At 44.5% G+C, this 72,089-nt stretch overlaps 3 long non-coding RNA genes across 11 annotated transcripts; all 3 read right to left on the minus strand.

Moving 5' to 3' along the window:
• Positions 1-4,739: 4,739 nt before the first annotated feature.
• LOC149350071 (uncharacterized) lies at positions 4,740-26,983 on the minus strand. 8 transcript variants are annotated; one of them, XR_016290214.1, is made up of 4 exons: positions 25,846-26,983; positions 24,520-24,577; positions 23,075-23,176; positions 4,740-4,924 (listed from the first exon to the last, which is right to left on the minus strand). It is a non-coding gene; the product is annotated as an uncharacterized LOC149350071 (long non-coding RNA). The 8 variants fall into 8 exon arrangements; XR_016290216.1 differs by lacking the exons at positions 23,075-23,176; positions 24,520-24,577; positions 25,846-26,983 and adding exons at positions 5,341-5,403; positions 7,043-7,100; positions 8,498-9,015; XR_016290215.1 differs by lacking the exons at positions 23,075-23,176; positions 24,520-24,577; positions 25,846-26,983 and adding exons at positions 5,341-5,403; positions 7,043-7,103; positions 8,498-9,015.
• An 18,590-nt stretch (positions 26,984-45,573) lies between these two features.
• LOC149350072 (uncharacterized) lies at positions 45,574-49,437 on the minus strand. Of its 2 annotated transcripts, none has more exons than XR_016290221.1 (4): positions 49,123-49,437; positions 47,874-47,934; positions 46,170-46,232; positions 45,574-45,758 (listed from the first exon to the last, which is right to left on the minus strand). It is a non-coding gene; the product is annotated as an uncharacterized LOC149350072 (long non-coding RNA). The 2 variants fall into 2 exon arrangements; XR_016290222.1 differs by having other exon boundaries at positions 47,874-47,931; positions 49,123-49,436.
• Positions 49,438-63,650: 14,213 nt separating this feature from the next.
• Positions 63,651-67,545, minus strand: LOC149350073 (uncharacterized). The gene is made up of 3 exons (XR_016290224.1): positions 67,259-67,545; positions 65,858-65,915; positions 63,651-63,812 (listed from the first exon to the last, which is right to left on the minus strand). It is a non-coding gene; the product is annotated as an uncharacterized LOC149350073 (long non-coding RNA).
• Positions 67,546-72,089: the final 4,544 nt, after the last annotated feature.

Raw genomic sequence — 72,089 nt, forward strand, 5'->3', positions numbered from 1 at the left:
CCCCATGATGCTTTGAACGTCCATAGTGGCTGAAGTGCAGCGCCGCCAGCTTTCCCTCTAGGTAATAGTAAGAAACTCTATGATTGGCTCCGCCGGTTACCAGATACACCCAGTAGTCCTTGCGAAAGAGCGTGACTATTTGGCACGCTGCTTGGATTGGATCAATGTTACAAAATTACTTTTTCGGATTGCAAACTCCGACGCCGCGGATGTCCCCCTTCCCTGTAGCGCCGAGCGGGGGCGCTCTCGTCACTGTTTGACCGGCTTCTCGGCAGAGTAGCCGAAAACTACAGAAAAGCGTTTTTGTGCCGGGCGTTTCTTTGTTGGGTTAAAGTGCGCTGCAAGTTGATCGCTGCTCCTCTGTGTCCCTGCCACATTTATATCAGTGCGTTTAGAGCGATGCAGCTCGTGCGGCGTTGTCTCCGGCTGCAACTGCGTCGGCGTCTGCTATTCCAGTGTTGCCATACTATAGTCAGGGCTGTGGCATGTTGCAAGTTGCGCGTCCGAGCTAGAAGGGGGTAGTGGGCTCGCTGGGGCTCTTTCCCTGACGCAGTATATGTTACACGCACGGGGTCGCGCCACCGGCGACATCACTGTAGCGCTTTGCTGGTTGAGCAGCTTTCTCGCGGCAGTCTGGCTTGGAAACCTCGCTGCCTTCAGTCACAATTGTTAGACTTGCATGGAGCAGGTAGACAGACGTCGAATATAATAATAACTAATGCTGCTACCGGTAGCACACGATGAACTAACAGGTTACCGTGTTCGAACCGCAAACGCATTTCTGGCTCCTCTCCGGCGTACCTGCCGCAACGCAGATCAGAAACATGAATACACACCTGTATGAAAATGATTGCGGCGCCCAATAGCCCCGCTTCCTGGGGATTATTATTCACGGCTTCAAGTATACGAAGCGTGCAATAAGGACATGCATACGTTCTTGGTATTTCTTTGGCTACAGCTGTAGCTGTCAGCGCCGGCCGTTTCGTTGTGCGCATTTCTTTTGGCTCGTGAATTTGCTGCTCACACCATTTCTGGAACAGAGCTACCTAAAATTTTTGTGTTCAACATAGCTTAAAAGCTTGCAGCAGCACATTCTCCACTACTCGCGCTTGTTCAATGCAGATAAAGTATCTCAAATAACTGTAAAATGAAACGGCGCGCATATGGAGTTTTTACATTGACATGAAAACTGACCTATAGGAAAGAAGTGAGGCCGCACTATGGAGTTCTGAACACATGAAAACCACGATTTATAGGACGTGTATGGTTTATGAGCAGCGGCTCAACTTTAAATGTTTAGCTTTTTCTCGCTTCCCTGATCCGCCAGCATTCCTTTCACAAACACACACAAACACACACAAAAAAAAGCAACCGTGTCGTTAGATAAAAGCTGATAACGTTAGCCGAGAGACGCGAGGCATGCTGTAGGCACCCGATTTCTTGCGAGAGCCTTTCTTTTACAACTCCGAGTACATCCATGATGCTGTCCGAATGCAGCTCGTTGCAGGAAAAACACTCCGTGAACATATTTTCTAGTTTGTTCATGTAGCTGTACAGCTGACCTGATGGATACAGCAGTCTCTTATTTATTTATTTATTTATTTGGTACCTGCATTACCTTTCGGCATTACAGCAGGGGGGCACTTCACATTCAAAAAACAAGAAATCATGCACTTAACGCGTGAAAAAGGCTTCATTAGATACAACATTAACAATATGTGGCGGCAAAGCATTCCATTCGCGAACTGCTCGCAAAAAAAAAAAAACGAATAGTGGAGTACGTCACCCTTAAAAGGAAGTTCATAAAGCTTTAAGTTGTGGTTCCAATTCGCTTCGAGACATAGAAAGGCTGCTTCAAATAATTTGTTCCGTCTATACCATTCTTGGAATAGAAAATGTTATGTAAAAATTTTGATCTCAGATTTCTTCGAGTTTTAAGTTCTGGCCACTGAAGATTCCTTTTGCTTTCTGAGATTCTGAGTGTCCTGCAATAATTTCCAAAACTGACTGGTTTGGTTAGGTTTATGGGGTTTAACGTCCCAAAGCAACTCAGGCTATGAGGGACGCCGCATTGAAGGGCTCCGGAAATTTCGACCACCTGGGGTTCTTTAACGTGCACTGACATCGCACAGTACATGGGCCTCTAGAATTTCTCCTCCAAAGAAATTCAGCCGGTCATGAAGGTGCTAGCTGATAAGCTAGTTCAGGTGAAATATATTTTGCTTCAACTGGCTAATTGCCGTCTGGATTTACATATGTGCAAAAGAAACATCCTAAACTGAGAATTTGACATAGTTGCCGCTCATATGAACTAAGATCACCTGGTCTCAACCAGATATCTGTTGGCCACAGTTTCAAACAAGGAATCACAGCTGTTTGATAATATGTGGTGCCATACCATCCCTTGCAAAGCAGCTTCATTGTCCCAGCTGGAGCCAAGTGAAACTGCAATCAAAACTGAGGTTGACCTGAAACATCGTTGGAAATAGTTCTTGTTAAAATTACAGAAGAAAAGCTAAATGTTTGTCTTGGACCAACAGCAGGTCAACTTCACAAGCATGGCAAGTTTGGAGCGGTCACCAGCTATGGAAACCACAGCGCTGTGTGTGGTCTCAGCGGGGATCAGTTGGTATATGTCAGGTTAAACTGTCTACATTTTCAGTTGATACCAGTCAAAAGCCTGCATGTATTGCAGTGTGTTAAGCTTCTGCTGTAATCTTTCTATGCAAGATATGTCGTAGCTGGGATTCGTTCTTTCGTAAGGAACAGCTCTTAACGGGATCTGCATTTACACTGGCTGAACTTGAAAAGCAATAGTAGGAAATAAAGTATACTGTACTTTAGTGAACGCGCTGGGAACTGCTCGAGGAGAGAGGTGGGTATGCACTCCTGGCTCCTGGCCAGAGTGCTCCTGACAGTAGCACAGGGAAAAAAACTGCAGTGAAGCAGCCACAAAGGCCACAACCCACACCAGGCAATGTGCCCATAGCACATTAATGGCCTTTCATAGACTATCGGCTCAAGGGCCTTCGAAAGCACGGTGGCCACATGCAGCACGCAGCATTGCCATGCTGCATCATCGGTCAGAACAGGTAAGCTGTACGGCCATTGGATACGCTTATACTACCGGCAGTTTTGTCGCAGTGAAATACCCGGTTTTGATGGGACCGAAGTACCAGTTTGTAAATACCGCAGGTTTGAATTGAGAGATTTCCGTGTGAGCACAGTATGTACCCTACATACCTCTCTGGAAATAATGACCCTTAGCAGCTAATAAAGGTCAGAGCAAGAAAAAAAATTAATCTGACAATATATGGGGATGCAAATTCAGTCAGCCACAGTTCTGTTTAACGAATGATAGGTCAGAAACAGTAAGAGAAGACTGTCATTTAAAGTTACCAAACATTGTTTAGGGCTGTTAACAGCTAAAGCTCTTGTGGTTGAAGCAATGATGAGACTCAAAGCTTGGCTTAGGGGAGACATTTATTCTTTGCTTTTGGATATTCCTATGAAGACACTCCGATGGTCAACGAAGTAGTGAGACTTGGTGGTTGGGCGAGAAACCTCTCGCGAACAACCATTAATTTAGCTCCCGCTTGCCATGGTGGGCGCGATGCCTATCCAGTGTGTACAATGCGTTACAGGCACCAAGCTACGTCTTGTTTCCCGATGCACCACAGCTTTCATTCTCCAACTAGGTTCAGCAGCAGTGAAACCGCAGGTAATTCGCTATGTGTAACCAACCGCATGCAATGAAGTTTTCGCATACACACTTGGTTCAACCAGAGCTAAACCACTAGCAATTTTTTGTTTGACCTTGACCCAAGATCTTACGGGCCACTTTGGTGTAGCACCATAGCCACACCATGGCTCTATTGTGGTTTGACCTCGAAATTGCTTGAAGGTGAAGACCACAAAAGCCGCGAAGAAAGCCCGAGGTCCGTAGTGAAGCTCCCACTCCAGAAGTGCCTTTAGGAGAAATGTACTAGTATGCCAGTGCAACATGCTGAAGCTACCATGTAGAAATTCACGGATGTCTTGAACCTGAAGGCAATGGACAAACTAGCCACGTCCCGATTTCCATGTCATGTTGTATGGCATGAATTACCGTGGAAGACAGTTTTCCTTAGGCTCTTTCAGAGTGCTGTTTAGGGTGATGACAATTTTAACAACTGCCAGGGAGAGCCAAGTGCTAGAGAATAGGCCTCGTTTGCAGATGGTTGGAATCACAGTAGTGCTAGGACTGTTGCCGTTTTTTCAAATGCCTTCAAAGACCAATTAATAACACCCCGATTATAGTATTCAGCTAGAGCTTCCCTATCAACATTAGTGCTCAAGTGCTGAATGGGATGGCGGGGTAGGTAGAAGCATCCCATACAAAGGCATGGTGCAATTTGAAAAGGCGCTACCTACCTGTAAAAAAGTTGAAATTGGCCCCTGCTACGCATTAAAAGTAGACAAGTGCAGTGCCCACAAACATCTTATTCGTTACCCGATTCACATCATTGGGCTGCAGTACCGTTTCAGCAGTAGTCTCGGAGCAGCTTGGTGAAATTTCTCTCAACTTTGCGCAACATTTTCTGCTGCAAGGGCATAAACAGTAAGGCAATATGCGGCTCTGCACAGGAAACAGTGGTGGTTAGGTATGGTCTAAAAAAACCCAATGGTCTGTAACATGGTTTTTCTATAGGGCCAGAGAAGTCAATAATCTATACGCTTCATTAATTACTGACAAGAGATGTTGGTAGGAATACTTTATTTGGCACAGAAATTCTGGCCGACACTGGTCTACTGCCGCTCTGCTTATAGGCCAAGGTGCAGACTTGTGAGCACGTTCTTGAGCCAGTAGCCTTGGACCAGAGAATGCCACGCCATTCCAGGTTGGTAGCTGCAGTCCCTCCACTGGTGTCGGTCATATGCAGGGCTAGATGCCATGAAAAGAGAAAACAATTGTGCAAGCTCAGGAAAGTTAAATGCAACTAATAATCCATCAAGAGAAACCCAAAATCAAACGCATAAAAACTGAATGCATGCAGGAGAAAACAAAAGATGAGGACATCTCCCAACAGACTGTCGCAGCAGCCTACGCACTCCTGCAGCGGCCTTGCGCATGGACATTAGAAAGATAATCAAAAAAGGGCAAAAGCAGCATTGTTCAAGATGTGCCGAAAATACAAGAAAAGAAGTGTGTACAAAGCACAGCTCAAGAGAGAATGAAAACAGTCAGGACAAACAACGAAAGGGCTTCACTGGGTCAGACCAGTACTAATTAAGAGAATCAAATTATCAGCCTCAAGTCGAGGCAGTTAGGCTTGGCCAACCGACAACACTGCCGCATACCTTTTTGCAGCTTCTGATGCTGGCACACAGGAGGTCACAAGCTCCATATGCTAAACCAAAGACCTTAAAGGGGGGAGACACCAAACTTTTGGGTGGCGCCTTTGTTTCAAACATTGCGTATTGCTCCAGGGAATATGATACATGCTGTGCGAATCATATGTGCAACAATTAATAATGTATTACCGTGTTATTTATACTGAGCGATTTTTGGTTTCGGTTTCTGAGCGCCAGGGTGTGTTACATCACTCCCAAGAAAGAGCAGCAACCCTGGCCACGTAGGCTAGAAAAATAATTAAAAAATGCCGGCCGGTACTGAGATACGCTCAGCAAAGCCATGCGGGCGAGGGGCAACATGAAACAAAGCAGCTCACTGGGGATGAGCTTAGTCGGAATACGCGATTTCTGCGTTGCATTCAGCTTTCATTTTTAGGTTTGGAACACACTGCCCTTTCCAGAATGATAAGAAGGAGCAACATTTTCCAGGAGTCTAGTTTTGGTGATCTCGCGAGTATACAGTGCATTCATAAGCAGATAAAATTTGTTTTGTACCATGCATTCTGAAAATAAATCACCGGTTTCCTTGCGCTTTGCTGTGTACAAAATTGCAGCTAGCTTTTAGCAATGATGTTCACGTTGCACTTAGCAAAAGCCCTTGCGATCTGGGTGCCAACTAAAGCAGAGTCTGCTTGCATTGGATGAAGTGCTCCCAGTGGAGTGCATTGCTGCTACCCTTATTGCACATAAAAGGCAAATCCAACCCCACTCAAACCAATACCTCTCCACAAGCTCTAGTCGAGTTTTCTTGCGGTATGGATGGAATAAAAAAAACCTGCCTACTAAAAAGAGCCAAGTAGCCGTTAAATGCAAACCTGTGTTAAATATTTCTATCCAGGCGACCTGAAGCACACCACAAAAAGTATTAGAACAGGGTGCCCAGCAAGCTACTCATTTCTAATTCCCGATGGCCGAAGTGAGAAACATAGTAGCGATAGTAATGGACAGTATACACGACCTATTCACAGAAAAAAGTAAGGAAGCTGCAAAAGCTTCATTGAAAACAGATTTCCCTACCCTGTTCGAGATAGCTGCTTTCACGAAGTCCAGCTCTTTATTACAGGTGGTTACCCTTATGTTTATTCTCCAAAGTATTTATATTCTGTGCTAAGTGCATGCCAACATCAAATTTTTCATTTTGAAGCAGAAAACTAATAAGAATTCGCAGCAAATACAACTGAATATTCTCGAGCAGTTCACATATCAAAACAGGAGCAAAAAACGGGAAGGTCCGTGCATACGAGAAAACTGCCTGTCAGTTTTGCAAGTGCTGTTTTCTGAAACGAATGTAAACTTAGAAGAACATGTTTTCGTGCTGCAGACACCAAAGCGTAATCGCTTATCTTGCCGCAATTAGTCGATCTGTTTTGGAACATGGCACCGTTATGGATTCACAGCAACACAATTGTAAAATGAACCATTAAGTAACTACTCTACACACTTTCCTAGCAGCAGGACCACAAAAAATTGTACCGCGTGCGAAACTCATCGCACAAACAGTTCAAGTGGACTGTTGTTGTTACGTGACCTAGAGTTACGTTGGGCTGGGCTGACAAAAAGATACACAGAAACATACTCCGCGCATTCTTTTCTGTCAAACTGCACCGAGCTTTTGAGCAGAACTCACGATAAAACAGACGAGTCTCACCTTTAGGGCCTTTGGGTGAACTGACGGGCACGCGGGCTCAGTGCTAGTCCTGGGTGATCTGCTAACAAAATATTCGGGTGCAAGGAAGTTGACAACAGAAAGCAGATTATCAGATAACGGGCAATCACTCAATACTTGCATACCAAAAGACAGAAATAACAGAAATTGCTCACAGGCATTCATATACACAGAATAGGCACATATTTTTTGAAGAAAAAACATAAAACACGATATTAAATGTGCGCGGGCATTGTATCTCATTCATTTACTCTCCTTCTCAGGCATGGGCGTCCGGAAGGGGGGGCAAGGGGGGGCGGTTGCCCCCCCTTGGAATTACGGACATTATTTATGCCCTAGTAGAAAACAACTACAAACCTACCTCCTCCCCCATCCCCGGACATCGGGTGCACCCCCCTGGAAAAAGTTCTGCGGACGCCCTTGTTATCAGGAATATCAAGCTAGGTGCGATAAACATTGTATCTACCTTTGCCAACAAATTCACACATTGTTTATTAATGGTGCAATTCAAGAAACAAAACCTCGCAATCCCACATACTGCACAACAAATCAATGCAACAGTAAGTGAGGAGGACAAGATCTAGCACAATTTTGCGTATAAAAAAAATGTTACAACAGTTTAAGTACTTAAGAGTGAAAGCAGTAATTAGTTGCTTATCAGAAAAGATTATACAGCAAAAAAAAAACTTATTCTGTGACGTTCCATACATGTGCATGATCAAGGGAATAATAATAAATTTGCACCCCACTGCTTCTAGCACTTGAAACAAAGCTATATAAACAACATTACACATTTGCGAATAAAAAATCAACAGTAATGTTCAAAAGTCTTACAGCAAACCGAATATTAATTTCTGTTGACGCATTGTCCATCACATACAAAAATTGAACTGAAAACTAAAAATGGCCGTCAAGGTGGCAGGTAATCCAATATGGCGACTCGGCCTCCCCGAGTGCCAATATGGAGGGTATTATAATGGAGGGTCTCCCTCCTGAAACAGTCACTGACGTTCAATACGACTCCTCGGACTCCCCGAACCTCAAACCAGTGCTTGGCCTCCCCAAATTTCGTGCCAGAATGGAGGGCAAGCGCCTCCCTCGCAAACATACGACGTAGTAGAACTCTTATGACGCAGTAGGCCTCAACTACGCAATTCAGCAAATAGCGCCACACACTATTTCGGTTTCGCAATGAATGCAATAATTTCTCTCTCAATGAGGAGTTGAAACCACTTTCCGTCGTCGCTTTGACAAAAGCTTGAACACACAATCTGATTTGCAATTTCCTTTTGCTGCTGCCATATACGACGCAATTATGGCAGACGTCCATCTCAAAGTCATACACGGGAATGTCGTAGAAACAGTTCCTGTCACTGCATGGTCTGCAATGTCACTATCGAAATGCGATAACATTGAAGTGAATGAGATACAACTCACAATTTCAGCATCCGTCGGGCACTCCAGGACCAGCGACTTCTTCAGGAGCGGCCTGGGCCACTACGAAACGACGCAGAAAAGCTAAAATCGGCTGTACAAGAAAAATTTCCCATTCTACTAATGGCAAAACATACCAGCAGCTTGTGTTACACTACGTGAAAAGCCGATTACACTTTCCACAAATTGATTTTGTTCGATTACATTATGGACCCAAACTGCGGGTTCACCTAACCCATCCTCACGTTGCTATTGTATTATCAACCACAGATAAACCGAAAATCCACCGTAAAACAGTTACCAAAAAGCGAATGTCTGCGATGCGCACAGGTATTTATAGATAGCAAGCACGTGACACAAAGAGCCAATCCATAAGTACACAAGCACAAACAAGCAAATAGCAAATCCATAAATTCGAAACCGAAACTAAAGTCAATGGATACGACCAAAGGAGGCGCTGATACGATATAAGGAGGGTGTCATATGTTTTGAAGCCGGCTTTCCTCCTGTGTTGCCCCTCTTGGTAGACGTGTCAGCGCGATTGCGCTTGAGCAGCAGACAATGCCGGAGACGACGCCGCTGCGCCCAACGTTACTATTGGCTCCGCCGGTTACCAGATACACCCAGTAGTCCTTGCGAAAGAGCGTGACTATTTGGCACGCTGCTTGGATTGGATCAACGTTACTGAATTACTTTTTCGGATTGCAAACTCCGACGCCGCGGATGTCCCCCTTCCTCGTAGCGCCGAGCGGGGACGCTCTCGTCGCTGCTTGACCGGCGTCTCGGCAGAGTAGCCGAAAACTACAGCGAAGCGTTTTTGTGCCGGGCGTTTCTTTGTTGGGTTAAAGTGCGCTGCAAGTTGATCGCTGCTCCTCTGTGTCCCCGTTTAGAGCGATGCAGCTCGTGCGGCGTCTGCTATTCCAGTGTTGCCATACTATAGTCAAGGCTGTGGCATCATGCATGTTGCAAGTTGTGCGTCCGCGCCAAGGGTGGCGCCTCGGTAGAAACGATTGCAGCAATCCTGGTATCGGCGGTAAACGCGGCTGCAGTTAAGCTTAATAAAAGTGAAATTTTAATACGCTTAATGCGCTTAATACGTCTTAATACGCTCGCTGGGGCCACGCAGCGGCAGATTTAGTCTGTGGTACCCGTCTGCTCGACAAGTGAATTTGAGCATAGCACGCTTATTTCAAGAAAATCACGCGTTTCTCTCGTCTTAGTACGCTCGCTGGGGCCACGCAGCGGCAGATTTAGTCTGTGGTACCCGTCTGCTCGACAAGTGAATTTGAGCATAGCACGCTTATTTCAAGAAAATCACGCGTTTCTCTCGTCTTAATACGCTCGCTGGGGCCACGCAGCGGCATATTTCGTCTGTGGTACCCGTCTGCGCGAGACATCGGTCACTAAAAACGAAGTTCACAACGGCGAACAGGCGACGGCCACTCCGGGCACGGCTGCTCTAACGAGCTGGGCGGTTCGCGCAAGTCTGGCAACACTATAGTATGGCAACACTGGGATAGCAGACGGCGGTTACGACTCACGAAATGCTACCCTGAGCATGTGTCGGCATTCACTTGTCAGATACAGAACTTTGTTATTGCTACAAGAATGCAGATGTTAATCACCGTTTAGAGAGCAAGGAGAAGGTGTTTTTTTTTCCTATATGAACTGAATAAACTACTTTCAATCTGACCTCTGCTATTACTGTCATTTTTCGCGTTTTATGACCTTAAAGACGTCGAAGTTTCACGATGGTAGTGCTGCATCTGCCTTTAAAAAGCACGTATGCATCTTTGACTGTCTTGCTTCAAACCGATCGTACATGGCCTTAGGTTTTGATATTTTCGGCAACATGCGACTCATCTACCGGCCGTAAGCAATGAGTCGTTTAGTTTGTAGGGAAGTAAATGAAACAAACTAGTAGTAGTAGTAAAAGACCTTTAATCGAGCATAATTTATAGGACGAGCATGTCGACCGCCTGGGCGACCAGAAGTCACTGTTATTCTTCGCCTTCAGCGCCAAGCTAGTCGAGCCAGGTGGTGATGGATAGAGAGGGTGGGCGTTTGGAACCCGACTGCTGAGCAGCCGAGGTCCGCATAGATACAGGGGCAGTTGGGACAGGAAGGGTCCGGCCGATAGCGATAGAGAAAGCGGCGGGACGGGGTGATGACTGCGTTCATTTGGATGTGCCGAAGAAGGCGAGACTCCGGCACCATGAGTGATGGATGAGGGGGAGGGTAAAGGTGTTTGTCGAGGCGGAGCTCAAGGTAGACCTCTTTTTTGGTGTGGCGAAGGGTGAGTATCCCACCGTCCTCCTAGGGCTTGGGCCAGGGGATCAACGGTGCCCGGAAAAGTGTGCCGCAGGCGAGCTGCAGGGCCAGCTCATTGCCGTCAATCCCTGAATGCCCAGGGACCTAGCGGAGGAAAACGATTGAAGGCTCCAGTCGCTGGCCAGGCCCTTGTCGAAGCGTTAGAAAACAGTTATTGTTTTTCTACCGTGTGTCAACCGAATTACGTTTATGGTATACCGGATCCATCCGATCTTCACCCCCTTCGTGTGCGTGTATATATATATATATATACATGTATATATATAACATGCGGCTGCACAGGCCCAGCGTATGCGGCCAGCAGCTGCGACCGAGGAGAACCGGGCCGAGATGTTATTGCATTCTGAGGACAGAATGTAATTAAGTGCTAATGTTTTTTTTTCTTTTGCGTTGCTGAGCGATCACGCCGACACCTCTCGTTCAAAGCCAATAAATGGCGGCTTTTGGAAAAGAGTTCACAGTAGGTCGCTGCGTACTATTTCGTTCTGTCCACACGCGGCGCTACCATTCCATAACTGCTGAGGATGCACTCAGAATGCGCTCACAAAAGGCGGAGGACAGTGCGATGTGGTTATGCTCTCGGGGGCCATGGCTACTCGGTGTAACCGCGGGCCGGTGCACATTTCAAAGTGTCACAGTGAGATGGTGACACATGCTTCGTGTGCGGCCATGATAACCTCGCAAATGAGATTTCCGAACAGAACAGGAGACATTCAATTTTTATTTGTAGCTTTCAGCATCTGCGTAACGCTCCGTCGCCTCCTATTGGAGTCTGCTGGCTGAAGTTCATTCTGGCCGTCTCCGCTTGCTTGTGTCGCCCGCTTACAAGTCCTGGAGCGGGTATTCCTCCTGGGTGCATATAACTGAGGCGCACCTCTTAGAACAGGGCCTGAAATCACTGCAGTTCAGAAGCTCTGTGTTGGGTGCATACCACGGATCTTAATCCGACCGACCCTTTTTGGGAAGCAGTTAAGGACCCCGCGACAGCAGAAAATCGTTGCTGATCTCGATATTATGCGTCTACCTTTTGTCCCCTCCAGTGCCCATAAGTCTGGTTCCATCGAAGCGGGTCTCTAGTGGATCGAGCACAGGTTGAGAGAGAAATAAAAAGGGAGAGAAAGAAAGCGGTTGGCAGCCTGTTTTACACATCGTTTTATACACAGGACAGAAATCAGTTTTAAAGGTGGGTACATGATAAGTAATTATTTATTCTTACGGTAAACAACTTTTCAATAGCTTTACTGAGCGATAAGAGTATAGAGATGGGTCAGTAATTATTTACAAGCTCTTTGTCGCCTTTTTTAAACATTGGAATGATTTTTGCTTTTTCTTTAGCCTTGGAGCTGAGTAGCTAGCTCTAGACTGACTAGTCCACAGCTGGGTGAAATTCAGGGGGAAATCTTCGAAACGATAGAGCACAAATCTTCCTTAAAGCACAGGCAAGAATAATAAATGGCTGCCTTCTTCGGATTCATGCAGTCCCTACATTCTAGCAAGGGGGGCCTCGATTAATTACTTGTTAATTGTGGGGGTCTGAGGCACCCAAGGACTCCTGACTTTAAGCACTGGGACTCCCCTCTCTTGCAAGCAGACAAGGGCAACGACAAGAGACGAAAATTTCCATCCGGTATAATATTCGGGCGCTTGAAAGCCAGAAACGTCACACGGCCATTAGCTGTGTTTAGGGGCCCTAAAGGGAGCACTTTGTTTAAAATACTGAATGCTCCTTTTAAATCCGCTTTCCTATACAACCTTGCGTGCCCTAGTTTTATCCAAATCTAAGGCTGTTTTTCGCCCAGGAGGGCATCAAAAACTACGTGACTCTTCAATATCTAGGCACATAATTTTAGTTCACCGTGGGAAAAAATGTGCGATAGTTTCGGCATTTAAATTAAGGCCATGGATCAGGGAATGAAATGAGCATTGTTTCCCAGAAGCAAGGACAGACTTGTAGTTTACAATGAATTCATGTTTCATGCGAATCCCAGCTGCATCTGTTATTAAACGTCCGGTTTGTGAAATAAATTTAAAAGGCGGTAATTTCTGCATGACATGGAGGTCGGTAGCATTGCGTCCTGAATTTCATTTCAGTGCCGAAAGCTGGGCTCAAGCACTTGGATATAAGATAAGCACATGTAGAAGGGCTTTGTTTATCATGAAAGGATAGCGCGAAAGGAAGGCACATGTGCCCTTCCGATCAAACACATCGCGTGGCTTACTGTTGTAAGAGCGCCTTTAGTTGGCCCGGTTTTGTGGGCTGCTCCCTCAAGACTTATAGAGCATGAATCAACTCGCTCAAAAAAGATTTTGATTCCGCAACTGCAGTGTCTTGCATGAAGCCGCAGAATAAGGATTCGAAAAGCGCGCCGGTGGTTGCTGCGGCGGCACGTGGGCCCTGTAGTCTCAGACAAAGACGACGAGCGTTGGGTTAGAATCGCAACGACAAAAAGGGAAAATGCGGGTTTAGCGTGCCTGTTGAATTCTCATTATGTATGCTGTGTGCTCGCTGTTTACTCCGTTTCAGGCTTCTGCTTCATTCCGTCGGCTGGGTTGGCGCTTGAATAGCCGGAACCGAAACTACGTGAAACCGGCGTCGTCCACCTCGATGACAGGCGCTTCGTCTCCTGCCGTCGATGGATGAAGAATCAGAACGTTAGAAACTATCCACATGCAGTAGTTTTTCTTGTTTTTAATTATTGTAAAATGGGACAGCTGCATTTTTTGTTTGTGCGAAACATCTAATGTGTTGCTCGTGTTGTTAAGAGTAGGAACAAATTTTTCGTATTGTATTTTTCCTTTCGAACGCTGCATAATACATTAGTAAAAATGAATCACCGCCTACAATTCGCCTACGATCAGCCCCTAACTCATTGAAATTATTTTTCCGTGCAGTTTCGGTTTCTTTTTCATGAATCGAAAAACCGCTGCGTCGTCACAAATGAGCACGAAGGAAAGCAATAATTTAGGCGAGGACGTCACGGCACATTATATAAAACCAGACGCGAGGACTGCACTGTTTGGCAGCCGTCTCAGAGCGCGTGGGCCTGAGCAGCAGACAATAGACACTTTGCAAAAAGGGGGGCAGACAGACAAAAGAAGTTGGCAGTGGTTCAGCTCTGCTATGCCAGGATATACGCAGCGTGAGCAGTGACGTCACGTGGCTCTGCGCCGGCGGCAGCAGCGGCGAGGCGCGCCAGCTGTGCGCAGTGACGTCACTCGCTCCTCCCGCATGCGCAGTATGGTCGACGGAGGTAGCACACGAAACGGCGAGACTGTGGCCAATGTAGCTCACGCTACAAAACATTTTATTTCGCAACGGAATTCGAAGCACGCGGGCCCACGCACGACCCCACTCACGGTCTAAACGTTCGTGTGATGTCGGTCCGACCCGGCCTAAAGGCGGCCTCCTGTCATGCCAGCTACGTTGATTGCAGTAAGGTCTCCCAGCACTCCCAGGTTCGGAGAGGCACCGGCCCTTTGGCGGGAGGGGGCGCCAGGCAGGGTAGGAGAATGCGGATAAGTGTGGCGTTGGGGTGGAAGCACAAGGAGCATGTGAGGGACCATAATGTGGATAAAGGAATATGCCAGGCGCCAGTGCGCATGCGCAGAACAATAACCCGATAGGCGTCATTGCCCCGCTCCCGGGCACTGGCACCCCATTATCCGTATATCCGATAGGGTCCCCCTATTATAAGATCTCCAATAGCGCCGTGTCGCCGGCAACTGACAGAGACGCAGATGATGCAGTCGGCGCCGTGCGATCTACGTCACTATTGGCTGCGTCACCGGCCAAAGACACCCAGTAATCTTTACGAAAGCACGTGACCTCGGGCACACTTTTTTTTCATGCAGCTGATAGGGCGTGGGCCTTTCCTAAGCTTTCCTTTAGTCATGCAAGTGAGTACCGGATCACGCGAGGTATAGAAAAATTGAGATATAATAGCTCATTTCTCACTTGCTGCCATTCAGGCTTTTAGAGCATGAGAGTTGGAATGAATTGGAGCGGGAAAGTACCTAATTTTTCATTGTAGTTTTTTCATGTCTCACGTGATCTCATGCGCACTTTTGACCTTTTGACGTTATTTTTTAACGCTGGCGAATTTAGATTTGGATATCCCTTTGTATCGGGCGGTCCTTACGGAGAAACACCTCCGATAGTGTCCTAGCCTATTTTGTAGTGTTCTTCGTCTTCATGGAGATTTCTCTCCACAATGCCAGTCGACGTTTGGTTGTTTCCACCGCATCAGCCACGGCATCTGCCCCTCCGATATCCGCTGACTCAATGGCAGCCGCATTGCCATCCATTGGCCGGAGCGGCGGGAAACCAAGGGCCTGCGCAAAAAGGGTTCCAACCGTATGTTGTGGCTGAAGCACCGGACAGGTCAGAACTACGTGTTCGGCAGTCTCCTCCCCTTGTTGGCACACCACACACGTCACGTCCCCTTCGGCTGCGTTTTGACCCCTGCATTTAGCCCACCTAAGTCTTGTCCGTACCACCCCAGCGCGCGCCTCGAAAAGCAGTGAACTTCCTACGGAGTTATCGTAGAATTTCTCCTGCTTGATCTCCGTCTTCCGAGCGTAAACTTCCACGGTGTTATCAATGTTTGCTGAAGTCGCATGTATCATTACAGATCAAAAACACACTCCGCTTGAGTTGGTGTCTTCACTCCTTTACCCACGTGTCTAACACAAGGTGTACGTAAATCCAGGGGTGTAAATCCACGCAGATTTCAGGGCGGTACGCGGCTCTCCAGTCCTCTGTCCTAAGTCCCAGATGCAGGTACAGACAAAGCCGCCACCGTCAGCAGAAACCTATTGCTGACCGGGGCGAAACAGCGTTGCGAATTGGGAAGCCGACGAGAGAAGGCTCTAAAAAACGTCCTTTAGCTAAAGGCCATTGCCATCCAGCTGGACGGTAGTGCGGCACAGTATACCACAATGTTTCACGGTGGATGCTTTCCATTTGAGTAGAATGGTATCTTCGCCTGCGTTCCTGAGCTACGAAAAGCTTCGGACAACCTTTGTGTAAACCATGCAGATGTTTTCCTTGGGGTTGCAGATCCCCCTCTTGGGATCCATAGAGTGTTCGGAGTTTATAAGGCTACCAGTCGTGCTCGAAGCTAGGGAAGCTGTCTCCTTATTTAAAAACGATATGATGTCGTATTTCTCACATGCTGTATGAAGTCTCGTCGCCTTATAAGTAAAGCTAACATATAGCGTTGGGCAAGTTGGTGTGACGTGCTCTGTGAGGAATGGCGCGGCAGGGAAAGACGTGGACGAAAGAAAGAAAGGCGCTTATGTTTGTGTCTTTTCTTCCTTTCGTCCATGCATTTCTCTGCCACGCCATTCGTAACGAAGTGAAACTTAGTGCGTAGGAGTGAGCTCATAGTGCATTGTATTTTTCTATCTTTTTTTTAAGAGCGAGTTTCGTCATGAAAAGCAGACGGGCCTGTACGGCCTTTACTAGAAAATATTTCGTAATAGGCCACTAGGTAATGTTTATCTGTGTCGATACGAGGCGATATGAGGCGATCCTTAGGCTGTCCGCACTATATGCTCACAAAGGGAGGAAGACCGCGCAGTGTACCTATCTTCTCGGGCACCATGGTTGATGCGATCGATGCCAGCTCGTCGCAACACATTTGAATGCTCCATGCATTTGAAGGATGAATGTGTACACAGCTGCGCGTGGGAACGGGACCACCTAATGTGAAAAAAAAATTAAAAGTATACGAAGAGCATCGTGACCGTCAGATTTCTGCCTAAAACCTTTAGCAGCTCACTGTGGTGAGCCGCGCGTTGCGGCTGGCCGTCTGCTGGCGCTCGTTCGCCGCGCTACTAGTCGGTGCAGTGTGCATCGTCCGGATGCAGAGCTGGGCTGGCAGGAGTGTCCCTCACGTGTGACACATTTCAGCGCATCGCGAAGAGAACGCTAGCAGAGAAGCGCAGTACGCGTGCGTCTTTTGCGATTCGCCTCCTTTGCAACGAGGCCGCGATTGTCAGTATTGAACATGGGTTCACCAGCCGAACGAGCTAACCACAGAGCCACCTCAGCTTGTTCCGTTCGGGTCTGACTTCCGAACAACTGTCCCGAAGGTTAGTGCAAAGTAGCAGACCAGATATTCCTCTTTAAGGCCGACTTCTTTGCCCTAGTAATAATTAAAATTATATTTTTGTAATATTTGGTTTACCTGACGTTAATTTCACGTGAAACTTGTTATTCGTGTTATTTTTGTTCTACTTTTTTATGCTCACATGCTTTAGTATGACCGCTTCACACCACTGTCTTTTCCCGCCCCTTATGTAATGTCCCAGACGGAATCTTTAAGGGTACAATAAATGATGATGGTGATGATGGTGATTAAACTTATCTCTCTCTTCTAGCGGCGTTGATATCGCGCAGAGCGTTTAATAAGTGCGTGTTTGGTTATGCTTAGAACGTAACACGCCGTGGCGTCAAATTAGTGGTTATAGCTGCTAATATGAGAATTAGCTCACAGGCCCCATTCCGTCCGTGGCGACCAGATTTCAAACAGTAAGTCTTTTCTCATTTACATATTTATTCTGCCTTCAGGCTGTAATCGCTGCCAAAAATTTCCCGACAAACCAAAGAAAAAACGCAGCTGTTCCGCGAGCTCATCTACGAAGAGCACCGCGGCTTCTTTCGTACAAGAGGCCAGTTCAGCCGTTTCATACACCGGCATTCCAGAAGAGAAGTTTGAAGGTCGAAAGATGTCAGGTCATGAGCAATTTCTGGTGTCCTACTGGAGCGAACATGCAGCTTGTTTATTTTTTTTCCCCTCTTTGGTCCGCTCTATTTCTTTTCGACATTGCTATCGTGGTCAGATATACAGGGTGTCCACGCTAACCTTAGCCAAGGGTTAAAAAATAAAACATTTGAGGTAAACCAGGGAAACCTCTTACATACATCTACCAACCGGCTTGCGCATCATAGGCAATTTTTTGTTTTGAGATGAATTAATTAGCAATTAAGATAATTTTTCTAAATGCGTAAATATTCACTTTAGACAGCAAATGTGAATAGCAAAGTTGGAGAGCACCTTCAGAAGCCCCCATTCCATTTATTTGCGATAAAGAAGACCTCACGTGTATCTTTTTTCCGAGCTCCAAAGAAAGCCCGCGAAATACAAAAAGAAGTCACGTGACTAGCGCATTCGCGCGCCACGACTGTGCTGCTCTCAACCGTGGCTTGAGTGAACGAAATGAGCTGCTGGCAAGGCGCGACGACCTCAATGCGCCGGCAGGCCGATATGTCAACGGTGGTTGCGGCGCTCGCGCGAGCAAGTCTCCAAGCGTGACGGTGCAAGTTGCAGCGAACGCGCCGGCCATTGTGAGCTATGACATGGCCAAAGGTGACAAACACAAATGCGACGAGTTTTATTCGCCACTGAGAGGCAAAAGAAGATAGCCAAGTATGCCTATCTATCATAGCTCACAATGCCCGGCGCGTTTTTTTTTCCTCCATGCATGTACACCTCCCGCTCCCTCCATTTCACAGCAGTTGCTCTTGGCACGTTGTCACTTAGCTGACACGAACGGGGGTGAAGTCTGATATATGTATATAGTTATTTGGTATGTGCTGAATTATATAGGTGCAGTTTGATGCTCTAAAGATGACCTGATCTCATTATATACAGCAAAACATGGCTTATTTTATTTAAAGTGCCAGAGACAATATAAAGTTCAATTTTTGGGCTACACATATGCATGTACAACCTAAAGTGAGAGTTGAGTGGGCACTCATTTGTTCACATAGAGTCGTAAAAGAAACATTAACTTCCGAAACGTAATAGCTGAATGTTTAGCGTGAAAAAAAATTGCTCACCATTGCCTGGAGCTTTTTTCTAATTATGTTGTCTGCACAATATCTTGTCCTGTAATTAGCAAGGATGTGTGGTTCTCACAATCATTCTGCATGCGCAAAACTTCAGAAAGCATTGCGATGAGTCTCGGTTAGCCTGAGCAGCTGTCGTGGAAAAAATAGCCCACTCAGGACAACGTACGACCAAACAACACAAATGCCTACTGCGTGCGCTATTTTTTCTATGATGCTATATCGACTAGCTCAAATGTCGATTCTACTCCTGAGCATGTGTCTGTGGAAGAGTTTTAGCAGCGAAGAGGGGCATGCCTAAAGCGTGCGAAGCTGCGGTACGCGTGCTCCTCTTCGCTGTTATCGCGGTGGCAGCATTGATCCCATAGAATCATCGCCTATTGGAATAACCTGTGTATTTTAAGGTGCAAGTTACTAGAATAAAGCGGATGGCAGAAAAAAAAAACAGTCGGAGCCAACCCGCGACACTGCATCTCGTACATTGCTGCTTGTGCTGTCTGCCGCGGCATAGTTTCGTTTTCGCGCTTGGGGTCGTTCGCGCTAGCGTCGCAGCGGCGATGGAACTGTGCCAACTGCCGCTCCAAAAATCACAGTCTGTAAGCGTGCTGGCTTTGGCGTGGACGCTTCCCGCCAGAAATCGCCGAACACAGCGGCGAAGAAGCGCCGATAGAATGTGTATATATGGTCTCGCTTTTTCTGGCCGGCATCGATATTGCACTGAACGAATGCCGGAACAGTGTAAACTACCACCGTGAGGCGGTTTTCGCGACGTACGATGCGGGAATGATGCAACAATTGCGTTATGTAACAGATACAGGTGACAGAGTTTAAAATACATGGGCTCCGATCTATGGCAGCTGGACTGGCTCATATGAAAACGTAGCACTGGTAAAACGCAGCAACCGCGAACGTAACAGCCCGGGTTCAACTCGATGTTTGTTTTGCAGAGAGAAAAATCAATCCTTCCACTTTTCATTGCGAGGGCTATAGAGGCGCCAGCTGCGGAACAACATATAACATCTCCTTCTATTGACACCACAGATTTTCTGTACTGCATGCAACCACCATGATCAGTGCTTTCAGTGGTAAAACCTATCTTATGCACGACCCTTCCTCACACGCACACACGGGAAACTCTTGTTGTTTCGTGCTCGCTTTTTTAGCTCAAGCTTTTGGTCGAATTCATTTCGAACTGAGGGTGCCAAGAGTGGACACCTGTGTGCCGCACGGTGATTTTGTAGCCACATGCTCTCTTTGACTTTGTTTGTTGCAAGTAAACTTTTAAAACTTGCAACAAGACTTTTCATGATGAAGACAACAAGTCCAGGGGTTACATTTAGAGCCAAATTGTGCGCGCACCATGAATAGGGTATATATCGTTGCAGGGCCAAGTGCCAATGGTCGGGCATATGTCGACGTCTCCGTACTTCAAACTCTTAAGAGACTGAAAATTTGTTCAAAGCATCCCGATTTAAATTCAAGGGTAAGGGGACCGAAAAATAGTTTCTCACACAGTTTGCAACGGAGAGCCCGACTAGAGGATTTGATGCATTCACGGGCCTTTCATTCTTATGCGACTGCTCATCAGCACTGACAGCATTAATAGTGGCGCCTCATAGATGCCACTAGATCGGCCCCGCATGTTCTAAAATAAACTGGTCCCACGCCATGACAGGAGCACAGGGAAAAAAAACAGCAGTGAAGCAGCCACAAAGGCCACAACACACACCAGGCAACGTGCGCATAGTGCATGTAATGGTTTTTCATAGACTACCCGCCCGAGGGGCTTCGAAAGCGCGATGGCTGCGTGCAGCATGCTGCATTACCATGTTTCATCATTCATCATAACAGGTGAGCTGTACGGACGTTGCATACTTATACTACTGAAAGTTTTGTCGCACTGAAATACCCAATTCCGACGGGACCGAAGGACCAATTTGTAAATACCGCAGGCTTAAAATAAGCAATTTCCTTTTGTGTACAGTACACACCCTACATTCCTCTCTGGCAACAATGACCTTTAGCAGCTGAGAAAAGTCAGAAGAAGAAAAAACAAAATCCGACATTACCAGGTGACGCGAATTCTATCAGTCACAGTTCTGCTTGAGGAATGATAGCTCACAAACAGTGAGAGAGGACTGTCAATCAAATTTACTGAACATCATTTAGGGCCGTTTGTTAACAGGTAAAGCCCGACATTACCCAGTTTGTGCACCCGAAGCATACGTCATGAAAACCAGGTTAAACCCAATTTCTGCTAAAAAAAATTATTACACCTGGTGTATAAGCGAAAGCATTGAAGGACTATGGCGGAAGCTTCATTCCCCTGGAGTGCTGCCTATGGTTGAAGAAATGAGGAGACCGAAAGTTTGGCTTATGGGAGACACATTTATTCTTTGCCTTTGGATATTCCTATGAAGACACTCCGATGGTCAGTGAAGTACTGAGACTTAGCGGTTGGGTGACCAACTTCTCGCGATCAACCATTATTATAGCTCCCACCTGCCAGGGTGGGCGCGCTGCCTATCCAATGTGAGCAATGCGTCGCAGGCGCAAGCAGCGTCTAGTAGTCCGATGCGCCACAGCTTTCACTCTCTTCTCTAACCAGGTTCAGCAGCAGTTAAAACTGCAGGTAATTTACTACGTGTTACCATGTGCAATGAAGCTTTCGCATACACATTTGATTCAACCAGAGCTAAACCACTAGCAATTTTTTGTTTGACCTTGACCCATGATGGGCCACTTTGGTGTAGCACCATAGACACACCATGGCTCTACTGTGGTTCGACATCTAAATTGCTTGAAAGTGAAAATCGCAGGAGCTGCGAAGAAAGCCCGAGGTCCCATAGTGAAGCTTACGCTCCAGAAGTGGCTTCAGGAGAAATGTAGTATGCCAGTGCAACAGGCTGAAGCTACCATGTAGAAATTGACAGATGTCTTGAACCTGAAGCCAATGGATGAACTAGCCACGTCAGAAATTGCATGTCATGCATTACCATGGAAGGCAGTTTTCTTTGTCCTTTTAGAGTGCAGTTTAAGGTGATGCCAATTTCACCAACTGCCAGCTAGAGCAAAGTGCTAGAGAATCGGCCTCGTTTGCAGACGGAATCCCAGTAGTGCTAGGAAGATTGGCTTTTTCAAATACCTACAAGACCATTCAACTCAAAATGCCTAGATTACAGAATTCAGCTAGAGCTTCCCAAGCACTGTCGGTGCTCAAGTGCTGAATGGGGTGGCGGTGTAGGTAAAAGCATCCCACACCAAGGGATAGTGCAATTAGAAAAGGCGCTATCTACCTGTAAAAAAGTTGAAATCCGCTCCTCCTACACATTAAAAGTAGTGTTTGTTACTCGATTCACAGCTTCATTGGGCTTCAGTACCCTTTCAGCTGTAGTCTCAGAGCAGCTTGTTAATGAAATTTTTGTTCCTCATTAACGTTCTGCAAAATTTTCTGCTGCAAAGGCATAAACAGTAAGGTAACATGCAGCTCTGCATAGGAAACAATGTAGTGGCTGGGTATGGGCTCAAAAAACCCGTTTTGTAAACATGGTTTTCCTACAGTGCCAAAGAAGTTGTTAATATATTCATACCCTTCATTAATTACTGACAAGACATGTTGGTAGGAATACTTTATTTGGCACAGAAGTTATGGCCGACACTGGACTATTGCCACTCTGCTTGTAGGCCAAGGTGCAGACTTAAAAGCACGTTCTTGAGCCAGTAGCCTTGGACCAGAGAATGCCTCGCCATTCCAGGTTGGTAGCTGCAGTTCCTCCACTGGTGTCGGTTATATGCAGGGCTAGATGCCATGAAAAGAGAAAACAATTGTGCAAGCTCAGGAAAGTTAAATGCAACTAATAATCCATCAACAGAAACCCAAAATCAAACGCATAAAGAACTGAATGCATGCAGGAGAAAAGAAAGGATAAGGACATCTCCCAACAGTCTGTCGCAGCAGCCAAAGCACTCCTGTAGTGGCCTTGCGCATGGATTTTAGAAAGATCATCAAAAAAGGATAAAAGCAAGATTCTACAAGATGTGCAAAAAGAACCACACACAAAAACAAGTGTGTACAAAGCAAAGCTCAAGAGAGAATGAAAATAGTCAAGGCAAACAACGAAAGGGCTTCACTTGGTCAGACCGGTACTAATTAAGTCAGTCTCAAGTCCTGGCAGTTAGGCTTGGCCAACCTTAGAAAACTGCCGCATTTCCTTTCACGGCTTCCGACGGCTTCGGCACACAGGAGGTCACCAGCTCCAAATGCTAAACCCAAAACCTTAAGTAGAGGGGAGACACCAAATTTATGGGTGGCGCCTTTGTTTCAAACATTGCGTATTGCCCCAGGGCACATGATACATGCTGCGTGATTCATATATGCGCAGTAAATTTCTTACCCTGTCATTTATACTGGGCGGATTCAGTTTCCGAGTGCTGGGGTGTGTTAAGTCATTCCCAAGGAAGAGCAGCAACGTGGTCACGTGGGCTCCAAAAGTAGTCTAAAAATAATGTCGTCCGTTACGTGATATGCCGAGCAAAGCAATGCAGGCAAGGGGCAACAAAGAATTCTGAGACCAAGCAGCTCACTTGCGATGAGCTCAGTTGGAATACGCGATTTCTGCATTGTATTTAGCTTTCACTTTTAGGTTTGGAACACTCTGCTAAATTCCAGATTGATAAGAAGGAGCAACATTTTCCAGGAGTCTAGTTTTGGTGATCTCGCGAGTATACTGTGCATTCATAAGCAGATAAAATTTGCTTTCTACCATGCATTTTGAAAATAAATCATTGCTTTCGTTGCGTATTGCTGTGTACAAAATTCGAGCTAGGTGTTAATGTTGCACTTTGCATAAGCCCTTGCGATCTGGATGCCAACTCAAAGCAGCATCTGCTTGCATTGGATGAAATACTCCCAGAGCAGTGCATTGCTGCTACCCGTATTGCATATATAAGGCGAATCTGCCGACAAAAAGAGCCGAGCAGCCGTTAAATGCAATCACGACTTAAATATTGCTATTAATGAGAGCTGAAGCATACAACAAAGAGAATTAAAACATGGTGTCCAGCAAGATACTCATTTCGAATTCCAGATGGCCGAAGTGAGAAATATAGTAGCAATGTTACCGGACAGCATGCATGATCTATTTGCAGAAAAAAAAAATGAAGCTGCAAAAGCTGCATTCAAAACAGATTTGCCTATACTGTTCGAGAAAGCTGCTTTTACGAGTCCAGCTCTTAATTACAGGTGGTTACCCTTTTCATATTATTCTTAAAAGCATTTTTGTTCTGTGCTAAGTGCATGTCAGCATCGAAATTTTCATTTTGAAGCAGATAGCAGAATTAAAAATTCTCAGCAAACACAACTGGATATTCTCGAGTAGTTCATATATTAAAACAGAAGTGATAATCGGGAAGGTCCGTGCACACGAGAAAACTGCTTGTTGGTTTTTCAAGTGATGCTTTCTGAAATGAACGTAAATTTAAAAGAAGAACATGTGTACACACTGCATGCAGGCACCAAAGCGTAATCACTTATCTCGCCGCAATTAGTGCATCTGTTTCGGAACGTGGCTCCGTATGGATTCAGAGCAACACAATTGTAAAATGAACCATTAGTGTGCAGTACTCTACACACTTTCCGCAAGACCACAAAAAAATTGGACCGCGTGCAAAAGTCATCAGAGAAATGGTTAGTTCAACTCTACTGTTGTGTTTTACGTTACCAACGGTTACATTGGGCTGGGCTGATGAAAGATATATACAAACATACTCAGCGCATATTTCTTTGTCAAACTGCACTGAGCTTTTGAGCAGAACTCTGGATGAAACACAGCAGTCTCACCTTTAGGGCCTTTGGGTGAACTGCCGGGCAAGCGGGCTCAGTGCTAGTCCTGGGTGATCTGCCAACAAAATATTTGGGTGCAAGGAAGTTGGCAACGGGCAATCACCTAATACTTACATACCAAAAGACAGAAATAGCAAATTGCGCATGGGCAATCATATACACAGAATAGACACTTATTTTTTGTAGAAAAACCATAAAACACAAGACATTGCATGTGCGCGGGCATTGCATCTCATTCATTTACTCTCCTTCCCGTCAGGAAATGTATAAAGGCGAGGTGCGATAAACATTGTATCCACCGTTGCAAACAAATTTTCTGCAGTGCTTTTTAATGCGCTCTTCAAGAAACAAACACTCGCGATCCCGCATACAGCACTACTTTGCTTATTAAAAAAAGATTACAGAGCAAAAATAACTTAGCTAGTGTTATCTTTCGATAACGTTCCACACATGTGCATAGTGAAGGGAATAAAAATAAATTTGCAACTCATTGGCTTCTAGCACTTGAAACAAAGCTGTATAGACAACATACATTTGCGAAGAAAAAAATCAACAGTAACTTTTTCATTTCAGCTCGTGCCGATGCTCCACCTGAAAAACAACTTCCTGCTGCAAAACGAAGCTTCATCGCTTTCTGTGGACACATTTGTCACACACATACGAAAATTTAATTGAAAGCGAAAACTGTCACTCAAGATCAAAAGTCGTACAGCAAACCGAAGATTAATTAATTGCTGTTGACAGAATTGTCCATCACGTACCAAAAACGAACTGAAAACTAAAAATGGCCGCCAAGGTGACAGGTAATCCAACATGGCTACTCGGCCTCCCCGAGTGCGAAGTCAATATGGAGGGTCTCCCTCCTGAAAGTCGCTGACGTTCATTACGACTCCTCGGACTCCCCGAACCTCAAACCAGTCAACTTTCAATATATTTGCTTGGCCTCCCCAAATTTCATGCCAGAATGGAGGGCAAGCGCCTCCCTCGCAAACATACGACGTAGTAGAACTCGTGACGCAGTAGGCCTCAACTACGCAATTCAGCAAATAGCGCCACACACTATTTTGCTTTCGCAATGAATGCAATAATTTCTCTCTCAATGAGGAATTGAAAACACTTTCCGTCGTCGCTTTGACAAAAGCTTGAACAAACAATCTTATTTGCTATTTGCTTTTCCTGCTGCCATATAGGATGCAATTATGGAAGACGTCTATCTTCTTCAAAGTCATACACGAGAATGTCGTAGAAACAGTTCCTGTCACTTGTCTGCAATGTCACCATCTAGATGCGATGACACTGAAGTGGATGAGGTATACAACTCACAATTTCAGCATCCGTCGGGCACTCCATGACCAGCGTCTTCTTCGGGATCGGCCTGGGCCACTATGAAACGGCGCAGAAAAGCTAAAATCGGCCGTACAAGAAAAAATTCGCTTTCCACTAACGGCAAAACATGCCAGAAGGTTGGTTTGAAGCTACATTAATAGCCGATTTCACTTTGTGCACATTGATTTTGCAGGATTACTTTCAAGCCCTCATTACGGTAATAGACAACTGTTACCAAATTGATAATTCATTCGGCGTGCACACGTATTTATAGATAACAAGCACGTGACACAAAGAGCCAATCCACGAGCAAATAAGCACAAATAAGCAGATAGCAAATCCATAAATACGAAACCGAAACTAAAATGAATGGCTACAACCGCTGATCTGCACTAGGTGGCTGGATGTCGCATTCCCGCTTTCCGAGACGAGCGCGAGTGAAGCCTGTAATTTCTGCGAAAGCGAAGGAAACAGGCATGCAGGTCTCACCCTGCCTCGGAAAAGGGGTACGTGCAATAAACACTATTGGTGAATTCCAATGGCAGATCGGGATCAAGTTTTTCTCCTCGGTTTGGATCAGTCGTATTCCAATGGTAAAATGGGAGCGCGAGTTGTATGTTCCAATGGCAGATCGGGATCAGGCGTAAATCCCGGATCGCTCCGTGGAGCAGCGATTCTTGATCTGCCGAAATCGGCGGATTTGACCGGAACCTCGCGTGACGTTTTCTTTTCCGCCGCGTCTACTTCCTGTCGCGACCGGCAGCAGCCGCTTCGTTCCTGTCGTCGCTACGTGGTGAGCCGGGCGAGCCGGGACAGACGGGCACTTTCCAGTCAACAGTGGACGGCAATGATCTTGCTTCGAGCCGTGCGGCACTAATTTTGCTTCATGGAAGTGCCAGTTCCGACTCGGGCACTGAAAGCTCAGAGCCCAGCAGTGAAGATTCGTCTGAACCGGACAGCGAGTGTGAAACTGCCGGCCTGTATATGCCTGCCGCCGGCGTCAGAAAAATGCGCTAATATTCTTTGTTCGCGTTCATAACAAGCCCTGGAGTAGAGGAATGTAAAAAATGAATCATTTTTGAGGATCGTTGGCCAATACCGAGTTGCTGGTAGAAGTGATAATTGCGATACAAGCAAATTTCTTCCTGATGCCCAGTGCGGCTGGCCTGCTGTCTGCTAGCTCCGCTGTTGGCGGCGTCGCAGAAATCGATCATATCTTTATTTTATTATGAGACGAGGAACACAGTAAAACGGTGACGCGAGTAGCACCTTTACTACAGCGCTGGCCAATTCCGAAGCGCCCTCAGCTGCGGCATCGATGAAAAACAGTTAGGCTTAGCGACGACTACGGCAGCCAGGGAGAAACGTTGGCCGGGGTCAGCGCAGTTCGTCGCTCGGCGTGTCCGCGGGCGGCGTCGTTGCCGAAAGCTCGACTGTCTCGCTGATTGGTTCAGCGGCTTGCGTCTCGCAGTCGCAAGGCTGGAAAATCGAGCAGCGAGCAACTTGCCTGCGCGTCGTCCGCCACTTCTTTCGTGAACGGTAGGGACAGGCTCACCGGCTCTCCGAAGACCGCGGCCGCATACTCGCGTGTTCACGGAGAGTGGACCATCCTGTACATACGCTTTGGTTTTACATTCCGGCCTTCGTACTACCTCCTTTTTGTTTCGCCGAGACGGCGTCTGTCAACGCGGAGATCGCGCCTCGCGCAAGTCTCCTGTCGCACTCGAACACGAAGCTAGCAGGGCGTCCGCTCCGGCGGCGCGCCTAGTTTCCGCGGTCGCCGCTGCGGCGCTGGCGTCGCGCTCCCGAGGGATCACTGGCATTCGAATCGCAAACTGGGAGGTGGCAAATCTACGCGCTCCGACGCGCTCCGTACGCGATCCTACGGAGCGGTCTCGATCTGCCATTGGAATTCAGCATATGTTCTTGTCTGGTTCTTGCCTTCCGAGCGTGAAGGAGAAGTAGTGGAATGACGATGAGGCTAGGTCATCTTAAAACCGAATTTTCGTGCAGGAATGAAAAGGCACAGCGCGAGAGGAACGACTGACAAGAAAGTCGAATGCTGCAGTGCGCGTGAGAAGCGCTGTTAGAAGTCAGCTGGACCGAGCACCATGAATTAAAGCCCATTCAGGCTTAACTTGCTCCAATATGTAACAGTATATGACACGCGCCGTCGAAAAAGCAGTACCATTCCTTTTGGAGGCGCTAATGTGAACCAACCGAACACCGTCGACACCTCACAAGATAGTAGCCTAGCCATCGCTCCGGTAGTAGGCTGCCTGGTGAATGTTTCAACCTATTCTTTCTTATATTTATCCCCCATTGATAGCATAACTTGGGCTTGAGCGTGGGAACAAGCATCACAGTAAAGAGCAGAGTTGGCGAAGCTAGGCAAACGAGACGACACCGCGCCGAGTAGACGAGGCACCATACTTGCTGCGTGTAGCGACGTCCTGTCGTCTGCTAGTGTCGTCCCATTGCGATGCAATGGACCCTTATTTTTGAAACGTCTTTCCCGAAGACTTCGCTGGTCTCCTCGCCCAGAGCGGGGCGTACCCGTGACAGGGGGCGGTGCGAAACTGCGTAAAAGTAGAATAGAATTACAACATTGAAAAATAAAGAATAAAGTATGACAAAAAATAGTCGTCCGCTACTTGGCGCCAAGTACAAAAAACACCGCCGAGCTGCGGCGCGTGTTTAAAGCCCCTTTATACTACTTTATACGCGTCGCACAGTAGCGCCGTAGCGACGGACGGTGAAATGCGTTGCGGCGGCGGTCTCGGCGTACTCGCCACAGACAGTACCTGAGTGATTGTGCTGAATGCGACGCGAAAGACCCTGTGGGCCGGTCGTCACGGAAATGAAAGTTTAGCGGTAATTATACTGCATGAAGCGACCGCTTATCGCCCGAAGCCACGCGCAGCGTGTCGCGTCTCCGCACTTGTGAGATGCGATCAGCGTCACGGGGAGAGGAATTGGCGGAGAAACGGCTGGCTCTCGATCGTAACCTCAACGCGTCAGTGGCGTTGGGAAGCTTTACCTCACCGTGTCACGTCTTCAGCGGTGTAGCGCGCGGGGCCTTACACAGCGAGTGTTAGCTGCGAAAAAAAAAAAAAAAAACCATGCCGTCCATGCCTAGCACGGCGCCGTCCGTTATACATTTTAGGAATCGAGGTGCATAGAACTTAACGCTACGGTTGGTTACGTTTGCAAGCGGCCGCGCTCGAAACGCGACTGCGAATCGCGTCAAGCGCAACGCTATGAGCGCGTACGTCTTATTATCAAAAGGGCCAAATGCGAAAGCAAAATAGGGAGGTATTGTTTCGCACCAGTACTTAAAAAAAATAACAAACAGCTAAAACTCCATTCATGACAGAAGTACAGAAGCCTGTATATTTAAGTGTTGGCATTTCACTTAATCTGAACAGGACATATACCTCATTAGATGCTCTGAGGCAGTCATCTTTTGCTTTGTGAACATTAACTATGAAGTGCCTGTAAGCAGACTTCACGGACTTGATATAAAAGCACCTCACGAGTGCATAGCGTGTGGCAGGTACATTATTTCATTCAAATAAAAAAAGGCTCTCAATAGTGCTATTTAATTTCAATGTTTGAAAGGGCCTTGTTAATTCTGTCTAACAATGAGCACAGAGCACTTACCAAGGGCAGCTACACCACTCATGTGTTGCAAGTACGCAGCAAAATGTGAGAGATGAAACAAAATTTGTCATGCCCATCCCTACAATTCCTTTGCTGTAGGACAACAGTAATGGATATACAGCAGCACCAGGCAGCTCCTTTCAATGCAGCAAGATTCCTTGTGAGAGGGCAAGGTGTCATGTCAAGAGAGGTGAAGTCGGCTGGAGAAAAATGTCTTCACATATGCTACTCACCACTGGGGAATGGGACAAATATAGAGGTGGATAGTGGTGGAGGGCAATGCCACATCACAAACAGCTAATGCAGTGTGTAAGACACTTGCTTTAATTATTTGCTTCATGAAGTTATTATCATAACGTGCACATACACGTATATTATCTAGTGCACACGTCATATTAAGCCTGAACATGTCTCAGGGTCAGGTCAAGGAGCTGAAGGAGGATAAAAACAACGGTGAAGTTAAGAAGGAACAACAGCAACACAACAATAAAAGCACAAGCATGCACAGCAGCAAGATAACAAACAAAGGGGGCAAGAAATGAAAGGCTAACATGGCCGACTGTATTTGAGGCAGGCAGCATCACAGACAAGCAGTGGTATTCTGGCAAAAGGTCCACTAAAGCAGCATGATAACAAACAAAGGGGGCAAGAAATGAAAGGCTAACATGGCCCACTGTATTTGAGGGAGGCAGCATCACAGACAAGCAGTGGTATTCTGGCAAAAGGTTCATTAAAGCAGCATGATAACAAACAAAGGGGGCAAGAAATGAAAGGCTAACATGGCCCACTGTATTTGAGGGATACAGCATCACAGACAAGCAGTGGTATTCTGGCAAAAGGTCCATTAAAGCAGCATGATAACACTGGATGATGTGGATTGGTTTTGGAAAGCCCTGCGCACTCCACGAGCAATCTACAAGAGGCCTCAGTCATGTTTCTAGCCTGATGTGCAAGTGCATGATCTTCCCTCTGTGCACACTCCTGACCACATACATATCAGGGCCATTGTTGGTTCCCTTGAGCGGTGGATCACAATGCCGTTAGGCAACATTTACACCATACACTGATGCAATAAAGATCCTGTGATGCTTGTGCACAGCAGGAGGGTAATGTTCAATGAAACGCATGCACTTTCAAAGTACTTGCCTTTACTGTGAACTAAAATAGACAACCCTCTATGTACACTCAAAATATGACATCTATAGTTCAGTTAAGGGCACCGTACCATATGTAGATGCTGAAATGTCGGCAAATGTCTGAAAAGGACACTGAGGACCAATCGAAGTTGCTCTGCGATAGAAGATTAACACATTCCACTAATAAAGGGCCTACCTGTACTGACAACAAAGCTTGTGTACAGCTCAGAGATTATTTGTTCAAAGAAGCAGTTCAAAATTACTGTGGCGAACTGCGTTGGCAAGAAGGCTATATTACAGCCCTTGGTTGGTAATAACTTTATTAGTCCCACTTCATTTGATCAGGTGAGGGTGGGTGAAGGGGTGTTGAACAGGTCGGCAACGACCCTCATGCCACTCTAGATGACCAGGCACTCTTTGGCTGCGGCAACCTTCAAGGCCTAGGCCATAAAGCTGTAGCTCTGCCCATGAGCTGCACAGAGCAGCCTCCCATCGCTCCTGTGATTCATCTCTTGGAAAGGAGGTTTCGGTTTGTTTGGGCAAGCCTGATAGGTGCGTTCAAAATCCGCTCTGGTGCTCGAGCATAAGTGACAGGTTGGAGATTTCTCCCCTCTATATATGTATTACACTCCTTCACTGCATGAAAAAAAAAAATATAGAACACTTAAAATGCCTAGTGGTGTATGCACATGGTGGGCAAATTGGTTTTTTGAGCGCGATTAAGGCAGCTTGAAAAATGGTAAGCAAGTCTGACTCAGAGTTTCCACGAGGAGAGTGTTAAATAAATGAAGCAGAACTATTCATCACCAATATAATGACAGAACAGGTTGCAAAATGTTGATAAAATTGGAGTCATTGCAAGTGCCTTTGCATAAAATTTAAGCCCCCAGAAAAATTACCATCTTGTACAGCTTTTCTGGCTAATTTTTCTTATAGTTCAAGCAGAAGTATGAAACCAAACCAAGTCAGGTGGAAACAGGCTGCTATTCTTTTTTCGCAGTATAAGAATAACATTTTTTTTCTGATTACCACCAAGTAATATCATTAGTGCTGAATGGTATGTGATGGCATCACAATTAGTGCTAAGAAGCTATTGGGTGACATGTGAAACCAGAAAAGAAAGGTATGGAAAGCCTGCACACAGCACTGTCATGGAGAGAGGCTGCCATTCAGCAGAAAACCCAGTGTTATCCAGCCGGCATTGTGTCAAAAAACATGCTCCACGCGTGGATATCCGCAGTGAAAGTCATTGAAAAGAGGATTTGTAACCTGAGTCAAACGTCAGTACATGTCTGAATCTACTTCACTTTATAAAGTAATAGATTTTACGCAAAAAAAAAATTTAATGGCCGTCGTGTAGCACATTGACTTTGCTGAGGTACAAAGTGAGGAGGGGGATGGGGGGAGTGATGTGTGGGGTGCTGTTGGCTTAATTTGAAGCTTAGTAATGTAATTACTGCAGTGAACTAGATATGTGCCAATTAGTGAGAAAGTAATTACAGTAACATTATGTAGGTGAACTGCAGTGTGGAAGAGTTCAAAGACGAGTGTGGAACCTGTGTTGAGGCAATTGTGATAAATTTGTGAACACGAATGAAGAACAGTGACTGTATGTGTTGAGAGAAACGACTGCAGGGAGCCATAAAAACTGTCGCGTCATACCCATGAATGCTGAGCTTAAGTGTCCCCCTACATTTTTGGGGAGCGAGACAAGTTGCTATGCCTCTTAGGTGTTGCAATTTGCCTAAAAGGAGCGCGGTGTCTTTTACATGCACATTGAAAAGTTTGTGGAAGCCATTATTGGCAAAATAATTTATTTTCATCACTGAACTTCATGCATCCTAGAATTCATTATGCAGCCTAACTGTGAATCATTACCTAGTGCAACATTACATATCGAGGAATATGTTTCGTCTACAAAGATAAGAATTTTTTCGCGACAGACCTCTCTTTCATAAACGTTTTACAGTGGTGTACATGCACATTAGTGTTGCCTAGTTTGCAAACTGAAGTAGCCAGCAGTTGCGTTTGCTAAACAAAAAAATGGCAGCACGGACACTGATGGTCCAATCACACTAAGGGTTGTAGTTCAGAATGGCGCAAAAGACACACACACAGGAAAAAAGGGGATGACACAAAGAGCGCCTACTACCAACTGAATTTATTTCAGAAACACCCTCTTTTATACGGCAAGACATATCAACCACGAACCGGAAGCAGAAAAAACACATATTCATGGTTTGAATTCATATTTCGAAACACCATCGGCAGAAAAGAAAACCACACGAACAAAAAACAGAAACTAGAACTACACGTGCCCGTCCAAGAAACCCAGCTCCTGGCGGCATAGTTTAATCGATGAAGTGCTAATGCACGTGGACCCAGCTTTCTGTATATGGTATGCTTCTATAATCTCTCTTTCAAATCGCTCCTTGCCTCTGCCGATAAACATTGCCTGTTCCAGCATCGGTCCGCAATCTCTGCACTCCTTACAGTGATCCGGCAGGTTGCCCCTGTCATTGTTTTTAATTGTTCTTCTGTGCTCGCTAGCTCTCTCGTTGAAACACCGGCCAGTCTGGCCAATGTAGGCGGATCCACAGCTGAGCGGTATGCGATACACGACTTCGGACTTGCATTCGGTGAACCGTATCTGATGTTTGATAGCGCATCTTCGGGGTCGTCTGTTCGTCATGGAGCAAACTTTTGCAAGCTTGCATGGTGCTGAAAACAACACATTTACACCATATCGACCCCCTACCTTCTTGATATTGTGCGCTATCTTATGCATGTACGGAATTACCACCACGGGCACGTGTAGTTCTAGTTTCTGTTTTTTGTTCTTGTGGTTTTCTTTTCTGCCGATGGTGTTTCGAAATATGAATTCAAACCATGAATATGTGTTTTTTCTGCTTCCGGTTCGTGGTTGATATGTCTTGCCTTATAAAAGAGGGTGTTTCTGAAATAAATTCAGTTGGTAGTAGGCGCTCTTTGTGTCATCCCCTTTTTTCCTGTGTGTGTGTGTCTTTTGCGCCATTCTGAACTACAATCATGAACCAACAAGCCCCAAAGCAAGTTCTTCTGCAACACTAAGGGTGTAGAGGTTAAACAGGTTGTCTAGGATTTGTCTTAAAGTGACCAAACAGAATCCCCAATTTACATGAAGCAAAGTGCAAGGGGGCAAGTCAGTGAAAATGGGATCTAACAGAGTTTCACTGGGAGGACAGGTGGGCAGTTATCTTCCAATGCGTGCATTCAAGGCTGATAGCCCAGCACAGAAAAAGATCCCAGACCACAATTCCTGGAAAGAGAAAAGATCCCGAACCTGGGAAGACCATCTGAGTAACCCAAAAAGATAAATAAAGTTTACTACTACTACTACTACTACTACTACTACTACTACTACTACTACTACTACTACTACTACTACTACTACTACTGCTGCTGCTACTGCTACTACTACTACTACTACTACTACTACTACTACTACTACTACTACTACTACTACTACTACTACTACTGTTGTGATCCATTTTCAACTGAATTATTAAACTGGATCATGCCCTTCCAGCTACAAAATGCCATTTGGAGCTTTATTATTGAAACACAAATTATGTCCAGGTGCATAATTTATACTTTCAGTTACCTTCAACTAAATTAAGTACAATTTGTAGGTTTTCATCAGGGGTACAAATTTCAGCTAGAAGATGGGAATGGGTACACATGTCAAAACGCTGGGCAGGAGTTACATTTTCATCTGGAAAATGACCATGAAACAATTACGTGACTTTTCTTCAGGAAAAATAGTTCACTGCATGCTGTATAACTACGTGCAGCATGTGAAAGAAGCAGTCGAAAGCAAGCACACAGAGGCAACCAAATGCCATAAGGCAAAGCATGTTGCTATCTTATCACACAAACAGTGCCACACAAGATGTGTTGCACCGTGAAGAAGAGATGTTGTAATTAACTAGAGACACAGTGACCAAGCTGTATGTTGAGCATGTTCTGGACTGCTGGCTCTCAACAAACACCAAAACAAACAGAAGCATTGGTGAAAGCATGTCCAGTCAACACCTTGGTGCTAGAAGGAAAACATTTTGGTGCCTTCCTGTCTTTCACTGAACTTAAGCACCAAATAAAATGTGCGTTGTGTACAAGCAGAACACATAGGGAGGCACCACATGAAGGAGCGGCACTTCTTCACAATCACCAAAGCATGTGTTGAAGCACACACTCAGGAAGTTGGCAGACGGCAGACTGAAAACACATGGGACACTTCCTGACTCACAGAAAACGGCAGCACCAGACAAAATCGATTTCTACTGTCACGGATACCACCAATATGGTCCTATTTAAAGAACAGCACCAAAATGATGAAGACTTCACCAGCTGCCTAGCAGGTATCAAACTTGAAGTAGAGCAAATGTACGCTGATTGCTTGTGGCATAGCTACATGTGAAAACCATGGCAGTGTCTTTTAAGAAATTAGGGTGCTGGTTATTATGGCATAGATATGATGGCACATGAACAACTTTCATAATTGGCTTCTCTTTTGAATTTTTAATTTAGTTGCAGTATTGCTTTGCATTGAAGCCATCCTAATAATTATTAATTTCTTCCTGTGTACAGCGCTTCAACTTGGAAATAAATTGTTTGGTTGCAGCTTATTTCCCGTGTTTTCATTCCTTGTTTGTGAGTCTAAACTTTGCAAACTGATATGCTTTCTTCAGTTCTAAGGCAACTTTTTGAGTAATAAGTCACCTTGTAAGCAATGCATATAAGCAGGCATGTTTCAGTGGAAATTTCTCAAGTGGGACCACTTAGAGTGGGTTATTGGACAGGGACCACTTGGCAAAGTGGAACGTACCGCTTGAGGAAGTGGGGCCATGTGAGCAAGTGGGACCACTTGACAAACGGGACAATTAAAGAAAATTTGAAATTTTAATTAGAACCATGAAATTCGATATTTCAGATGGTTCCAACTGGGTTTTGAAATTGGTTCCAATTGTGCCTTAGCATATTACTAAGGTGCAAAAGGAAAACTGATTAGTGAGGACTGCAGGGCTGCGCTGAGCCTGGTGCCAACATTTTCACAGGAAAATTGAAACTGAGAATCGCACAAACTGTCATACTGTCACATACACGAGCATACGTCACACAGAAGAGACATACTATAGTCAGACACTAATAACATTGGCTCTTGTGTATGCATCCACAGAACACTCTTTTGCTTCTATATATATTCCCCACTTGTGAGACTCCCATACTGGGGCCAGTGGTGCTTGCCTTGAGTGCAGTTATTTCACTTCACTTCACTTCACTTTATTACCTTAAAGACCCCACTTTGGGGGTATTACATTAGGGGTGGGAGTACAAATATAGATTGAATATGATTGCCTACATGATATTTATGAAGTGCATATTAAAATTGTTAACAAAACTTGATTGGCAGGTGATAGCATCAACATCGTGGGGAAGGCCATTCCAGTCTTTTGCAGTGCAAAGAGAAAAGGATGCGGAAAAAGTGACGGTTCGGGCGCGTTGGCATGACACTTGCAGTGGATGGCCGGTGCGATGAGATATGCGAGTGGGCTGTGTGATGTAGGGTGGTTGTCCGAGGGAACTGTAAAAAAACTTATGGAACAGACTGAGAAGCAATGCGACGACGATGGGCAAGAGTTGATAAACCTGATTGTCGTTTAAGTGACGATACACTGATGTCGTACGAATAGGCAGAATGAATGAACCTTGTGGCGCGATTTTGGACAGATTCTAGTGAACTGATGAGATATGCTTGTTGCGGGCTCCAGATAGCAGATGCGTATTCTAGCTTTGGTCTTATGAGTGATTGGTAGGCGTGAAGTTTAATACTTTGAGGGGCGTTCCGCAGATGACACTTCAAAAAACCCAATGACCGGTTAGCTGATGTGACGATGTTCATTACATGAGAGCACCAGGAGAGATCCTAGCACAAGGTGACGCCTAGGTACTTGTATGAGTATACGGATTCTAGTGGAACGTTAGCAACAGAGTAAGTGAAAACATGGGGGTTACGCCGGCGGTGAAAAGATACGAGTTTACATTTATTGGGATCAAGCGATATTAGCCAGTCATCACCCCAGGCATGCACTGTGTTAATGTCGTTTTGGAGCTGTGATTGGTCAGAGGTGGTGGAAATTGTGCGGTAAATAACGCAGTCGTCTGCAAACAGATGAACATTGCAAACCAGGTTTGAGGGTAAGTCGTTTGTATAATTAAGAATAGAAGGGGAGCTAGTACAGAACCTTGGGGTATGCCTGATGTTACTGGAAGAGGGTTGGAACTTGGCTGTTAATGAGAACAAACTGGGAGTGGTTAGAAAGGAATTCTTCGATCCACAATAGTTTTAGCAGTAAACGCCTGTGGGGAACTTTATCAAATGCTTTAGCAAAGTCTAGAAAAATAGCGTCAGTTTGCAAATTTCGGTCGAAGTTGGAGTGAACTTCATGAAGAAAGACAGCCAGTTGAGTTTCACATGACAAACCCTTGCGAAACCCGTTCTGTGAGGTATGAAAGAAGTTGCTAGCATCAAGAAAGTTCATGATTTTAGAATAGATGATGTGTTCCATGATTTTGCAAGGTATGCTGGTTAATGATATCGGACGGTAATTTAAAGGAGTATCTTTGTTACCGGACTTATATGCGGGAATGACCTTTCCCACTTTCCAGTCATCCAGAATAGAACCTGTAGAAAGCGACTGTGAAATCAATAACAATAAGTACATAGCAGAAATATTCTTAGTGTTGCGCAGAATTTTGGAGTTAATTTCGTTGACGCTGGCCAATGATGAAGTTTTAAGGTGTTCAATGAGCGAGGAAATGCCGGCTTCAGAAAACGTGATAGCAGGCATGCTGGACTCTATATTGACGGCGTTTGGTGGGTGAATTTGAAAAGGCATTATTAAAAATGTCAGTGCACTCATTGTCATCAGCTCCAGACTCTTTAGTTAGAGTTCATATAATTTCGACCACGGTGATTGAGCAAATGATAATTTGAAATTAGTAGGTCGAGCTGCTGACAGCACTATTTCAAGAATCTAATATAGTTCTGGCTTGTTTGTTTAATATGTAAATGTTCACATGGATCATGGTTCCACTTGATGCCCAGCTGTGGCCACTTGCAGTCTAGTGGTCCCACTTTGAAAACCATTTGCTTTCAAATGGCACCACTTGAAAGCAAGTGTGACCATTTGTAAAAAACCACTTGCTTTCAAGTGGCACCGCTTGAAAGCAAGTGGGACCATTTGTAAAACCACTTTCTATGAAGTGGTACCACTTGAAAACAAACGGCACCATTTGGAATCCCACTTCATATTTTCACCTGGACCTAAGTGTCACAAAGAAGTTCAAATTCGGCAAGTTCTTATTGGTTAGTAGCAAGGAAAATCTTTTGGTCGTTATAATAAATCTTGCTACTGTGTCGATATATGTGTATGTTACTTGCTTTTGGAATAAGGCCCTTGACGTGCGCATGGTTGGCCGCGATTTCATGGCACTTTCTACACTGCCAACCATGTGCTTCTGTTAACAATGTTTGTTCAAGTGCTGTTCAAAGAGCTGGGATCTTGTCTTGTTGGGACCAGCTTAATGAGAACCACTGGAACTTGCAGTTTAATGTTAATTTAATGTTGAATAGTTGTAATGCAGCTCTTGCTGTCTTAATAATATGAGTGGTAGACACATTTGACCATGCTTCTCAACTTTACAATCCAGAGGTATGGACATGTTATACAAAAATAGTTTAAAATTGTGCTTTTAGGTATTACATGTTTTGAGAAAAATTTTGTCAGTTTTGGCATTGGCATAGCATGCAGCAAAGGCGAGTATTAGATTTTGATCAAAATAATTATTTTACCACACATTCTAAAATTGTCCACAATTCTTGTTAAAATTTGGGAGTGATGTTAGGATGTCAAGATGTTTCTAACATTTCAAAAGCCCTTTTTTTGACGTCAAATTTGTCACAACTCAATATCGATATTTCATTTGCAATTAAATTTTTGTCCTTTTTTACCATTCAGTTGCAACTCTACAGACAGTCTTGTTTTCTGTTTCACAACTTCTACTTCTTTCTGCTGGTGCACTGGTGTTCATTCATGAGCACTACAATGAGCCCTACATTTCATCACATAATGACCGCATTTTTGAAGTCTGTGTTCTCGCATGTCATAGATTAATTTTTTCCACACACTAGTAACGACTGGAACCACCTTTTTTGCCTTTGTCAGTGTGATCGCCAATAACATCACCTTCAAGAAAGCTGTAAATGATTTGTTCTGTTAATAATTTGTTCTGTTTACCCATTTCTCTATATAGTGCCCGTGAGTCTTGAGAGTAAATAAGCAAGGTGACGAAACGAAATATTTTCATGCATAATTTCTTCAAATTCAAATTGAATTTTCTTTTCATGCAAAGAGGGAGCAGCCACAAAAAGCTACTGCTGTCAGTGGCTGGACAAGGTGACCCAAGCGGTGATGACAAATGCAGTGTATATACCGAAACACTGAATGAAAAGTATGGGCAAGCCGCCGTGAGGCTTAGTGGTTGTGGGGCTCAGCTGCTGACCTGAAAGTTGCGGGTCTCATCCCAGCCCTATTGGCCTCATTTCGATGAAGGCAAAATGCTAGAGGCCTTTTGTACTGTGCGATGTAAGCGCACGTTAAACAACACCAGGTGGTTGAAATTATCCACAGCAAACCACTACAGCTTCCTTCACAGTCTGAGTCGCTTTGGGACGATAAACCCCATAAAACCAATAAACATAGACAAGCATGGGATCATTCAACTTGATCATAAATTGCACACACATCCTCATTACTGCATTAAACAGCAGAACAAAATCAAGTGATCGACTGTCCTATATACGGTACAAAATGAAGTAGGTGAATGAGCAACATTATTTAAAGACGTAAGACAAAGCAACAAATCATCCATTTAATTTATACAAAGGGAAGAAAGTTTGATGCTATATGGCAACCATCAAGCTAAGAATAGACAGTGGCACCAATATAATCACCAGCAAACAAAATATATTAAGAGGAAAAGAAGGTTTCAGGCAAGTTTGTTTGGCACTTAAGATATAACTGCAGCGCAAACGCATACATTCAAATTAAGGAAGACACGCATAGATGCTGCAGCAGCCACATGTGTATGTGAGAGACAGAGAGACAGTTTTATTATGATGCAACATGAAGCGCTATGGATATCCTGTGCCAGGGTCACCAAAGCCAACTGGTCCCTATCAGCTTGTGCAAGGCTATGGGTAATGCTGTAAGTGAAAGGCAATGGGGCAGGAAAAGAAGGAACATTCCAGATTAGCATAGGGATTGTAGCAAATGGGGCATGCAAGTGAGGTTCTGAGACAGTAGACGAGAAAATGGCCAGGGGTGAGAGGTTTAAAAAGGTTGCATTGAAGAATATGAAGTTGAAAGGTGGTGAGAGGTTTGTCAGGAACAGTAAGGCTACGAAAGAGATCCTCTTATCTTGTCACAAGCAGATTATTTTGTGTCGTCTTCATGCAAATGTGGGTGCTTGTGGTGCAGTTGCATCTGACGTATTTTAGATGCCTGTCTTAGACCTAGAGTTGTTTTAATGCATAAAGCATTATCATTATTGTTACTGTTATTAGTATAATCGAAAAAAAAAAAAACATGTAAAGATGTCACAGATTAACCCCTTCAAGGAAGAGATGAGGTCTTGCCTTGCATTATCATTATTGTTACTGTTATTAGTATAATCGAAAAAAAAAAAAACCTGTAAAGATGTCACAGATTAACCCCTTCAAGGAAGAGATGAGGTCTTGCCTTGCAACGATGGTTTGGTGAATGATCCTGCATAAAAAGCTGATCATTTCAACCAATATTTCAGGCTTGCAACAGGAATGGCAGTAACTCAACACGACACCACTTGCGGACTAAGAAAACCTTTACCTACTTTAACATATCTTTTGAGGCTCTCAAAGGGGGATCTGGCCAGGTTATTGCACTTTCAGGTGAAATAAGCCCGCTGCACTGTTACCATGGTATCATTGTGTTCTTGCAAACATTCTGTTCTTTTTCATTGATCTGTTTCAGGAAGATGCTGTAATACGATTTGAAAAGCTTTATTATAGGCTACTATTAAATGGAAGTCAAAAGATGCCTCAAGAACTACTGACCAATTGGCCTGTTATTGCTTCCATCACAAATACCAGGAAAATTCCTATTTGAAAGTATGGCAAGATTTTTTAACATTGTCTGTTTCTTCGAATCATCAATAAGGCTATATTACAGGAAGGGGCATTGCATTAATTCTTGACAAATTTGCAGATGAGCTGTATTCATCATTTGAGAAATTGTTTAACTGCGCTTTCTATCTCTGTGTTCAGAAAATCTTTGATGTGGTGAACCATCAGATTTTACCAAGCATACTGTACCTACTTTGCTTTTCAGCTCCCCTTTTTGCTATCCTTGAAAATTTTTGCATGGTCTTCCTTAATAAATTAAATAACCAAACCGAAGCTGGTGGTAAACTGCCAATATATAGAGGCTGGTAAACTGCTGGATTCTATTTCATCTTCCATACCCTTTGAAAAAATTTAATCACTAATGGCTTCAGATCGATAACTTCAGGTGCTTGGTCTTCCAGTGCATGCACAGCACAGTTTTGCTCACAGATCAAGCACACTTTGAGACAGCAATGTATTAGTTGCAGGAAAGCATAAATTATATGGTTAAATGGTTCTCTAACAATAGAATTTCAGTTAAAGCACAAAAAAATGATGTTTGAGGAATATTTCAAAGGCTAATAGATAGAGTGGTATTGTTACTTAACCATGGTTCTCTCTCCTGTAGCTGTACACAATTAGAGTATGTGAATTGAATCAAATATCCCAACATATTCTCTTATACTACTGTAGTAGCCTGTTATGGTATGTTTGCGTCACATTACAAAAGATTCCATGGTTGCTGTTTAATGTGAAATCCTTGGCTCTATTATCCATGAAAGAAAACAATATAAAAACTCAGATATAATACTATTATATTTGTTTCAACTCCTTCACGTTTGCAATGTGGCCAGTATAGCTTGAACAACGTTTCAAATGTGTTTTTAATAGCTGTCTTATGTCATCAAGTGCTTGCATTTTCCTCTTTCTAGGTCTTCCATTGTCTATTTCACCAACACCTACTCATCAGCATTTTTAGAAATCAAACTTTTCAACAAAGTCTACTTCCCATCGAAAGTTGCGGAACCACAAAATTTAGCTAGGTACAGGAAGGCAGCCCACTGGCATGTATGTGCCTGACAAGTTTGATGGATCACACAATGAGCTCTTTACTGTGCCATCTGTGCAACAGCTGGCTGAAGGGGCAGCTGAAATTGCTGCATTAACCTTCAGTGTTTTGCTGCATTACCATGCACAGTCTTCTGGCAGCGAAAAAGATGTGTATGTGTGTGCATGTGTGGTGCAAGTTAAATGAAAGTGCCTTTACCAGATGGCATCTTGCAAAAGTAACATAAATAAGGTGAGGATGAAAATGTTTAATCATGGCACAATAGAATCTATGTCATGAAAAGCAATTCTGCTTGATAGCACACTTCTTGCAAAATCACATTCTCGTTATCGGTACACTATGACTGTAATGTTTCAAAAAGGGATAATTGTTTCTTGTCACTTTTGCTTCTTTTGATTCTTTTGCTTTCTCTATGAGTAATTATATAGTTTGCCCTTGTGTATCTACAATTTCAGGCTGTTTGTATTTAGTTTAGTATTGTGTGAATGGAAGACGAACAGGAAAGAGGTCTGGGACACTGTCAGGCATTCATGTCTTCTCAAAAATGTATACAGACAAAGCAAGTGCAGTACATTTTATATGTTCTGCTCAATAAATGACCTGATTTGAAACTTTGCAAGCACTGTTCTGGATATATTGATTTATGGTTGATTTATACTGCAATCTGGGCTTCTACAGTGGCCGGATGGCACATATTGTGCTGTCTGCATCATTTTTTTCAATGAGCACCGGTTCATCTGATAGTATATTTTTCGATGCTTCACCTTTAATGGGGCACAATATATGTGCTTTACATAGTTTTCTTGCCTCAGCAGATTTGATAACAACTAATGTCAAGAGGTTTCAAACTGACATCTTAATAATAGGCAAATTATTTCTACTTCTATTTACCAAGAAAAGCCCAGCTTTGTGATGCCCAAGCAATCGTATGACCTATGTCACACATTGCAGTTCTAATCCCTGCTGTATCTCTCGGCTTGATCTAGATGCCATACCTTTAAATGTAATTGAAGTGGGTCTTGCATTACTACAGCACTTACTTGAAGGAGCTTTAAACCTATTTTTTTCTACAGTCATGAAGGCGCTAGCTGATAAGCTAGTTCAGGTGAAATATATTTTGCTTCAACTGGCTAATTGCCGTCTGGATTTACATATGTGCAAAAGAAACATCCTAAACTGAGAATTTGACATAGTTGCCGCTCATATGAACTAAGATCACCCGGTCTCAACCAGATATCTGTTGGCCACAGTTTCAAACAAGGAATCACAGCTGTTTGATAATATGTGGTGCCATACCATCCCTTGCAAAGCAGCTTCATTGTCCCAGCTGGAACCAAGTGAAACTGCAATCAAAACTGAGGTCGACCTGAAACATCGTTGGAAATAGTTCTTGTTAAAATGACAGAAGAAAAGCTAAATGTTTGTCTTAGACCAACAGCAGGTCAACTTCACAAGCATGGCAAGTTTCGAGCGGTCACCAGCTATGGAAACCACAGCATTGTGTGTGGTCTCAGCGGGGATCAGTTGGTATATGTCAGGTTAAACTGTCTACATTTTCAGTTGATACCAGTCAAAAGCCTGCATGTATTGCAGTGTGTTAAGCTTCTGCTGTAATCTTTCTATGCAAGATATGTCGTAGCTGGGATTAGTTCTTTCGTAAGGAACAGCTCTTAACGGGATCTGCATTTACACTGGCTGAACTTGAAAAGCAATAGTAGGAAATAAAGTATACTGTACTTTAGTGAACGCGCTGGGAACTGCTCGAGGAGAGAGGTGGGTATGCACTCCTGGCTCCTGGCCAGAGTGCTCCTGACAGTAGCACAGGGAAAAAAACTGCAGTGAAGCAGCCACAAAGGCCACAACCCACACCAGGCAATGCGCCCATACTATCGGCTCAAGGGCCTTCGAAAGCACGATGGCCACATGCAGCACGCAGCATTGCCATGCTGCATCATCGGTCAGAACAGGTAAGCTGTACGGCCATTGGATACGCTTATACTACCGGCAGTTTTGTCGCAGTGAAATACTCGGTTTTGATGGGACCGAAGTACCAGTTTGTAAATACCGCAGGTTTGAATTGAGAGATTTCCGTGTGTGCACAGTACGTACCCTACATACCTCTCTGGAAATAATGACCCTTAGCAGCTGATAAAGGTCAGAACAAAAAAAAAATTAATCTGACAATATAAGGGGATGCAAATTCAGTCAGCCACAGTTCTGTTTAACGAATGATAGGTCAGAAACAGTAAGAGAAGACTGTCATTTAAAGTTACCAAACATTGTTTAGGGCTGTTAACAGCTAAAGCCCTTGTGGTTGAAGCAATGATGAGACTCAAAGCTTGGCTTAGGGGAGACATATTTATTCTTTGCTTTTGGATATTCCTATGAAGACACTCCGATGGTCAACGAAGTAGTGAGACTTGGTGGTTGGGCGAGAAACCTCTCGCGAACAACCATTAATTTAGCTCCCGCTTGCCATGGTGGGCGCGATGCCTATCCAGTGTGTACAATGCGTTACAGGCACCAAGCTACGTCTTGTTTCCCGATGCACCACAGCTTTCATTCTCCAACTAGGTTCAGCAGCAGTGAAACCGCAGGTAATTCACTATGTGTAACCAACCGCATGCAATGAAGTTTTCGCATACACACTTGGTTCAACCAGAGCTAAACCACTAGCAATTTTTTGTTTGACCTTGACCCAAGATCTTACGGGCCACTTTGGTGTAGCACCATAGCCACACCATGGCTCTATTGTGGTTTGACCTCGAAATTGCTTGAAGGTGAAGACCACAAAAGCCGCGAAGAAAGCCCGAGGTCCGTAGTGAAGCTCCCACTCCAGAAGTGCCTTTAGGAGAAATGTACTAGTATGCCAGTGCAACATGCTGAAGCTACCATGTAGAAATTCACGGATGTCTTGAACCTGAAGGCAATGGACAAACTAGCCACGTCCCGATTTCCATGTCATGTTGTATGGCATGAATTACCGTGGAAGACAGTTTTCCTTAGGCTCTTTCAGAGTGCTGTTTAGGGTGATGACAATTTTAACAACTGCCAGGGAGAGCCAAGTGCTAGAGAATAGGCCTCGTTTGCAGATGGTTGGAATCCCAGTAGTGCTAGGACTGTTGCCTTTTTTCAAATGCCTACAAAGACCAATTAATAACACCCCAATTATAGTATTCAGCTAGAGCTTCCCTATCAACATTAGTGCTCAAGTGCTGAATGGGATGGCGGGGTAGGTAGAAGCATCCCATACAAAGGCATGGTGCAATTTGAAAAGGCGCTACCTACCTGTAAAAAAGTTGAAATTGGCCCCTGCTACGCATTAAAAGTAGACAAGTGCAGTGCCCACAAACATCCTATTCGTTACCCGATTCACATCATTGGGCTGCACTACAGTTTCAGCAGTAGTCTCTGAGCAGCTTGGTGAAATTTCTCTCAACTTTGCGCAACATTTTCTGCTGCAAGGGCATAAACAGTAAGGCAATATGCGGCTCTGCACAGGAAACAGTGGTGGTTAGGTATGGTCTCAAAAAACCCAATGGTTTGTAACATGGTTTTTCTATAGGGCCAGAGAAGTCAATAATCTATACGCTTCATTAATTACTGACAAGAGATGTTGGTAGGAATACTTTATTTGGCACAGAAATTCTGGCCGACACTGGTCTACTGTCGCTCTGCTTATAGGCCAAGGTGCAGACTTGTGAGCACGTTCTTGAGCCAGTAGCCTTGGACCAGAGAATGCCACGCCATTCCAGGTTGGTAGCTGCACTCCCTCCACTAGTGTCGGTCATATGCAGGGCTAGATGCCATGAAAAGAGACAACAATTGTGCAAGCTCAGGAAAGTTAAATGCAACTAATAATCCATCAAGAGAAACCCAAAATCAAACGCATAAAAACTGAATGCATGCAGGAGAAAACAAAAGACGAGGACATCTCCCAACAGACTGTCGCAGCAGCCTACGCACTCCTGCAGCGGCCTTGCGCATGGACATTAGAAAGATAATCAAAAAAGGACAAAAGCAGCATTGTTCAAGATGTGCCGAAAATACAAGAAAAGTGTGTACAAAGCACAGCTCAAGAGAATGAAAACAGTCAGGACAAACAACGAAAGGGCTTCACTGGGTCAGACCAGTACTAATTAAGAGAATCAAATTATCAGCCTCAAGTCGAGGCAGTTAGGCTTGGCCAACCGACAACACTGCCGCATACCTTTTTGCAGCTTCTGATGCTGGCACACAGGAGGTCACAAGCTCCATATGCTAAACCAAAGACCTGAAAGGGGGGAGACACCAAACTTTTGGGTGGCGCCTTTGTTTCAAACATTGCGTATTGCTCCAGGGAATATGATACATGCTGCGCGAATCATATGTGCAACAATTAATAATGTATTACCGTGTTATTTATACTGAGCGATTTTTGGTTTTGGTTTCTGAGCGCCAGGGTGTGTTACATCACTCCCAAGAAAGAGCAGCAACCCTGGCCACGTAGGCTAGAAAAATAATTAAAAAATGCCGGCCGGTACTGAGATACGCTCAGCAAAGCCATGCGGGCGAGGGGCAACATGAAACAAAGCAGCTCACTGGGGATGAGCTTAGTCGGAATACGCGATTTCCGCGTTGCATTCAACTTTCATTTTTAGGTTTGGAACACACTGCCCTTTCCAGAATGATAAGAAGGAGCAACATTTTCCAGGAGTCTAGTTTTGGTGATCTCGCGAGTATACGGTGCATTCATAAGCAGATAAAATTTGTTTTGTACCATGCATTCTGAAAATAAATCACCGGTTTCCTTGCGCTTTGCTGTGTACAAAATTGCAGCTAGCTTTTAGCAATGATGTTCACGTTGCACTTAGCAAAAGCCGTTGCGATCTGGGTGCCAACTAAAGCAGAGTCTGCTTGCATTGGATGAAGTGCTCCCAGTGGAGTGCATTGCTGCTACCCTTATTGCACATAAAAGGCAAATCCAACCCCACTCAAACCAATACCTCTCCACAAGCTCAAGTCGAGTTTTCTTGCGGTATGGATGGAATAAAAAAAACCTGCCTACAAAAAAGAGCCGAGTAGCCGTTAAATGCAAACCTGTGTTAAATATTTCTATGCAGGCGACCTGAAGCACACCACAAAGAGTATTAGAACAGGGTGTCCAGCAAGCTACTCATTTCGAATTCCCGATGGCCGAAGTGAGAAACATAGTAGCGATAGTAATGGACAGTATACACGACCTATTCACAGAAAAAAGTAAGGAAGCTGCAAAAGCTTCATTGAAAACAGATTTCCCTACCCTGTTCGAGATAGCTGCTTTCACGAAGTCCAGCTCTTTATTACAGGTGGTTACCCTTATGTTTATTCTCCAAAGTATTTATATTCTGTGCTAAGTGCATGCCAACATCAAATTTTTCATTTTGAAGCAGAAAACTGTAATAAGAATTCGCAGCAAATACAACTGAATATTCTCGAGCAGTTCACATATCAAAACAGGAGCAAAAATCGGGAAGGTCCGTGCATACGAGAAAACTGCCTGTCAGTTTTGCAAGTGCTGTTTTCCGAAACGAATGTAAACTTAGAAGAACATGTTTTCGTGCTGCAGACACCAAAGCGTAATCGCTTATCTTGCCGCAATTAGTCGATCTGTTTCGGAACATGGCACCGTTATGGATTCACAGCAACACAATTGAAAAATGAACCATTAAGTCACTACTCTACACACTTTCCTAGCAGCAGGACCACAAAAAATTGTACCGCGTGCGAAACTCATCGCACAAACAGTTCAAGTGGACTGTTGTTGTTACGTGACCTAGAGTTACGTTGGGCTGGGCTGACAAAAAGATATACAAAAACATACTCCGCGCATTCTTTTCTGTCAAACTGCACCGAGCTTTTGAGCAGAACTCGGGATAAAACAGACGAGTCTCACCTTTAGGGCCTTTGGGTGAACTGACGGGCACGCGGGCTCAGTGCTAGTCCTGGGTGATCTGCTAACAAAATATTCGGGTGCAAGGAAGTTGGCAACAGAAAGCAGATTGTCAGATAACGGGCAATCACTCAATACTTGCATACCAAAAGACAGAAATAACAGAAATTGCTCACAGGCATTCATATACACAGAATAGGCACATATTTTTTGAAGAAAAAACATAAAACACGATATTAAATGTGCGCGGGCATTGTATCTCATTCATTTACTCTCCTCAGGAATATCAAGCTAGGTGCGATAAACATTGTATCTACCTTTGCCAACAAATTCACACATTGCTTATTAATGGTGCAATTCAAGAAACAAAACCTCGCAATCCCACATACTGCACAACAAATCAATGCAACATTAAGTGAGGAGGACAAGATCTAGCACAATTTTGCATATAAAAAAAAATGTTACAACACTTTAAGTGCTTAAGAGTGAAAGCAGTAATTAATTGCTTATCAGAAAAGATTATACAGCAAAAAAAACTTATACTATGACGTTCCATACATGTGCATGATCAAGGGAATAATAGATTTGCACCGCACTGCTATATAAACAACATTATACATTTGCGAATAAAAAATCAACAGTAATGTTCAAAAGTCTTACAGCAAACCGAATATTAATTTCTGTTGACGCATTGTCCATCACGTACAAAAATTGAACTGAAAACTAAAAATGGCCGTCAAGGTGGCAGGTAATCCAATATGGCGACTCGGCCTCCCCGAGTGCCAAGTCAATATGGAGGGTGTCCCTCCTGAAACAGTCACTGACGTTCAATACGACTCCTCGGACTCCCCGAACCTGAAACCAGTGCTTGACCTCCCAAATTTCGTGCCAGAATGGAGGGCAAGCGCCTCCCTCGCAAACATACGACGTAGTAGAACTCTTATGACGCAGTAGGCCTCAACTACGCAATTCAGCAAATAGCGCCACACACTATTTCGCTTTCGCAATGAATGCAATAATTTATCTCTCAATGAGGAGTTGAAACCACTTTCCGTCGTCGCTTTGACAAAAGCTTGAACACACAATCTTATTTGCAATTTCCTTTTGCTGCTGCCATATACGACGCAATTATGGCAGACGTCCATCTCAAAGTCATACACGAGAATGTCGTAGAAACAGTTCCTGTCACTGCATGGTCTGCAATGTCACTATCGAAATGCGATAACATTGAAGTGAATGAGATACAACTCACAATTTCAGCATCCGTCGGGCACTCCAGGACCAGCGACTTCTTCAGGAGCGGCCTGGGCCACTACGAAACGACGCAGAAAAGCTAAAATCGGCTGTACAAGAAAAATTTCCCATTCTACTAATGGCAAAACATACCAGCAGCTTGTGTTACACTACGTGAAAAGCCGATTACACTTTCCACAAATTGATTTTGTTCGATTACATTATGGACCCAAACTGCGGGTTTAACCTAACCCATCCTCACGTTGCCATTGTATTATCAACCACAGATATTCCAAAAGTCACCTGTCAAACTGTTACCAAAGAGCGAATGTCTGCGATGCGCTCATGTATTTATAGATAGCAAGCACGTGACACAAAGAGCCAATCCACAAGCAAATAACAAATCCATAAATTCGAAACCGAAACTAAAATCAATGGATATACCAGGAGGAGCGGTCACATTTTATTTTTTGAAGCCCGCTTCGTTCTGCCTTCCCCCTCTTGGCCGTTGTCTCGGCGCGCTTGCTTGCGCAGCAGGCAATTCCGCAAGATATTAAATAAGAATAAATAAGAGTAGTCCTTGCGAAAGCGCGTGACTTCCGCCACACTGTCAGACATGCTGCTCGAATCAATCTAAAAACGTTGGCTCGAATAGCGAGCTAAGGATGGAGCGTAAGGTCACGCGGCCAGCGTACTCGAGCCGAGTGTTTATAAAGCCGTTTTCGCCCTCATTTTTTTCTCTCTCCCAGTCACTCCTTTATGTTTTGGTTCTGGTATATTTTAGTTCGCGTGTATGCGCGGCTTGTGGCGCGGGAGTCTACAGCAAGGAGGTTAGTTTACCGTTGGTTTACCGCGGTAATCCGCACATGCGCGCGTGCAGCGGGGCTAGATTTTACCGCACGCTATCACGTCGCGTGATCACGGGCAGACAAACTTTCTTTTCTTACTACATTTTTGCTTGTTAAGGCTAGGCTTCAAGGCTATTGCCGGACGGTCCCTCCTCAGTTTTTTTTTTCTCCGTGGGTTCTTCCATGGGCCCGATTCTCGATATTCGCCAATCCGTCCAGAGCAGGGCGTACCCGTGACGTGTAAATCGGGGCGGTGCGAAAGTATGTAAAAACAGAATGGGATGGCGAAATTGAAAGAAAAAAGCATAAAAAGAAATGGATATTGTCGTCTGCTATTTGGCTCCAAGTACAAAAAAACACCGATCCCCTAAAGTCGTGCCTGAAGCCGACCTGATGCGCGTAGGTGCGTACGCGTTGCATGTACGTACGTTAGCGCCGTGGAGATGGACGGTGAAATGCGTTGCGGCGTGATGGTGCTGAATGCGACGCGAAAGACCCTGTGGGCCGGTCGTCACGGAAGTGAGAGTGTCGCGGTAATTATACTGCATGAAGCGATGGCTCATCGCCCGAAGCCATCGCGCAGCATGTTGCGTCCAATTATCGCCACATGCGGTGATTCCTCACTTGTGAGAAGCGATCAGCGTCACGGAGAGAGGAACTGGCGGAGAAACGGCTGGCTCTCGATTGCAACCTCAACGCATCAGTGGCACTGGAAAGTTTAACGTTAACGTATCGTCTTCGGTGGTGTATCGCGCGGGGTGCTGCGGTGTAATGCGTGCTGGAAAACGGTCTCCTCAAGCGGGGCCTTACACAGCGAGTGTTAGCTGCGAAAAAGATCATGCCTAGGAAGGCAATCCGTTAAACATTTTAGGAATCGAGGGTTACGTTCGCAATCGGCCGCACTCGAAACGCGACCACGAATCGCGTCAAGCACAACGCTTTGAACGCGTATAATGTCTTATCAAAACCGTCAAATGCAAATGCAAAATAGAGAGATATTGTTTCCTGCCAGTACTTAAAAAAAAAAAAACAGAACAAACACAGCTAAAAGTCCACTGACAACAGAAGCATATATTTCAGAGTTTTGACGTTTCACTTAATCTGAATAGGACATATACCTCATTAGCATGCTCTGAGGCACTCATCTTTTGCTTTGGGAACATTATCTATCAAGTGTGCTTGCGTGCAGACTTCACGGACTTGATATAAAAGCATCTCACGAATGTACGGTGTAGAGTGGCAGGTACATTATTTCACTGAAATATAAAAAGGCTCTCAATAATGCTATTTAATTTCATTGTATGAAAAGGCGCTCAATCTCATTAATTTTGTCGGAAATTGAGCACATAGCACTTACCAAAAGCATATACGCAGCTACATCAGTCGTGTGATGCAACTACGCACCAAACTGGGAGAGGCGAAACAAAATTTGTCATGCGCAGCCCTACAATTCCTTTGCTGTAGGACAACAGTAATGCATCTTCAGAAGCAACAGCAGCTCCTTTCAATGCAGCAAGATTCCTCGTAAGAGGGAATGGTTTGATGTCAGGAGAGGTAAAGTCGGCTGGAAAAAAATGTCTTCACATATGCCACTCACCACTGGGGAACGGGACGAATATAGGGGTGGATAGTGAAGGTGGAGCGAGATGCTGCATTACAAACAGCTCAAGCATGGCTGCACCTGGAATCTTTGATAATGTAGACGATGCTGAAGACAGTCAACAGAACAAAATGAAACCTTTACCAGGCTTATGCAGAGTCATTGCCCTGATTAGTTAAGGAGCTGCTTTTTCATGAGCGGTTTTTCATTTTGAACGAGCAACCTGTTAGGGTTCTGAAATGTCAACCAACGTGTTCGACATGGTCAGTGACCAAAGTTTCATTCTACTATTAAGGCAAAATGGAAACTTTACGACAAAGTGTGCCCTATGCACTGAAGCTAACAGCAGTTGTGCCCTAAGCGCACAATATATTCCACAATTAACGTCAGCAAGGTGGCCAGCAGGTTTGGGATCCTTAATTGTTTTGTACCACTTCTCTCAAGCTGTCTTGCCTGAATCCACACACTTTTTGTGTTAGAAAGCATGGGTGGCAGAAAAGACATTCCAGACAATTGGTGCACTGCAGTGTTGTTCTGTGGGAATACTTAACTCTGTCAGTAGGTCATGCTAGATGGCATGGCAATTGAGTATACCCCCCTTTGAAGAGACATTCACTTACCTGCGAGATTGAACGCCTTTTAAGAGATTAGGGTACTGGTTATTATAGCATAGACATGATGGCACATGAACAACTTTCATAATTGGCTTGTCTTTTGAATTTTTAATTTAGTTGCAGTATTGCTTTGCATTGAAGGCATCCTAATAACTATTAATTTCTTCCTGTGTACGGTGCTTCAACCCGGAAATAAATTGGTTGGTTGCAGCTTATTTCCCATGTTTTCATTCCTTGTTTGTGAGTCTAAACTACTCAAACTGATATGCTTTCTTCAGTTCTAAGCCAACTTTCGGAATAATAAGTCACTTTGTAAGCAATGCATATAAGCAGAAGTAATTCTCAAGGCATGTTTCACTTGGCCATAAGTGTCACAAAGAGACTCAAAATCGGCAAGTTGGTATTGGTTAGTAGCAAGTAAAACCTTTTGTTCGTTGTAATAAATCTTGCTACTGTGTCGATATATGTGTATGTTAATTGCTATTGGAATGAGGCCCTCGACGTGCGCATGGTCGGCCGCAATTTCATGGCACATTGTACACTGCCAACCTTGTGCTCCTGTTAACAAGGTTTGTTGAAGTGTTGTTCAAAGAACTGGGATCTTGTCTTGTTGGGACCAGCTTAACGAGAACCACTGTAACTTGCAGAAGCGCAATGAGTCCTTCAGCTGGTTTATTTGTTTGTTTATTGGGGTTTAACGTCCCAAAGCAACTCAGGCTATGAGGGACGCCGCATTGAAGGGCTCCGGAAATTTCGACCACCTGGGGTTCTTTACCGTGCACTAACATTGCACTGCACACGGGCCTCTAGAATTTCGCCTTCATCGAAATTCGGCCGCCGCGGCCGGGATCGAACCCGCGTCTTTCGGGTCAGCAGCCGAGCGCCGTAACCACTGAGCCACCGCGGCGGGGCGAGTCCTTCAACTGGGGCCATTTGATCTTGCAGTTTAATGATATTTTAATGTTGGATAGTAGTAATTCAGCTCTTGCATTCTTGTTAATATGAATGGTAGACCCCTTTGACCATGGGAAATCTCATCTTTACAATCCAGAGGTATGGACCCGTTATACAAAAATGTTTCGAATTGTGCTTCTAGGTATTACAAGTTTTGCCGTTTTACGGTTTTACGTCCGCCGCTGATATATTTTGCTGGGCTAGTAGCGGGTTTCACCAGGCATCTTGTCCAGGAGCACCGCCGCTGTGCCGATGGAGGAAGGAACGTGGGCCGGAGACAGGGAGTAGGAGAAGCAAGGGAGAAAAACTGTATTCACATATCTACAACATTATTTACAAATAGAGACAAACAAAGTAAAAGCTGAGAAGAGTCTCAGGAAATCGCTGTTCGATGAACATGTCGGTCGCTTTAAATAGCCCCTCGCGTTGTTGTCTTCCCGCCCTTTTCGTCCAATCACTGGGACTCCGTCTTTGGCACCGCCTTTGGATGAAGCCAACGGCGCTCATTGGCTGGCTTTGCCATTTCGTCGAAATCGGGCACTCATTAACGGCGCTCCCCTCTCCAGCGTCTTCCTCGGCTGAGTCACTCCCGAAGGGGTCTTTTCCTCAGGTCACTCCTCACCCACCATTGGACGCGCAGCTAACCAAACGCAGCCGTCAGCAGATGGCCCTTCAGGAAGCCGGCCAGGGGCCCATGCCTTTGTTCAGGGAGACGCCCAAAGGCGAACACTGACAGCGGCGCCACCCGCGCCGTCGACAAAAGGGCGATGCGCGGATGATTGACAGCCGCTCACCTCTGTGCCTTGCACTTTGGCTCTCTAAAGTGCTGCATGGCGATAGCGTTTCCTGGCGCACTGTTTGTCTCATAGTTATTTTTTATTTTTGATATTTTATTTATTTCATTTCATTTTTTATTTCTGTTTCTTTTGTTATTTTATTGTTTTTCTTTCTTTATTTTTGTTTTGTTTTTCCTTATTATTTATTGTTTCCTTATGTTTAAATTTTTCATTTTATTTTTTCCATTTTATTTTTTGTTTTCCTTCCTTTTCTTAGTTGTATTGTTGTATTGCTTTTCTTTATGCTAATTTTTTTTCGTTTCATTTTTTATTTCGCATTCTTTTCTTTTTAATTGTTTTTTTATTTTTCCCTTATTTTTTATTCCTTTCATTTTATTCATGAAACCCATGCATTCACAAGATGCGCCTTTATTCATGCTCAAACCTTGAGCATTCGTTGCGGAGTGGTAGCGTCTGGAGTGGTAGCCCTGGTTCGATTGCCAGCCTCGACGCTTTAGTGGTGACGTGGCGGCGGCGACGATGGCTGCGGCCACCTGCGCCGCGCGTGACGTCACTCGGTTTCGCGCACGCGGAGAACTCGCCATTCGGTTTAACTGCATACTGGAAGCTCGGCTCCGACCCTCGTAGTGGAGCTTTTCGCTTCAATAAATAAATCACCTGTGTTCGTTCCTTACATTCTGTGGCTGTTGACTATATATATATATATATATATATATATATATGAAAGAAGCCAACAGCCACAGAAACCAAGGGGCACAGGGGATTTTTACTTTAAATAATTTATTTATGTTGTGGTGTTGATCAATTTAGAATATTACTGAATATGTTATCGCTTAAAGCTAACTGATTAGAAAAGCAGAAGAAAAAACAACCACATGCCGCCGGTGGGAGCTCGTAAGTTCGGATCCCATCGGCGGCATGTGGTTGTTTTTTCTTCTCCTTTTCTAATCAATTATCTTTAAGCAATAACATATTCAGTAATATTCTAAATTGATCAACACCACCAAATAAATAAATTAATTAAAAAGAAAAAATCCCCTGTGCCCCTTGGTTTCTGTGGCTGTTGGCTTCTGTCATATATATATATATATATATATATATATATATATATATATATATATATATAAAAGGCGCTCTTCTAACTAAAAGGGGGCTTGACGAGATTTGTGGTACATATTCGCCACGACGTTGACTATCTACCGCTTGACTTTTTTTTTCTGCGAGCTACTTGAACACTAACATGCAATCTTCACATCATCTAGAATGAGTACTCTCAGAGTAGAAAAGAAACTAAGTAAAGTTTTCGACGTGTACCTCACTGCGATGATTCTGTCCAGCCTAAGGCGTTTGTGGACGTTTTTAAGACGTTCTGTGTTTGCGGGAAGAGGTTACCACTGTATTTCTTCCTGAGGGCGAGTCTAGTTACTGCAGGGGCGAATTTAACCGCCTTGGAGTGGGGGGGGGGGTCGGTTACTTTTGTGCACTATAGTATTGTAGATTGTGAGTGCCCGCAGAAGCGCAAGAGCTTATAGACGGGAAACAACGGTCGCAACAATTTGCGGTCAATACGGAACAACAGGTCGTTGTCAAACGCAATAAAATGAACAGCATTAAACATCATTGCACGTGTTCTAAAGCTGTGTTCGAAATCTTACTTCAGTGCTGATGTCATAATTATAATGTGACATTGCAAATTGTAATGTTAATATATAATGTCAAACCATAGCAATAAATGAACATTACCAACATTTCTAAGCTTTGGCATATCTCGGAATATTTCTATTTGTGCGGTAGTCAGGTTTTCCTTCTAGCAGAAATCTTTTTTTTTATGAGATGGTATTCATGTAGAACTTTTCGCGGGGCTAGTTGGTCCGTTGTGACATAAGATTATGATTTGGTTTATTAGGGTTTAACCTCCCAAAGCGACTCAGGCTATGAGGGACGCCGTAGTGGAGGGCTCCAGATAATTTAGACCACCTGGGGTTCTTTAACGCGCATTTAGATCACGCAGTACACGGGCCTCCGGCATTTGCATCGCCAAGATCGCGGGGAGAGGAGAAGCAAGACCGCGAGCCGGGACGCGATCGCAGCCGGACGTTCGAGATAGTTCTCTTTCGCTTCCTCCGGCGTGCACGCCGAAATTCACGGCGTTACCCATTGCAGCCTTACAGTGGGGAAACCACAGAGGCTGCTATTTTTTTAGAGGAAACAAGTAACGGCCACATAAAGTGCCACACAGATTCGAATGCTGGCTGCGGCGCACCGTTCGCCAGTCACTCTGCCTCGGGCTCTATCTAAGTCAAAACTGTTAGCGTCTATGCGGCAACATACGAGCGTACGCGCTCTTGATACGTAGCCTGCGTATGCGCGAAGAGGACGTAAAAGGAGCATGGAAACGGGTTAATGTGACCGGTCAGGCACGCGTCTCTCACAGAATACTTGGAAATGTGGTGACGCTTTCGTCGCGACTAAAAACGGTAATTTTTCGTTACGCAGTGGAACAATCGTTGCGCGGCTTGAGCGGCTGATTTGGCATCTTTATAAAGCGTGAGTGCAATTAATTAAGTGCACTGAATGTAGTGCACACAGAAGCAAATGCGATTCCTGAACCACAATTAATTATTTCATGCTTTAGACCTCCCTTGCGAGCCGGGAAAGGCTGATGCCACATGTCGGTTAGTTTTCTTTCGTGACGTGAACCCAGTGTGCGTTCAGTTTACAGTCGTCCGCACACTCGTCTACAGCGCTCGTGCGGCGCGCTGTTTTGCGCCTCTATGACAATGACCGCTCCCTGGCGCGCCCGATACAGCTTTCAAAGGCACGATGATTTAAACACGATCCACGCGAATGTGCATGCACGATAAGGCCTGGCCTCGAGCCCTAGGCCATTCGTAAATGACACAAGTTTACTCCCCGGTGCGCCGTCCGAACGCTCTATAGGCTGGTGTGTGAAGAACAGTACAACACAAGTTAGAAGGGTAGGCTTCGTTGCACAACACGCCAGCCTAACAGTGAAGCCGGAGGTTAAGTACGCAATCGCTAATTATTTTTCATGCCGCCATTTGAATGATCTGATTAATTGATGTGATTATTCAAAAACACGCCGTTGACTTTCTAAAAAGAAATTGACCACGTATGTGGAACCCACCCTCCATGAGTTGCCCATAATTTGGTCCCTGGGCATGTGAAAGCTTGGAACGAAGCGCGTTGCACCTGCACATCTACAGCGGCAGCGAAGTATATTGTGACCGCCTGAACGACGACGACAGCGCCGAAAAAGCGTATACGTGGCCCTGATACCTTAGCAGCAGCGATAAATGAGCAGTTCTTGAATTCTTTTGTTTTGTGCAGTATATCTTTGCGCAGAACACTAATAAACGCGCGAGTACTGCTGTTAGGCTGTACGCCGATGACTGTTGTTTACCGTTCTGTCACGTGCGCAAATGATACCATTCTGTTGCAGTCTGACCTTGACAAGGTATGTGGGTGGTGTGACAAATGGAAGATGGAACACCAGTAAATGTTACCTCATGCAGTTCACAAAAAAAAAAGAAGATATGGGGCAACTATAATCTAAATCAATCTGTTGTACAGACAAAGGACCGAGTAAAGTATCTCGGTATCACATTTACAGCGAAGTTGGATTGGACCGCACACGTCGACGCGATAACTGCCAAAGCTTCCCGCGTTGTCAACCTTTTTAAAAGAAACTTTAAACATACAACTCCACGCCTAAAAGAAACATTGTACGTTACGAATGTCAGGCCAATTCTCGAATATGGATGCGTATGTTGGGACCCGTTCACAAATATTTTAAAAGACAAGCTAGAACGAGTTCAGAAGCGGGCAGCAAGGTTCGTAACTGGGAATTATAATTTTAAGGTTAGAAGTTCTGAACTTCGGGAAGCTCTTGGTTGGAAGTTCTTATCCCACCGAAGAAAAGTTTTTAGAATAAAGTTTTTGTACGACATTTACAATAATAAAACACGAATTAATAAAAGCCTCTATTTAAGGCAACCTGACTACGTTTCGAGTAGAAGGGACAATACCATGAAGATTAGAGGGTATAATTGCCGGATTAATACATTTAAACATTAATTTTTTCCCAACACAATAAGTGACTCGAACCTGCTGCCTAATGAAGTGTTTGAGAGCGAGAATTTCCTGGCCGCAATTGACCATGCAATAATCTGATTATGCTGTTATCAGTGTTGGTTCTGCGTGTCGGGTGCAATCAGAATGCTTTTATCTTTTTGGAAGTTCTTAACATTTTTCTGTAACTTTTCTTTCTGTTTTGTTCTCTTGTGCTGTATTGAATTTTACTGTTAATGTACTTACCCCCCCCCCCCCCCCCCCCCTACAATAATGCCTCTCAAGGCGCTGCAGGTACCTTGAATAAATAAATAAACCTCGCACGTCTGAAGACAGACGCCGCAGTCTGGCTGGCGTCCGGGTGACCGCGACCAGAATTGAGGTAGGTAGCCCAAGGGGGAGGAATAGCAAAAAGAGCCACTTCAGTGGAGGATGGCGTGGTGGCGCTGTAAAGGAAAAACGAAAAGTAGATTGCGAGGCGTAATATGAGGATTAAATGTCCAGGTCAGCACCGAATTTTACTCTCACCCACTCGACATGAGAAAGTCAGATGAGAGTGCATGGCAGTTAACATGTGCTATGAACTCCAGCGTCAGTGGCGGTAGGGATGTACAGCACTGGCGTCTAACTGAACTCCTCCCCGTCCCTTTTGAACGCTGGCCAGCCCCGCGCAGAGAACGTTGTAACGCGAGCCATGGGCTTCGAGAGAAAAATCTCGTATGGTGTGGAAGTAAAGCTGAAGCAGTTTTATTGGCGGCTCTCGCGAGAAACTGAATAGCAGAAGCCTATTCGTTTATTGATAGCAAACAGCCAATTAGTCTAATAATAAGTGCACCAAAAATTTTTGATAGACTGTTAGATTGTACGACGTTGGGAAATAACATTTCAAGGGTCACCACGTGCTGTTAATTGCTGACGTCTAATAACTAAGTGACATTTATTTCAAATTCAAACTAATTCAAACCGTCATCATAGGGGATCTGTACAGCAAATGCAGGAATGCGTTAGCCCAGTGCATACTCGTACTAGAATTTTCTCTTGGGAGTAGTCTAGAGCAGGCAGGACTGTCGCTTTAAATTCTTACTAATTGCTATGTTAAACGTTACTAATCGCTATGAATGTGGTGGAGATTACTGAAACGTTTGAATTAGAAAGTTCTAGTTTTCGTAGCGGTATCTTCAGTGCGCAAGCGTTTTCCGCGCTGTAGCACGCGAAATCACAATCGTTCGCGGGAAGTCCATGTCATACTCTCAGGTTTCGCTCACTTAGCCTTAGAGGCGGAAAAGGCGTTGTGGAAAATTGTATGCACAGAAATTTCTTCATTTCTAATTTCTTTAGGCGCCGTAAATCTTTCCCACTTCTATTTTAAAAAATTGCTAAGTAAAGCCCCCTATTTGCTACACGCGACCGGCAACGGTCGTTTCATTCTAGCAATATGAACTTTTTTTTTTTAAGCTCTGGCTTACGTTAGCTGCTACACTCTTTATAAACCACCGCTTTCTTCTACACCAGCCGTATGTTTCTCCCAGCAGCAGGACTCGTTTCAGCTCACCATTGAAGAATATTGGCTATACGCCATGGCACTAATGCATGTGGCCCTTTTTGCAGGCTGGGCATTGGTGCCTTTGAAGAGCTACCAAAGGACTCAATGAGGCTGCTCCCACTCTACCTTGGAGGCCGGACACACCCTTCGATAAGGTGAGTAGAACAGCCAACAAATATTTGAACGAGCCCGAACATTTTGGGATACCAAATGTGCTACTCGCCGCTTTTGGGCGAGATTCGCAAGGGTGCTGCGGTGAGTTCGTCAGGCTGCGTCTACAATAATTTCGTGTTGAAATATTGGACCCGTCCGCTCTTAAGGTGAACACCGCGATACTTTAAGTATACCGGGTGTTTCTGTTTAGAAGGTCCAAAATTTAAAAAAAAGGTAAATTGCTTTAGATTTATTTTAGCACTGGAGCTATACTGGACGCTACGGCGGGCGCCAGGCAAGAGGAAAACTGCTTTAATTAGTTCGCTGATTAACTAAATATGTTAATTAACTTTTCTAATCTTTGTTTTAGGGGATATGTTGTATTCGCAGAATTGGAGATCGTTCTTTAAACAGTCCAACCGAGAAAAAACAATTTTATTAAAAATTTTTCACGCACGTTACGAGGCGCGAAAAATTCACCCTGGTAGGCATCTTCACACCGTAACGCGGCGGCGGGAGCGCCTCTGACGTAGTTCACTCCGCCCTGCGCTTTGCGTCCGGACTGGCGGCCTGCGCTATCGCTGCTTATCTCGCTTCGCTCCGCGGCCTCGCGGAATGCCGCGCTGGAACAAAAACGCATTGACCCAAAATGCAGGGCGGAGCGAGCTACGTCACAGGCGCTCACAGACGCTGTGTTACAGTGTGAAGCTGCCTACCAGGGTGACTTTTTCGCGCTTCATTACGCGCGCAAAAAATTTTTTCATGAAAATCTTTTTTCTTTTCTGGACTGTTTGGAAGACGATCTCCAATTCTGCTAATACAACATATCCCCTAAAATAAAAATTATATAAGTTAATTAACGTGTTCAGTTAATCAGCAAACTAATTAAAGTAGTTTGCCTCTTACCTGGTGTCCGCCGCAGCCCTCAGTACAGCCCCAGGGTTAAAATAAATCTAAAGGAATTTACCTTTCTTTAAAAATTTTGGACCTTCTAAAAAAAAAACACCCGGTATAATCCTGTAAGGAAGTAAACAGGGGCTACATAGTTTTCTTCCCACTCCCTTTTAGGGATACGTACGTGGTGCAGGCAGGGGCTTATTATTTTTATTTCCTTTTCGGTTGCCCCAACCTATTCTTTATCCCTTTTAGGGACAGTGTACACACACACACACACACACACACACACACACACACACACACACACACACACACACACACACACACACACACACACACACACACACACACACACACACACACACACACACACACACACGATGCTCATTTGTGCAGAATATGTATTTTAAGGAGGTCTTCATGGTCTTAACGCTCCTGTCCACTGTGGAGATTAAGTGGCACGGCTTGTTCTGGGCCAAGAGACAATAAATTGTGAATGGATTGCATACTATCTTTGCATTTTAGCTATGTACATGGCCTTTGTGTGCATTCCATTTTCAAGCATGACGCTATAGGGTCCGGTAGCGTTTTCGGATTACGTCTCGAGACGCTCCATTAAGGAAAACATTTCCCTGTCCTGCACCAGCTGTGCAGGGCAGGGAAACTTAGGGGCCATTAGGAGAGGCCTTTTTACCTGCAGTGAACGTAATCTCACAATAGTTGAGGTGTGGGCTACTTGGTTGATCATGTTTGATGAAGCACGGCAAGGGACGAGGACGTAGACAGACTAGAGGACGTGTCTGTCCTTTTGTGTCTACGTCCTCATCCCTTGTGCTGCTTGATCGAATATGAACATAATCTGACGTCCGTATTCTCTGAGAAAATTAAAGTTCGCGTTTACCAAGCACTATTCACATTGCATTTAAGTCATTGCTTGCTTGTTTTCGGAACAACAATGGTCAGTAATATTAATGAAATTTTCCTTCTACAGAAAAAGGTTCTTCGTAATATTGCTAATGTATCATTCTAACCTTGGACAGAATTGTTTCTCAGGTATAAAATAATAAAAGCAAAACATTATCAAGCGTCTCGCCTAATGCACACTTCTAAAGTCACAGAGGTCACCCTGGCTGTACGTGCGCGCCGCAATTATCCTGGTCTCGTTGAAACAGTGGCGCAGGCTTAAGCTATGGTTTCTTGAAAACATAGCGTAAAAATTCAAGGACAGCACAGCAGTCTTTTTTGAAAAAATACCCTTCAAACATTTTTAAAGAGTTCCTCAAATTTAAGCCAACAAAAAAGTGACGCTGCATTAAATCTGTGAAGAAAGCTGCAGTGTATTTCAGTCTTTATTTTGAACTGAGGTAGAACACTAATCACTAGGAATTCTCATGAAGTACAATTGTTTTGTTAAATTATTGTATTCTGGATTTCTTTAAAATTTTGTTTGAAGGTGTGTACTTGCACTGCAATTTATATTGTGACCACTGCTGCTTTGTATGGGCCCCCAGGCACTTCTCAAGCTGTCACAAAAGTTTTTTTCACCTATGTGCCTTCAACCTTAAGTTGAAAATAAATTAATTGAATGAAATTCACAATACCCCTACTTGAGCTGTTTAGAATCATCACAGCTTTCATGCTTCCACAAGAGGCAAATTTGCTCAATGTGACCATAAGCAAGCATACGAGTTCACAGGAGAATTAGTATTTTGATGGTTTTAGGCTGCAGGGGCTGATAAATGAATTCTGCCGCAAAGAAGACCTTGGTGAAGCATAAAGCATTTTCAGTTCAATTCTACATTGAGGGCCCTCAGCACATATTTTGAAACTATCTTTTTATTGGACAAACGGTAGTACATAATTCTCTGTTGGTCACTTCATTAAATTTGTGAGGTGCTCGTGGAGAATTTCAGCCACAGCAAAACTACTGCATTGTCTCAATTTAACTTTTTATAACAACTATGAAGAACTTAAACACAGGCAGGTTACTCAAGTAGAAGTGTATGTACATCCTTGTGATGTGCATCTCAAAATTTAAATTATACTCGGAAGCAGAAGGGTGAAGTGCCTTGTGCCACAAAAACTAAAGCAGAACAAAACGAGAACTTAAGCCAAAGAAAACAACAAATCCTAAAAAATTGAGCTTTTGACAGAACAAAAAAAAATGAAGTATGCCATATGCCACATGTCGTAAACATCGCCAAATGCGTCGTGCTGAGCGCCCGAAGGCTAGGGTGCCTCGCCGAAGGCTGCAGCAAAGCACCCCGCCGCGTAGGAAGCCGGTTTGTTTACACTTACAGTATGTTTCGCGACACCGCCGCCAGGGGATGGACGCATGCGCAGTCGCGTCGTGAAAAAGGCGGATTGACAGATGTCGAACCTGAAGCCAATGGATAAACTAGCCACGTCAGAATTTGCACGTCATGCACTACCATAGAAGGCAGTTTTCTTTACGCCCTTTAAGAGTGCAGTTTAAATGGCAATTTCACAAACTGCCAGCTAGAGCCAAGTGCTAGAGAATCAGCCTCGTTTGCAGACGGAATCCCAGTAGTGCTAGGACGGTTGGCTTTTTCAAATACCTACAAGACCATTCAATTCAAAATGCCCAGATTACAGAATTCAGCTAGAGCTTCCCAAGCACTGTCGGTGGTCAAGTGCTGAATGGGGTGGCGGTGTATGTAAAAGCATCCCACACCAAGGGATAGTGCAATTAGAAAAGGCACTACCTACCTGTAAAAGAGTTGAAATCTGCTCCTCCTATGCATTAATAGTAGTGTTCGTTACCTGATTCACAGCTTCGTTGGGCTTCAGAACCCTTTCAGCTGTATTCTCAGAGCAGCTTGTCAATGAAATTTTTTTTCCGCATTAACGTTCTGCAAAATTTCCTGCTGCAAGGGCATAAACAGTAAGGTAACATGCCGCTCTGCATAGGAAACAATGTAGTGGCTGGGTATGGGCTCAAAAAAACCCATTTTGTAACATGGTTTTTTCTGTAGGGCCAAAGAAGTAGTTAATGTATTTATACTCTTCATTAATTACTGACAAGACATGTTGGTAGGAATACTTTATTCGGCACAGAAGTTCTGGCAGACACTGGTTACTGTCGCTCTGCTTATAGGCCAAGGTGCAGACTTGTGAGCACGTTCTTGAGCCAGTAGCCTTGGACCAGAGAATGCCGCGCCATGCAAGGTCGGTTGCTGCAGTCCCTCGACTAGTGTCGGTCATATGCAGGGTTGGATGCCATGAAAAGAGAAAACAATTGTGCAAGCTGAGGAAAATTAATTGTAGCTAATAAACCACTAAGAGGAACCCAAAAACAAATTCACAAAAAATTAAATGCATGAAGAGAAAAGAAAGGATAAGGACATCTCCCAACAGTCTGTCGCAGCAGCCAAAGCACTCCTGTAGTGGCCTTGCGCATGGATTTTAGAAAAATCATCAAAAAAGGATAAAAGCAACATTGTTCAAGATGTGCCAAAAGAACCACACACAAAAAGAAGTGTGTACAAAGCAGAGCTCAAGAGGGAATGAAAATAGTCAAGACAAACAACGAAAGGGCTTCATTTGGTCAGACCGGTACTAATTAAGTCAGTCTCAAGTCCTGGCAGTTAGGCTTGGCCAGCCTTACAAAACTGCCGCATTTCCTTTCACGGCTTCTGACGCTGGCACAAAGGAGGTCACCAGCTCCAAATGCTAAACCCAAAACCTTAAGGGGAGGGGAGACACCAAATTTTTGGGAGGCGCCTTTGTTTCAAACATTGCGTATTGCCCCAGGGCACATGATACATGCTGGGTGATTCATATACGCGCAGTAAATTTCTTACCCTGCTATTTATACTGAGCGAATTCAGTTTCTGAGTGCTGGGGTGTGTTAAGTCATTCCCAAGGAAGAGCAGCAACCTGGTCACATGGGCTCCAAAAAAATGTCTGCCGTTACGTGATATGCCGAGCAAAGCAATGCAGGCAAGGGGCAACGAGTTCAGAGACCAAGCAGCTCACTTGCGATGAGCGCAGTCAGAATACGAGATTTCTGCATTGTATTCGCTTTCACTTTTAGGTTTGGAACACTCTGCCCATTCCAGATTGATAAGAAAGAGCAACATTTTACAGGAGACTAGTTCAAGTGATCTCGCGAGTATACTGTGCGTTCATAAGCAGATAAAATTTGATTTCTACCATACATTTTGAAAATAAATCATTGCTTTCCTTGCACATTGCTGTGTACAAAATTGGAGCTAGGTGTTAGCAACTGTTGTTAATGTTGCACTTTGCATAAGCCCTTGCGATCTGGATGCCAACTCAAAGCAGCATCTGCTTGCATTGGATGAAATACTCTCAGAGCAGTGCATTGCTGCTACCCGTATTGCATATATAAGGCGAATCTGCCGACAAAAAGAGCCGAGTAGCCGTTAAATGCAATCACGACTTAAATATTGCTATTAAGGAGAGCTGAAGCATACAACAAAGAGAATTAAAACATGGTGTCCAGCAAGATGCTCATTTCGAATTCCCGATGGCCAAAGTGAGAAACATAGTAGCAATGTTAATGGACAGTATGCATGATCTATTTGCCGAAAAAAAAATTAAGCTGCATTCAAAACAGATTTGCCTATCCTGTTCGAGAAAGCTGCTTTTACGAAGTCCAGCTCTTAATTACAGGTGGTTACCCTTTTCATATTATTCTTAAAAGCATTTTTGTTCTGTGCTAAGTGCATGTCAGCATCGAAATTTTCATTTTGAAGCAGATAGCAGAATTAAAAATTCTCAGCAAACACAACTGGATATTCTCGAGTAGTTCATATATTAAAACAGAAGCGATAATCGGGAAGGCCGTGCCGTGCATACGAAAAAACGGCTTGTTGGTTTTTCTAGTGATGCTTTCTGAAATGAACGTAAATTTAAAAGAAGAACATGTTTACACACTGCAGACACCAAAGCGTAATCACTTATCTCACCGCAATTAGTGCATCTGTTTCGGAACGTGGCTCCGTATGGATTCACAGCAGCACAATTGTAAAATGAACCATTAAGTCAGTACTCTACACACTTTCCGCAAGACCACAAAAAAATTGGACCGCGTGCAAAAGTCATCAGAGCAATAGTTAGTTCAACTCTACTGTTGTGTTTTACGTTACCAACAGTTACATTGGGCTGGGCTGATGAAAGATATATAAAAACATACTCAGCGCATATTTCTTTCTGTCAAACTGCACTGAGCTTTTGAGCAGAACTCGGGATAAAACAGAGCAGTCTCACCTTTAGGGCCTTTGGCTGAACTGCCGGGCAAGTGGGCTCAGTGCTAGTCCTGGGTGATCTGCCAACAAAATATTCGGGTGCAAGGAAGTTGGCAACGGAATGCCTGATGTCAGATAACGGGCAATCACCTAATACTTACATACCAAAAGACAGAAATAACAAATTGCGCATGGGCAATCATATACACAGAATAGGCACTCATTTTTTGTAGAAAAACCATAAAACACAAGACATTACATGTGCGCGGGCATTGCATCTCATTCATTTACTCTCCTTCCCGTCAGGAAATGTATAAAGGCGAGGTGCGATAAACACTGTATCCACCGTTGCAAACAAATTTTCTGCAGTGCTTTTTAATGCGCTCTTCAAGAAACAAACACTCGCGATCCCGCATACAGCACGACGAATCAATACAACATTAAGTGAGGAGGACAAGATGTACTTAAGAGTGAAAGCAGTAATTTGCTTATTAAAAAAAGATTGCAGAGCAAAAATAACTTAGCTAGTGTTATCTTTCGATAACGTTCCACACATGTGCATAGTGAAGGGAATAAAAATAAATTTGCAACTCATTGGCTTCTAGCACTTGAAACAAAGCTGTATAGACAACATACATTTGCGAAGAAAAAAAACAACAGTAACTTTTTCATTTCAGCTCGTGCCGATGCTCCACCAGAAACACAACTTCCTACTGCAAAACGAAGCTTCATCGCTTTCTGTGGCCACATTTGTGACACACATACGAAAATTTAATTGAAAACGAAAACTGTCACTCAAGATCAAAAGTCTTACAGCATACCGAGGATTAATTAATTTCTATTGACAGAATTGTCCATCACGTACAAAAAACGAACTGATAACTAAAAATGGCCGTCAAGGTGGCAGGTAATCCAATATGGCTACTCGGCCTCCCCGAGTGCCAAGTCAGTATGGAGGGTCTCCCTCCTGAAACAGTCACTGACGTTCATTACGACTCCCCGGACTCCCCGAACCTCAAACCAGTCAACTTTGAATATATTTGCTTGGCCTCCCCAAATTTCATGCCAGAATAGAGGGCAAGCGCCTCCCTCGCAAACATACGACGTAGTAGAACTCATGACGCAGTAGGCCTCAACTACGCAATTAAGCAAATAGCGCCACACACTATTTTGCTTTCGCAATGAATGCAATAATTTCTCTCTCAATGAGGAGTTGAAAACACTTTCCGTCGTCGCTTTGACAAAAGCTTGAACACACAATCTTATTTGCTATTTGCTGCTGCCATATAGGATACAATTATGGAAGACGTCTATCTTCTTCAAAGTCATACACGAGAATGTCGTAGAAACAGTTCCTGTCACTTGTCTGCAATGTCACCATCTAGATGCGATGACACTGAAGTGGATGAGGTATACAACTCACAATTTCAGCATCCGTCGGGCACTCCATGACCAGCGTCTTCTTCGGGATCGGCCTGGGCCACTATGAAACGGCGCAGAAAAGCTAAAATCGGCCGTACAAGAAAAAATTCGCTTTCCACTAACGGCAAAACATGCCAGAAGGTTGGTTTGAAGCTACATTAATAGCCGATTTCACTTTGTACACATTGATTTTGCAGGATTACTCTCAAGCCCTCATTACGGTAATAGACAACTGTTACCAAATTAAAAATTCATTCGGCGTGCACACGTATTTATAGATAACAAGCACGTGACACAAAGAGCCAATCCACGAGCAAACAAGCACAAATAAGCAGATAGCAAATCCACAAATACGAAACCGAAACTAAAATAAATGGCTACAACCGCTGATCTCCACTAGGTGGCTGGATGTCGCATTCCCGCTTTCCGAGACGAGCTCGAGTGAAGCCACCGGAAGTTGGACGGCTTGTCCCGGAAGTCGGGTGTCTGCTGTGTATTTCAATGCAAAAAGTCGCGTCTTTCGCCCTTTCGTTCTCAGTTTTTTGCGTTGTTCTCGTGTAATGTCTGCTGTTATATGAAAGGAACAAGCAAGCTGAACGCGAGAAATGTGAGGATTGTGTACAGAACCCTGTAATTTCTGCGAAAGCGAAGGAAACAGGCATGCAGGTCTCACCCTGCCTAGGAAAAGGGGTACGTGCAATAAACACTATGTTCTTGTCTGGTTCTTGCCTTCCGAGCGTGAAGGAGAAATAGTGGAATGACGATGAGGCTAGGTCATCTTAAAACCGAATTTTCGTGCAGGAAAGAAAAGGCACAGCGCGAGAGGAACGGCTGACAAGAAAGTCGAATGCTGCAGTGCGCGTGGGAAGCGCTGTTAGAAGTCAGCTGGACCAAGCACCACGAATTAAAGCCCATTCAGGCTTAACTTGCTCCAATACGTAACAGTATATGACACGCGCCGTCGAAAAAGCAGTACCATACCTTTTGGAGGCGCTAATGTGAACCAACCGGACACCGTCGAGTCGACACCTCACAAGATAGTACTGTAAAATGGTCGCTGCAAAGTAGGCTGCCTGGTGAATGTTTCGACCTATTCTTTCTTATATTTATCCCCCATTGATAGAATAACTTGGGCTTGAGCGTGGGAACAAGCATCACAGTAAAGAGCAGAGTTGGCGAAGCTAGGCAAACGAGACGACACCGCGCCGAGTAGACGAGGCACCATACTTGCTGCGTGTAGCGGCGTCCTGTCGTCTGCTAGTGTCGTCCCATTGCGATGCAATGGACCCTTATTTTTGAAACGTCTTTCCCGAAGACCTCGCTGGTCTCCTCGCCCAGAGCGGTGCGTACCCGTGACAGGGGGCGGTGCGAAACTGCGTAAAAGTAGAATAGAATTACAACATTGAAAAATAAAGAATAAAGTATGACAAAAAATAGTCGTCTGCTACTTGGCGCCAAGTACAAAAAACACCGCCGAGCTGCGGCGCGTGTCTAAAGTCCCTTTATACTACTTTATACGCGTCGCACAGTAGCGCCGTAGCGACGGACGGTGAAATGCGTTGCGGCGGCGGTCTCGGCGTACTCGCCACAGACAGTACCATGAGTGATTGTGCTGAATGCGACGCGAAAGACCCTGTGGGCCGGTCGTCACGGAAATGAAAGTTTAGCGGTAATTATACTGCATGAAGCGACCGCTTATCGCCCGAAGCCACGCGCAGCGTGTCGCGTCTCCGCACTTGTGAGATGCGATCAGCGTCACGGGGAGAGGAATTGGCGGAGAAACGGCTGGCTCTCGATCGTAACCTCAACGCGTCAGTTGGGAAGCTTTACCTCACCGTGTCAAGTCTTCAGCGGTGTAGCGCGCGGGGCCTTACACAGCGAGTGTTAGGTGCGAAAAAAAAAAAAAAACCATGCGGTCCATGCCTAGCACGGCAGTCCGTTATACATTTTAGCAATCGAGGTGCATAGAACTTAACGCTACCCTTGGTTACGTTTGCAAGCGGCCGCGCACGAAACGCAACTGCGAATCGCGTCAAGCGCAACGCTATGAGCGCGTACGTCTTATTATCAAAAGCGCCAAATGCGAAAGCAAAATAGGGAGATATTGTTTCTCGCCAGTACTTAAAGAAAAACACATACAGCTAAAAGTCCACATTCAACAGACACATGTATTTCACAGTGTTGGCCTTTCACTTAATTTGAATAGGACATATACCTCATTATAGATGCTCTGAGGCACTCACCTTTTGCTTTGTGAACATTAACTATGAAGTGCCTGTAAGCAGACTTCACGGACTTTATATAAAAGCACCTCACGAGTGCATAGCATGTGGCAGGTACATTATTTCATTCAAATAAAAAAAGGCTCTCAATAGTGCTATTTAATTTCAATGTTTGAAAGGGCCTCGTTAATTCTGTCTAACAATGAGCACAGAGCACTTACCAAGGGCAGCTACACCACTCATGTGTTGCAAGTACGCAGCAAAATGTGAGAGATGAAACAAAATTTGTCATGCCCATCCCTATAATTCCTTTGCTGTAGGACAACAGTAATGGATATACAGCAGCACCAGGCAGCTCCTTTCAATGCAGCAAGATTCCTTGTAAGAGGGCAAGGTGTCATGTCAAGAGAGGTGAAGTCGGCTGGAGAAAAATGTCTTCACATATGCTACTCACCACTGGGGAATGGGACAAATATAGAGGTGGATACTGGTGGAGGGCGATGCCACATCACAAACAGCTAACGCAGTGTGTAAGACACTTGCTTTAATTATTTGCTTCATGCAAGTTATTATCATAACGTGCACATACACGTATATTATCTAGTGCACACGTCATATTAAGCCTGAACATGTCTCATGGTCAGGTCAAGGAGCTGAAGGAGGATAAAAACAACGGTGAAGTTAAGAAGGAACAACAGCAACACAACAATAAAAGCACAAGCATGCACAGCAGCAAGATAACACACAAAGGGGGCAAGAAATGAAAGGCTAACATGGCCCACTGTATTTGAGGGAGGCAGTGGTATTCTGGCAAAAGGTTCATTAAAGCAGCATGATAACACTGGATGATGTGGATTGGTTTTGGAAAGCCCTGCGCACTCCACGAGCAATCTACAAGAGGCCTCAGTCATGTTTCTAGCCTGATGTGCAAGTGCATGATCTTCCCTCTGTGCACACTCCTGACCGCATACATATCAGGGCCATTGTTGGTTCCCTTGAGCGGTGGATCACAATGCCGTTAGGCAACATTTACACCATACACTGATGCAATAAAGATCCTGTGATGCTTGTGCACAGCAGGAGGGTAATGTTCAATGAAACGCGTTCACTTTCAAAGTAGTTGCCTTTACTGTGAACTAAAATAGACAACCCTCTATGTACACTCAAAATATGACATCTATAGTTCAGTTAAGGGCACCGTACCATATGTAGATGCTGAAATGTCGGCAAATGTCTGAAAGGACACTGAGGACCAATCGAAGTTGCTCTGCGATAGAAGATTACCACATTCCACTAATAAAGGGCCTACCTGTACTGACAACAAAGCTTGTGTACAGCTCAGAGATTATTTGTTCAAAGAAGCAGTTCAAAATTACTGTGGCGAACTGCGTTGGCAAGAAGGCTATATTACAGCCCTTGGTTGGTAATAACTTTATTAGTCCCGCTTCAGTTGATCAGGTGAGGGTGGGTGAAGGGGTGTTGAACAGGTTGGCAACGGCCCTCAGGCCACTCTAGATGACCAGGCACTCTTTGACTGCGGCAACCTTCAAGGCCCAGGCCATAAAGCTGTAGCTCTGCCCATGAGCTGCACAGAGCAGCCTCCCATCGCTCCTGTGATTCCATCTCTTGGAAAGGAGGTTTCGGTTTGTTTGGGCAAGCCTGATAGGTGCGTTCAAAATCCGCTCTGGTGCTCGAGCATAAGTGACAGGTTGGAGATTTCTCTCCTCTATATATGTATTACACTCCTTCACTGCATGAAAAAAAAATATAGAACACTTAAAATGCCTAGTGGTGTATGCACATGGAGGGCAAATTGGTTTTTTGAGCACGATTAAGGCAGCCTGAAAAATGGTAAGCAAGTCTGACTCAGAGTTTCCACGAGGAGAGTGTTAAATAAATGAAGCAGAACTATTCATCACCAATATAATGACAGAACAGGTTGCAAAATGTTGATAAAATTGGAGTCATTGCAAGTGCCTGTGCATAAAATTTAAGCCCCCTGAAAAATTACCATCTTGTACAGCTTTTCTGGCTAATTTTTCTTATAGTTCAAGCAGAAGTATGAAACCAAACCAATTAAGTCAGGTGGAAACAGGCTGCTGTTCTTTTTTCGCAGTATAAGAATAACTTTTTTTTTCTGATTACCACCAAGTAATATCATTAGTGCTGAACGGTATGTGATGGCATCGCAATTAGTGCTAAGAAGCTATTGGGTGACATGTGAAACCAGAAAAGAAAGGTATGGAAAGCCTGCACACACCACTGTCAAGGAGAGAGGCTGTCATTCAGCAGAAAACCCAGTGTTATCCAGCCGGCATTGTGTCAAAAAACATGCTGCACGCGTGGATATCCGCAGTGAAAGTCATTGAAAAGAGGATTTGTAATCTGAGTCAAACGTCAGTACATGTCTGAATCTACTTAACTTTATAAAGGAATAGATTTTACGCAAAAAAAATTTTAATGGCCGTCGTGTAGCACATTGACTTTGCTGAGGTACAAAGTGGGGAGGGGGATGGGGGGAGTGATGTGTGGGTGCTGTTGGCTTAATTTGAAGCTTAGTAATGTAATTACTGCAATGAACTAGACATGTGCCAATTAGTGAGAAAGTAA

The sequence above is a fragment of the Amblyomma mixtum genome, chromosome 3, assembly GCF_055824585.1.
Source record: "Amblyomma mixtum isolate Tamu chromosome 3, ASM5582458v1, whole genome shotgun sequence".
Lineage (NCBI taxonomy): Eukaryota > Metazoa > Arthropoda > Arachnida > Ixodida > Ixodidae > Amblyomma > Amblyomma mixtum.